This window comes from Thalassophryne amazonica, chromosome 4, assembly GCF_902500255.1.
Source record: "Thalassophryne amazonica chromosome 4, fThaAma1.1, whole genome shotgun sequence".
Taxonomy (NCBI): domain Eukaryota; kingdom Metazoa; phylum Chordata; class Actinopteri; order Batrachoidiformes; family Batrachoididae; genus Thalassophryne; species Thalassophryne amazonica.
This window is the reverse complement of record NC_047106.1, coordinates 61162777-61234865: the sequence shown is the minus strand read 5'-3', so window position 1 is coordinate 61234865 and position 72089 is coordinate 61162777. Positions and strand designations below refer to the sequence as shown.

General features: G+C 42.3%; 1 long non-coding RNA gene across 1 annotated transcript; it reads left to right on the top strand.

The window, feature by feature from the left end:
* The first annotated feature begins 37851 nt into the window (after window positions 1-37851).
* Window positions 37852-59527, top strand: LOC117509180. The gene is made up of 3 exons (XR_004560292.1): window positions 37852-37865; window positions 45298-45303; window positions 59404-59527. It is a non-coding gene; the product is annotated as an uncharacterized LOC117509180 (long non-coding RNA).
* Window positions 59528-72089: the final 12562 nt, after the last annotated feature.

Here is a 72089-nt window from a genome sequence, read left to right as displayed (position 1 = left end):
TTCCACACTTCTGGGAAGCTTGTGAATTTCCTCATAATGGACCAATAAATCCTAAATGATAGAAAAATTACATATTATTGATTGATTGTTATTTTGGATTGTAATCTGATTTTTAAAGGAACGATAGGGATTAAAGTTCTCCTTCACTACGATGAATTTCTGTCAATTGGCCTGCCAAAAGCTATATAAGATCAATGCAAGTGCGATGAAAATTTTAAAAAAGGGAGGGGGGTGATTATGATATACAGCTTCACCGATCAGATGCTTCTGTTAATTGTTGTTGGGAGGGGTGTTATGTCCTGGATTTCTGAACTTTAACTGATACCCTACATTGTGGATTAAACAGATTTTTTATCAGAGCACTTCCAAAAAATCATGGTGCCCATGCATCCTGTCTGGCCACAGAGGAGCAGAACCATCCAATAAGTTTTGTGCGTGGCCTGGCTGTGAAGGCACACTGGAAGCTACACCTGTGTGGAGAACATGAATGAGGTGATCCGGATTTATTATTTTTATTTTTATTGTGAGTACATCATTTGAAGTTAAGAGATGCAGCTCCTGGACATCATTCTGTAAGTCAGTGAGCAGTTGTTCACACTTTTCTTCTTCTTTTTTTTTTTTTTTTCATTATTATTTATTTATTATTTTTCTTATTTACGGTGCTTTTCCGGCCTAATTTTCACAGCCTCCTTTACATAATAACAATATAATAGTCTACATCCACCCTGCGCACTGTATGCGCAAATGTGTAATTTCAGCCACATCAGTGATGCTCAACATCTGTGAGAGTGCCATGCAGCATTCGCGTGCAAATCCTTGCAGCTGCAAAGGACTTGCCAGTGCCACTCGACTTTCGCTACACAAAAGCTCAGGGGCAGATCCGGGTGTGGGGGTGCACCCCTTCCCCTTCATGCACCACAAAAATTAAAATCCCTGCTGAATGCTCTTTTTGAACCTTTTATGCAGCAATAAGTGCTTCAGCTGGATACATTTATACCAGACCATGATTCAGAAATAGGTGTTCACTTTGTAGCCACAGACATTTCAAATGTTCTTGTGGGCAGGAATGGAGGCCAAGTGGTGTAATATGTGCCAATTCAACATGGAGATCCACCTCAGCTTTACTGCAGCTCTGTGAAGGTTCTGTGCACCTGCACGGCCATGAGTTATAAAAGCAGCCTGTCACTAACCATCTCTGCTCCAGGTTCAGCTTTGTGCACAATTAATGATGAGTGTTGTTATCAATAAAATCTAAAAACAAATCTGCTGCCGGGGGAAAAAACTGTCTTGGAAATATTCTTTTTTGCAGCAAGCTGAGAGGAGCAACAAGCAGCAGCAGCACACACACACTCCAGCTCCTCAAAACAAAAAAAAATAAATAAAAGGCTTGCCACAAAACACAAAAGGGGTAAAATCCGAACATGCCAGACTTGCCGTGTTATATTGTTTTCCAAATGTGAACACACAAACAAAGAAACTAGTGTTACAGACCAAATGGTCCCCCCTAAAAATAGGTCCACTTTTTACATCTGCACATGTGTCATGACCCGGATTAAAGCCTTGTTTCTGCTTAAAACTGCACTCCAGTCATCATCTCTCTCAGCGACAGATATGTGTAGCTTAATGCAACAGTCATTTCCACATAAATTCAGCATTATTTCATCATAAAAGCCGGCAGGACCGATCAGAGCGGTGCAGCTAAATGAGCTGCTAACTGATGCCTTTACTGGACATCGGCCATTTCAAAGCGTCATGGAATTTTGCAGAGTTTCTGCTTAAACGGCCTTGTTTCAACTTAAAACTGACTTTAGAGTGATTTAAGAGGTTTTATCTTGTGTAGCGAGAAGCCTTGTATTCACCATTGAACCTCCTAAGTTTGAATTAAGCAAAACAACACAGCTGGTCTCACAACTGTCTTGTACACTTTCCCCTTCACTCTAACAGATTATCATTTGATCACAAATCACTCCTGCCACCTTTCCCCACCCACTCCACTCTACATCTCTCGTCTTCACCTCTCTACCACACTCTCCGTTACTTTGGACAGTTGACCCCCAAGTATTTAAACTCATCTACTTTCCCCACTTTCTACTCCTTGTAACCACACTGTTCACAGAGTTCCTCTCATTTATACACATGTAATCAGACTTGCTCTTACTGACTTTCATTCCTCTCCTCTCCAGAGCATTTCTCTACATTTACAGGCTAGATGTCTTCTTACTCTCACTACAGATTACAATGCCATCAGCATCTCCTGTCTAATCTCATCCGTCAACCTGTCCATCACCATTGCGAACAAGAAAGGACTCAGAGCTGATTATTGGTGTAATCCCGCATCCACCTTGAATGAATCTGTCATTCCTACTGCGCATCTCACCACTGTCATATTATCCTTCTGCATATCCTGCACCACCCCCACATACTTCACTGCCACTCCAGACTTCCTCATACAATACCACAAGTCTCTCTTGGCACCCTGTCATAAGCTTTCTCTAAATCAACATACAATGTAACTCCTTCTGACCTTCTCGATACTTCTCCATCAGTACTCTCAGAGCAAACATTAATCTGTAGTGCACTTTCTCAGCATGAAACCATATTGCGGCTGACAGATCTTCACCTGTTTTCTAAGCCTACCTTCTGCTTGTCTTTCCCATAACTACATGCTGTGGGCTGAGCAGCTTAATGCCTCTGTAGTGCACGTCACCCTTATCTTAAAAATAGGAACCAGCACACATTGTCACCACTCCTCATCGCATCCTTTCAAGATTTTTATTAACAAATCTGGTTACATATTCCATTGCCATCTCTCCTAAACTTTTCCATGCCTCCACTGGAATGCCATCTGGACCAACTGCCTTTCCATTCTTCACCCTCTTCATAGGTGCCCTCACTTCATCCTTACTAATTTCTTGTACTTCCTGATTTACTCTCTCCACATCATCCAGGCTTTTCTCTCTCTCATTTTGTTCATTCACCAATTCCTCAAAAATATTCCCTCCACCTTCTGAACAGTCGCTTGTCAGCACATATCCATCTGCATCCTTTATCACCCTAACCTGATGCAGATCCATTCCAGCTCTGTCCCTTTGTCCGGCCAATCAGTACAAGTCCTTTACCCCTTCCTTTTCAACTTCTTGTATTGCTTGCTATATGCCTTTTCCTTAACTCTTGCCACTTCTTTTTGCCTTATGCCACATCTCTTTGTAATCCTGTGTACTTTCTCCATCTCTCTGACTATTCCAATTGTTTTTCACCACCCTCTTTCTCCTTTCCTGAACATCATTCCACCACCAAGTCTCCTTGTCTTCCATCCACTGTCCAGATGTCATGCCCAGTACCTTCCTAGCTGTCCCCCTTACCATATCTGCAATACCTTTTGAGTTGTCCATTACTGCTTCCCCTCCATCAAGCATTGAGCAGGCTACCATTGACCTTGACTTCACAGATGATGCTGTGATCTTTACGGAATCAGTGGATGCCCTGATTGCTACAAATGAGAAGCTGAGTGAGGAATTGGACTATCTGGGTTTGCGACTGTCCTGGATCATGACTGTTGTCGTTGTCCATTCGGCTGCTCTCATTTTAGTTCAGGGTCAACACAGGGGATACAGCCAGATCCGCATCAGTATTTGGCACAAGTTTTATGCGGGCCCTGGTGTTCTGAAGAGGTATCCCATCCAAGTAATAACCAGATCCTGCACTGCTTAGCTTCTGAGATCTGATGGGATCAGGCTTACACAGAGCAGACTGGCTGCTGTCCTGGATCAAGACTAAGATCCAGAATTTCAGTTACTTCCTGGATTTTCCCTCCCAGATGTGTTTTATTATGAGATTTAAGTACTGAACTTGAAGAGGCATTCAATCAATCAATCAATCAATTTTTTTATATAGCGCCAAATCACAACAAACAGTTGCCCCAAGGCGCTTTATATTGTAAGGCAAGGCCATACAATAATTATGTAAACCCCAACGGTCAAAACGACCCCTGTGAGCAAGCACTTGGCTACAGTGGGAAGGAAAAACTCCCTTTTAACAGGAAGAAACCTCCAGCAGAACCAGGCTCAGGGAGGGGCAGTCTTCTGCTGGGACTGGTTGGGGCTGAGGGAGAGAACAGGAAAAAGACATGCTGTGGAGGGGAGCAGAGATCGATCACTAATGATTAAATGCAGAGTGGTGCATACAGAGCAAAAAGAGAAAGAAACAGTGCATCATGGGAACCCCCCAGCAGTCTACGTCTATAGCAGCATAACTAAGGGATGGTTCAGGGTCACCTGATCCAGCCCTAACTATAAGCTTTAGCAAAAAGGAAAGTTTTAAGCCTAATCTTAAAAGTAGAGAGGGTGTCTGTCTCCCTGATCTGAATTGGAGCTGGTTCCACAGGAGAGGAGCCTGAAAGCTGAAGGCTCTGCCTCCCATTCTACTCTTACAAACCCTAGGAACTACAAGTAAGCCTGCAGTCTGAGAGCGAAGCGCTCTATTGGGGTGATATGGTACTACGAGGGTCCCTAAGATAGATTGGGACCTGATTATTCAAAACCTTATAAGTAAGAAGAAGAATTTTAAATTCTATTCTAGAATTAACAGGAAGCCAATGAAGAGAGGCCAATATGGGTGAGATATGCTCTCTCCTTCTAGTCCCCGTCAGTACTCTAGCTGCAGCATTTTGAATTAACTGAAGGCTATTTAGGAACTTTTAGGACAACCTGATAATAATGAATTACAATAGTCCAGCCTAGAGGAAATAAATGCATGAATTAGTTTTTCAGCATCACTCTGAGACAAGACCTTTCTGATTTTAGAGATATTGCGTAAATGCAAAAAAGCAGTCCTACATATTTGTTTAATATGTTGTATGGCTGGGGGGCCTGGCTGCCTTTTTATTTCTGTTCTTTTGTTTTTTCCTTCCAGGTGGCTTGCATTTGGGACTGAGTGGCTGTGTTGCTGAGGTTATCAGGACCTCACCCTGATCACTGCGGCTCGTCAGGACTCACAGCTGAGGTGCATCTATATGGATTGGAACATGGTGGATTTAAGACTGGAGTGTGCAGTGTGGTTTGCCAGAGACTCGCCTTGTGACCAGACGGGTGAGATCGTCGTCTCGGGAGCCATCTCATCATCAGGGATGCAGAGAACGTCCAGGGTTTGATGCACGGTCTGTGAAAGAGGAGGGGGGTGAGGTCTCACGCTCATCAGCACACTTCCTGAGGTACGTTAGATTTTGTGACTAACATTTATACAGTCAGTAAATGTGGTGTCCCTCACACCTTTATTATATTGAGCTGTATGTTATGTCATGTATCGGCTTCCACTGCAGTGGAGTTTTTGTGAACTGGATGTTCCATGCCTGCAGGTTGGGAAGCTGATTAGTAATTCAAGCCAGGAAGTGTTTGCTGTTTGTACACCTTTGAGTGTTCTCTCTGTGGTAGAGTGTGGACTCACATAATGGTTCCTTCTTTCACAGACTCGGTTTGTTGCGGCCACCTGGGGTGGTGTCCGGCGGGGTCCTTGGGTCCGAACAGCTTCTGGCTCCGGACCGTTAGCGCTGCTGGGAGCGCCACCACGCCAGACCGCACTTTCTGTTATTTTTGTATCACTGTATGTATTAAATTCAGTTAGCCTTTGTACCGTGCTCTGCTATTTCATACTGGGTTCCTTCAAACACTGGTCGGTTCTCCGAGCTGCGTCCGACACATAACAGTAGTCTCTGGCCAAACATCACGGGACCCAGCGGTAGCAGAGACGGTACGTGCCGGGAAGGCGGCAGCAGACGTTCAGAAGTTATCCGGATCAGTTGCGGGTGCTCCTCCGCCCGGATGGTGCGTGTTTGAGACCCATTACTGAATACTGATTTGTGCTCCTCTTGCAGCCGTGTTCCTGTGTTTGTGCCTTATCCGTGGGTCGTGGTGGAGTGTGACTGGCGACGGCTTCGCGTCACGCTCCGACCGGATAAGAGGTTTAAACGGGAGCTGCAAGAGTGTGTCTATAATGGGTGCACGCGCACGGCGGAGCTCTGTGGCACGGGTCGCTGAGGCTTCCTGTGTTACAGTTGTAGCCCCGTTTCCCCGGATAAAGATAACTACTGCGTCTGTTGTATCAGCTCCGGCGTTATTTAGTTGAGCACATTTTGGTGGTGTGTTGCACACAGCTGCGCACGGAGATGCAGCTCGTTTGTTTTCTGTCACCAAGGGTTTTTTTTTTTTCATTTTTAGCACTTTGGCTCCCTCTTTTGGTGAGTTAGTCACATTACCGTTAAGCTCTAAGTTAGAACAGGTTGTTCGATTTGTTTGAGCTTAACGGTATACGTCACTGATTTGTTTTGTGTTAGTTCATTTCGTGTGGGTGTTTTTTGAGTTGGTTTTTGTGTGGGATTTATTTATTTTTTGTTTTTCACTATTTAGTGTCTGGGGTCGTGACCCTGCAGTTCTGCCAAAAAAAAAAAAAAAAAAAAAAAGGACCCGAGCAACCTTATGTCAGTCGTTAGTCTTTCTTTTTATTTTTTTTTTTCAGTTTCACCTCCCAGGTTTGATGGGACGGTCCCCTGGGGGGTCCATGGGGGGGGTATTTGGGTGTTGTTTTTTCTTTCTTTTTTTTTGTTTTGTTTTTTGTTATGCCCTCTCTTCTCCTCTGACTCCAGCCGTGTGAGCCGTAGTGTCGGCGTTGCTGAAGTGGTGCAGTTAGGTTGTGCTGGGCGTTTTCCCAGGTAACCTCTGCACCCGGGAGGGGAAGGGGGGGTTTGGGGTATTTTCTTTTTGTTCCCTCTCTTCTCCTCTGGCTCCAGCCGTGTGAGCCGTAGTGTCGGCGTTGCTGGAGTGGTGCAGTGTGGTTATGCTGGGCGTTTCCCAGGTAACCTCTGCACCTGGGGGGGGGGGTGTTTTCCCCCCAGTTTCCGCCCTCAGGGTTTGACTGTGGTGTCCTCTGGGGGGGAAAGGGCTGTGGGTCCATCTAGCCATAGACGGCCGGGGCTGGGTCCGTTGGTCGTGAGGGAGGCGTCTCCTGGGGTGACGAGTGGTCCTCTGGGAGGCGCTGGGAGTCCCAGTGGGTGACGTTGGATCCCAGAGGGACCTCGGCTGTGGTTATTACTCCTGGAGCTGGCGGGAAGTCCTCTGGGGGGTGTTGGTCCCTACATGTCGTTTGGGGGGGGGGGGTGTTTTAGCGCTTTTATTTGTAAGCTTAAGTTTGGGGTGTTTCTTTTCTCCTCATCCCGGGGTTTGATAGGACGGTCCCCTGGGGAGGGGGGGGGGGGTGGTTTGGTTGTTTGTGTTTGTCTTTTTTGTTTTATGACTAATGACCGCACATGGTTGGATAAAGGCTGACTGCACAGGTTTAAGAACTCCTGGCCACACCTGTGCTAAGTGACTGACTGAAACAAAGGCAAGGATGCAGCCAGAGGAGAGGACATCAACCATTCTATTGGAAGACGAATGCAGATGCGGTTTCCAGCCATGGTCCCTGGAGGGGGGTGTTTCTCCTGGGCCAGGTTTGTGTGGTCGCCGGGAGGCTTCCCGTGAGGGTGGGGTACTGTTGTATGGCTGGGGGGCCTGGCTGTCTTTTTGTTTCTGTCTTTTGTTTTTCCTTCCAGGTGGCTTGCATTTGGGACTGAGTGGCTGTGTTGCTGAGGTTATCAGGACCTCACCCTGATCACCTGCGGCTCGTCAGGACTCACAGCTGAGGTGCATCTATATGGATTGGAACATGGTGGCATTTAAGACTGGAGTGTGCAGTGTGTGTTTGCCAGAGACTCGACCTTGTGACCAGACGGGTGAGATCATCGTCTCGGGAGCCATCTCATCATCAGTGGATGCAGAGAATGTCCAGGGTTTGATGCACGGTCTGTGAAAGAGGAGGGGGTGAGGTCTCACGCTCGTCAGCACACTTCCTGAGGTACGTTAGATTTTGTGACTAACATTTATACAGTCAGTAAATGTGGTGTCCCTCACACCTTTATTATATTGAGCTGTATGTTAGTCATGTATCAGCTTCCACTGCAGTGGAGTTTTGTGAACTGGATGTTCCATGCCTGCAGGTTGGGAAGCTGATTAGTAATCAAGCCAGGAAGTGTTTGCTGTTTGTACACCTTTGAGTGTTCTCTCTGTGTGTAGAGTGTGGACTCACATAATGGTTCCTTCTTTCACAGACTCGGTTTGTTGCGGCCACCTGGGGGTGTCGGCGGGGGTCCTTGGGTCCGAACAGCTTCTGGCTCCGGACCGTTAGCGCTGCTGGGGGCGCACCACGCCAGACCGCACTTTCTGTTATTTTTGTATCACTGTTATGTATTAAATTCAGTTAGCCTTTGTACCGTGCTCTGCTTATTTCATACTGGGTCCTTCAAACACTGGTCGGTTCTCCGAGCTGCGTCCGACACATAACATAATATGCGCTTTGAGTGACATATCCTGATCAAAAATGACTCCAAGTTTTCTCACAGTATTACTAGAGGTCAGGGTAATGCCATCCAGAGTAAGGATCTGGTAGACACCATGTTTCTAAGATTTGTGGGGCCAAGTACAATAACTTCAGTTTTATCTGAGTTTAAAAGCAGGAAATTAGAGGTCATCCATGTCTTTATGTCTGTAAGACAATCCTGCAGTTTAGCTAATTGGTGTGTGTCCTCTGGCTTCATGGATAGATAAAGCTGGGTATCATCTGCGTAACAATGAAAATTTAAGCAATACCGTCTAATAATACTGCCTAAGGGAAGCATGTATAAAGTGAATAAAATTGGTCCTAGCACAGAACCTTGTGGAACTCCATAATTAACTTTAGTCTGTGAAGAAGATTCCCCATTTACATGAACAAATTGTAATCTATTAGACAAATATGATTCAAACCACCGCAGCGCAGTGCCTTTAATACCTATGGCATGCTCTAATCTCTGTAATAAAATTTTATGGTCAACAGTATCAAAAGCAGCACTGAGGTCTAACAGAACAAGCACAGAGATGAGTCCACTGTCCGAGGCCATAAGAAGATCATTTGTAACCTTCACTAATGCTGTTTCTGTACTATGATGAATTCTAAACCCTGACTGAAACTCTTCAAATAGACCATTCCTCTGCAGATGATCAGTTAGCTGTTTTACAACTACCCTTTCAAGAATTTTTGAGAGAAAAGGAAGGTTGGAGATTGGCCTATAATTAGCTAAGATAGCTGGGTCAAGTGATGGCTTTTTAAGTAATGGTTTAATTACTGCCACCTTAAAAGCCTGTGGTACATAGCCAACTAACAAAGATAGATTGATCATATTTAAGATCGAAGCATTAAATAATGGTAGGGCTTCCTTGAGCAGCCTGGTAGGAATGCGGTCTAATAAACATGTTGATTCAGTCATCTCAGCAGTGACATTCATGTCTCTGGGGTCTTATGACATCATTGGACAGAGGTGCTTGGAGATGGTGATATCTTTGCAGGAGAAAGAAGGTCTAAATGTTCCCGTCTTACAGCATGGTTGTGAGACTTGGTCAAACCAGTTACCTAAGCAGCCATTTGTTTGACACAAAGTTATTTCAGTGGTACCCAAGGATCCTCTGAAGAGACTGAGCACCAACAACATCCAGTTATCACCATTGAGAGACAGCAGTATTTGTAAACTCAGCAGCTGAAGAAGGCCAAGGACACATTTCACCTGGCTGTGGCAAGATAGATGGTTACATCAGAGGTGGACTTGCACCTGTTTTCTGCTTGGCTTGTCATCATCCACGGCTGGGGCAGTTCTGTTTCATGGTGGATGTGACGATGGTTTCAGACATGATCACGTTTTCTGTGGGTGATAAAAGCTGTTCAGCTCTAATAAGAGTGTAATTTGACTCTGCAAAATTTACTGTGAACATACAAAATCATAAAACGGTGTTTGGATTCAAATTAATGCAGTTAAACATAAATGTAGTTGAACATAATTATGATTTTCACAGCTTACAGCAATAAGTTTGAGAAACACAGAAAATAAAACTAAATATATCCAAGTACCATATATGTGATTTTTCCATATGAGAGACATATGTGACATAATTATCCCTTTTACAAAGAAATTAAAACAGAGACAATATTTTGTGCCAAAGCAAGCCTCAAATGAAGGAAAGAAATCAACCGTGTCTTTAGCTATAAAATTTCAGAACACTGAGGAGTCTTTGTAAGCCTAAAGAGGCGAACTAGCGCCTTTTGTTGTAATAACCAGCTGTTGTTGATTGAACCAGGATGCCTGGAGGACTGAGCAGCCAGATGCTGTGGTGACACGGGGAGTGACGAACGCTGTCTGTCAGCATCTGTATCTCTACAAATACGGGTACTGGCACACGGTTTTACACCGTTCACAGCTGGGACAGTAATTGTCATCCACAGCAAATGAATGTGGACAGTTCTATAGGGGTGAACAGAGAACACCTATAGTCAACCACAGCGCAGTACAAAGTCACACACTAACGAATGATCACTGGGAAATTAACTATTGATTTATTTATTTGTTTGTTTAGCATGTAATCAAAATCAAGATAGATAGATAGATAGATAGACAGACAGACAGACTCCACTATGAAGCTGTATAACTGGTGATGCACCAGAAAAGCACACAGACAAAACCTGTTAACTCCTTCAGAGCTCTTTTAGTGTTTTGGTGGCTTATGGTCATTCAGTATTTGAGAACTGCCTACTTCAGACAGAATTAGCATAAAATATCACGCTTTGTCTTTCGTATTAAAGGAGAACTTTTTCTACCTATAGGCTCTATTTTTAGATGTTTTGGTGGTCATCTTTTTACTTGGCCAGAAATCAATTTAAGTGGTGCATTAATGATTTAGAACACAAACACCACCCAGGGCTAAATGGCTAATTGGTATTGGATGGGGCAGCACGAACCACTCAGAGTAAACTGCTTCTTGTTACAGTACCACTGATGAGGCAGAAACATCATTAGGAGTGTCCAGCTGCTCAGTTTTGTTGCAGAGGTAACTATACGCATATTTATCTTACTAAATATACAACCCCAATTCCACTGAAGTTTGGACGTTGTGTAAAATGTAAATAAAAACAGAATACAATGATTTGCAAATCCTCTTCAACCTATATTCAGCTGAATACCCCACAAAGGCAACATATTTAATGTTCAAACTGATAAACTTTATTGTTTTTGTGCAACTATTTGCTCATTTTGAAATAGATGCCTGCAACACGTTTCAAAAAGCTGGGACAGTGGTATGTTTACCACTGTGTTACATCACCTTTCCTTCTAACAACACTCAATAAGCGTTTGGGAACTGAGGACACTAATTGTTGAAGCTTTGAAGGTGGAATTCTTTCCCATTCTTACTTGATGTATGACTTCAGTTGTTCAACAGTCCGGGTCGTTGTTATATTTTGTGCTTCATAATGTGCCACACATTTTCAACGCACGACAGGTCTGGACTGCAGGCAGGTCAGTCTAGTACCCACACTCTTTTACTACGAAGCCACGCTGTTGTAACACGTGCAGAATGTGGCTTGGCATTGTCTTTCTGAAATAAGCAGGGACGTCCCTAAAAAAGACGTTGCTTGGATGGCAGCATGTGTTGCTCCAGAACCTGGATGTACCTTTCAGCATTGATGGTGCCATCACAGATGTGTAAGTTACCCATACCATGGGCACTAACACACCCCCATACCATCACAGATGCTGGCTTTTGAACTTTGGCTGGTAACAATCTGGATGGTCTTTTTCCTCTTTTATCCGGAGGACACAATATCCATGATTTCCAAAAACAATTCAAAACATGGACTCATCAGACCACAGCACACTTTTCCACTTTACGTCTGTCCATTTCAAATGAGCTCGGGCCCAGAGAAGGTGGTTGCGTTTCTGTCAGGGATTTGGCCAGGTCAGGGCGCTGAGCCCTTGTTTTTCCCCTTTTTGTGGTTTCGTGTCTGCTTCGGCTTTGATTTATTAGTAATTATTTTCATCATGATTTATTCTGTCATGTTTTTCTTGTCACTTTGTTCTTGTTATGATTCACTAGTTATTTTATTTTCATCATATGGTTATTCTCAGTTCTGTTTTGATTTGTCACATTGTTTTCTTTGTTACTTTCATCGTGTTTATTCTACGTCCTAATTTTGCTTTGTCACTTTCTTTCCTTGTTACTTTTATACTTTGGCCATGTTTCAGTTCCATTCTATCAGTCTGTGTTTTCATGGTTTATCATTTAGTTATCGTTTTTATCTATTTTTGCTGTTCTCTTTTCTGTTTGCACTTTGTCAGGTTTTGTTTCTTTTCAACTTAGAGTTTATGTTTGCCTGTTCCAGTTTAGTTTTGTCATTGTGTTAAATTTCTTATAATTCTCTGAGCAGTTTTTATCTAGTTTTTCTCTGGTTTGCTTTCTGTCCTGTTAAAGTCTATGTTGCCAGTTCATGTTTAGTTTAATTCTCATGTTCATGTTTGATTCCTGTTCACGGTAATATTATTTAGTTGCAGCTCAGTTTTGTTTTTGCCTTTTGTTCCTACTCCACATCCTGCACCTGCAGCCATGTCCTCGTCTCATGCCCAGTTACTTATGTTCACTTCACGTCCTGCACCTGCCATGTTTTTCTCTCACTTTAACTCTGTCTGCTTTGTGTTTCCTTTCACTCACGCTCTGTGCACCTGTTCACATATCTTTGTCTTTTCCTCACTCCACCTTGTGTTGTCCTTCCTCACTGTCTTGCACAATGTCGTATCTTCGTTCAGTAGGCCCCTTCTTGATTGTTGCTCACGTGCACCTTGTTAACTCCTGTCTTATTTAATCTCCTCCCAGCCACCACACCCTTGCTCGTTTGTTGCCTTTGCACTCTTACCAGCACTGTATTTAGTCCTGTTTTGATTTGCCGTGTATCCAGATCCTGCTTTGTGTTTTTTGACTGTGCCTTTTGGCTCGTCCATGATGTCTGTGTCTGCTCGTGCCTTTGAACCCTGCTTGCCCATGACTGCGTTTTTGCCTGACCGTTTGTGCTTCTGCCTCGCAGACTGATCACCTGTGTACCGAACCAGAGCCTGAATGAAAAACTAGGATTTCTTCTACATCCAAGCCTAGCCCGAGAGTTTGCATTATGGGTCCTAACACTTCGAGTGCCTGGCACCCGCCGTGCCTGACAGTTTCTGGATGTTGTTGATGTATGGCTTTCCCTTTGCATGGTAGAGTTTTAGCTTGCACTTGTAGATGTAGCAATGAACTGTGTTAACTGACAGTGGTTTTCTGAAGTGTTCCTGAGCCCATCCGGTAAGATCCTTTACATAATGATGTTGGTTTTTAATGCAGTGCCGCCTGAGAGATCAAAGGTCACGGGCATTCAATGTTGGTTTTCAGCCTTGCCGATTATGTGTAGAAAGTTCTTCAGATTCTCTGAATCTTCTGATTATATTGTGGACTGTAGATGTTGGAATCCCTAAATTACTTGCAATTGAACATTGAGAAACATTGTTCTGAAACTGCTGGAGTATTTTTTTTCATGCAGTTGTTCACAAAGTGGTGATTCTCGCCCCATCTTTGCTTGTGAGCAGCTGAGCCTTTTGGGGATGCTCCGTTTACACCCAATCATGACACTCACCTGTTTCCAAACAGGTGTTCTTTGAGCATTCATCAACTTTCCCAGTCTTTTGTTGACCCGTCCCAGCTTTTTTGAAACGTGTTGCAGGCATCCATTTCAAAATGAGTAAATATTTGCACAAAAACAACAAAGTTTATCAGTTTGAACATTAAATATCTTGTCTTTGTGGTGTATTCAATTGAATATAGATTGAAGAGGATTTGCAAATCATTGAATTCTGTTTTTATTTACATTTTACACAACGTCCCAACTTCATTGGAATTGGGGTTGTAAATATCATTGTTAAGATGATCGATTGTAGAGTTTGCCACTTATCTTAGCCTAGCTGTACTCTTCTGGGACTACTGTTCACTGAGTGATTACAATTTGAGTGCTGATGAGGGGCTGGGTCTTACAGAATGAGCTTCTTTTTAGCAAAATGGTAAATCTGCATTTCTAGAGCAATTTTCCAACAGAAACAGATGCTCAAAGTGCCTTACTGTGATGGATCAGATCGCCCGCTGCGTGTTCTGATCTGACGGTCCATTTCAACCTGGGGGCTGTCAGTGTCTGCTCCATGCGCGCACTCACTTGCTGCAGCTTGTCGCCACAACAGCATTATGTGTTTTTATTTATGTCCACATAAATACAGCAATCAGGCATATGCGCCTCACAGTGGACACGTGTCCATAACTGTTCAAGCATAGTAGATGTTGTCCAGCTGGAATGTCCAGAATGACAAATCACCACAGCTGCTTCTGTCGGAAGTCACTCCTACGGCGAGTGGAGCACACACACCCACATATCAATGTGTGTATTTGCAAAGTCACACTTGTGGGGAACTTAGATAAATTTCACAGCAGTACGACAGTGCTCCTCTGCAGTCTCTTGTTGTGCCAAGAGTGCGACTGGCCACATTTTGTAGGTGCCATGCAATCGGTGTTAGATGATCATGCGTGTCACCTGGGATTTGGCCGGCACCTGCCGTGAGAGGGTGCGATGGGTTCTCACAGCACACACTTTGTCTTTCAGGCGCTTGTGTGCGCAAATACTTGTAGCAACAAGTGTACAAGGCATTGGCGACAGGGACGACATTACACGTTTTTCACACGATTCCTGCGTCATGTGCACTAAGTGTGCACTTCGTCCAAACTTCGCACTATGTGTGAAGGGGCCCTTAACCATTTATAGGTTGACTGAGTGTTAGGTGCAGTCAGGCATTGCAAAGATGGCAACATCCAAAACCAGCACACTTGAGCATCACACATGAAATGTTTGTCAATAACAGTGTGTGTCCATACAGTCTATGTTAATACAAGTAATTTTTTACTGCTTGCTTAATTTTAATCCTGATGGAATATAATATTTTAATAGCTATGAAACTCCTTCTTCATCATTGTAATATACAGCCACACCCCGAAATCCTAGTCTTTTTTAGTTCAGTGGAATTATGTTGAAAATAACTGTTTGAAGATTTGTGCTGTTTCAATGAAAAACAGTGTCTTTGAGCTGAAAAATGTGTGTTTCCATTACAGATGTGCATAAAAGATGATCCATATTTTCATTCATTCACTCAGCTCTTTCTTCACACAGTATGGTCTGGTACAAAGTCCACAGAACATTAGACATGATTATTTCAGAATGTAATAATAATAATAATAATAGTAATAATAGAAAATGACAGCATTTCCATTGAGTTCTTGAATGATGCTGCTGGGTAATTCCAATAATGATGGTAATGGAAGCGAACGTCCTACTAAATATTACTATTTTGTTGGGGTTTTTAATCCAATATTGCCATAACATCATCTCTTAGAACGTTGAACAAATGCACCATCTCTTACTGTGTCCACATGTACCACGTCGTGTATTTTAGAAAGTTATGACACACTTTCTGTACATGCTGTAATCGCAAATTTCAATTAACATTTTCAAAAAGAATTTCATGCGGGCGCAAATTTTTTTGGCAGTATTTGAGTTTTTTCAAAATACATGTTTCCATTAAGCATATTTTCACTTCAGTTTGCACAGTTTGGGGGGTAATGGGAGCCCATCCACTGTTGTGAACTTGGATTACAAAGGTTTATCCTTTACCTCCAGCTCGTGTTGTAACTATGAAGTAATACTGTTATTTCACACAGTGTAGAAGGTGCTCATCTACTCATCCTCAAAATATAATGTTAATATATAATTTTTATTTTAAATCTGTTCCTTTGCCATATTTACATTTCATCCTGTACAACCATTATGCATGAATCAAATCACTCTCAACGTTACGTACTTCAGAAATAAACCCTTTCTTCCTGTCATACATGACATTATGTGAATGAAAAATGTTGAAACTTCCATTTCGCAAAGCTTACAATATTAACTCCTCAAGACACTGATTGATCTGCTTGATTAATTGTTTCATCATTTATCATTTCTGATTTTGGAAAAGGTTTTAGAGCTGGATGACCTTCCTGCTGCTAATCCTCGCTATTTTGGCTTGGGACGAGCACCAAGTTGGCAGTTCTTTCCCCCAGTAGTGAGATTTATTTGATTTATTTGACATTTTATCAAATGTATGGCCATTATCGTACTGCATGGCCTCATATTAGCACTCAGTGGTCCTGGATCGAGGTCCAGTAACAGCTGTGCCTGCCTGTGTACTTGATTTTAAGCCATTATCCTTTATGTCTCATAAGATAAAACTATCAGATGCGGATGTCCAACAATTTTAAAGCTCTGCCAGCAAATAGCCTCATAATTAAATAATGTATTTGGCAGCATTTTTGACATTCTTATGTTGAGCTTTTTAATAAAGAGATCCCGAGTTTAGACATTCTGTTTATCCTCTGTATTTCATTATATCAAAATGAAAATAGGTACAAAGGAAGCTTGAGGTGGATCACAACTAGTGTCTACATATCATAAGTGTCCTTGAGCAAGACACTGAACTACTCCACACCACTGTTTTTGTGACTGACATTGAGGCATTATCCAAAGACAAGTTGAGTAAATATGCTCCATAAATGCAGTTATCTTTTATGTGGAGCTGCATTTTTGTTTATTTATTTTAAATAAGGCTTTTGAAGAAGGTTAACAAAATTATGAACACTGTCGAATCCATTTTTAGGAAGAGCCACTACAAAGGCATACTGCAAGTAAGACCGATCTCCCATTGACAGTTTTTGATAACTGATTGTCATTGATTTGGGGAGTGACAGATATGCAATAGGGGCCTAAAATTCAGTGCAATTGGTGGTAAAAGTAGTCTTTGTAGAAGATTGTGAAATCAGGTTAGGACAAATCAAAATTAACAACAACAAAAAAAAAGAATAATCACATTTAATAGTTGCATATCAGGGGTAATCTTGTGTAAAAATAGATGAAAGGGCAGAATCAGGTACAAGATGTAATAAACAAGAAGCCTGCTTCTGATTCAACATGAAACCCATGAAACGCATGCTGTGTGCTTCAACAGAAAACACATTTGAGATGTTAATAGAGAAGGTTTCACTTCCTGGAAAAAGTGTGGAAGAAAATGCAGAAGTAGCATTTTGTGCACATGCTGGTGTAAATGCAGAAACAATCACATAAATGGAATCCTACATAATTGGTGTATTTGTGAATATGCGGTTATTCCCGTTGATAATTGGATATGAAATAGCAGGCCATAGGAAGAAGTAGGATTACATATGAATTTTTGCTCCGATTGTGAACAATTGAGAGAATCAGAATCAGAATTCTTTATTTGTCATTGTTCCTCAGGGGCTGTCAAGGATTTTATATAGTTCATGCTTATATTATCATTTATTTTATATAGTTCATGCTTATATTATCATTTATTTCCTTTTATGACTATGTGTACTTTTCCTCTTTGTGAGAAGAGGAGGTTTTAAAAAGATAGACTTGTCTGCATTCTTCATGATTGAGCAAACTATTTTTCCTTTTGCATAAGTGCCTTACCCTGTTTTTGACGAGCCACAAGGCTCATGTCGCAGGAATGGAAGGTTTCAGCCGCTACCTTGCCTTGCTATCTCCCTCATGCAGACATGACTCATGTGTAACCTCTCCCTGACTGTCCTTGTTTGTTTTTTCTCATGTTGGTGAACTAAATAAAAAGCCGAGCCAGAGGAGGGGATTTTAGTAGAGCTTTGGAGCTGAGCACTTACAAGCTGCTACTGCCTGCTCTCCTCCTCTGCGCAGAGCATAAAAGATATAGTTGTCTCTCTCTGAATGGTTTTTTTTACAGTGTCTGTGCCTCTCATTTCTTTAAAACAGGGTGCAAACCCAACAGGGGCTCAACGAAATTCAAAAACAGCTCTAAAAAAGTAAAAGCAGTGTAAAAAAAAAAACAAAACAAAAAAAACAACGCATAGTGCATATAAAAGTTATAAAAAGACATAAAAATATGAAGTTATAAAAAGACTGTTACAGTGGGGTTGAGGCGTTCAGGGCAACAACAGCTCTTGGAAAGAAGCTGTTCAGTCTGTTTCGGTCTGTTTGTTTTACTCCTTATTGTTCTAAAGCGCCTCCCAGAAGGTAAGAGTTCAAATAGGTGGTGACTGGGGTGTGAGGAGTCCCTGACGATGCTGCGGGCTCTCCTGAGGCAGTGGGTGTGGTGAATCTCCTCCAAAGATGGGAGAGTACAGCCATTCTTGTGCCAAATTTCCTCATGTGTGTCATCAGGATGGATATTTTGGGCAACAATCAGCAAATGGGAGACTGCTATAAGAATGGAAATATAATTACTTTTACCTGAAACCTTCACCGGCATTTTGTGGCAACCCTAGAGTTGCGTTCGGTTGCCTAAGATGTCCCCTTCAGCGAGCACCAACTGGATCCAGTCCCATGGCCATGCAGGGCCTCACAGCCACAGCAAGCATCACAGTCCCACCATGTAGAGGAGGGCATGCACTGGGGTAGGGCCGTTACCCCATGCCACCCGGGGCAAGAAAACAACCACAAGGGACCATAGCCTAGCCATCTAAAATAAAAGTGCACCCAACACCCACACGCAAGAGTGAAGCTACCCCAGGAGCATAAGACACAGGTTACAAACCCAAGTTCCAGTGTCAGGCAGAACACAGAACTCCACCAGGATTGCGGGCCAATGGCTAATGCCACTCCTTGGACACATCACTGCATCTCCTGAGTTGAGGCTGCACACTTACCATGCCCAGCCACCTTTGAGGCAAACCACACCAACCTAGGGGGGCCTGGGCAGCCCTGCAGCATACCACCCCCAGACAGCAACAGATTTGGAACACCTCCTGATATTAGCCAAGCCACAGACTACAAAAGTGCACCCACACCCATCTAGGTCCTACATCACCACAGGCTGACACCCACAGCAACATGGGAAAAAAAACCCTGCGCCACAATGAGCACAGGCCCCATCCATCTAAAAGGGCCAAGCCTCACGTTGTGGACAGAAAAGTGCTGCCTCATATCTACGTTATTTGAAATTAGCAATCAGTGTTTATTCAACATATCATAGCATGGTCATGACCCTCGTCAGGAATGAACGCAACAGTCACAAGACAATAAAGTATGCGTCATTTTTTTGAGTTTCATGACTTATTGGCTGCAGACATTTTTTTCTGCAGATTTGTACTCAATAAGATTCTTTTTCCAATTTGCAAAGTTTGTGCTGTTCCATGATTTCCAATGCATGAAGATAGTTTAGTTGGCCATAGTGAGAATAATGAGGAGTCAGTTCTGATAAATCATCTAGTGAGCAGAGCATTGGGGAGAGTTGGATGGGGCAGCCCAAAAAATTTGGAAAGACTCTCAGTAATTTTCTGACAGAAGAGTTTGATGAATGTGCAGTTCCAGGTAGTGTGGAGGTAAGTATCCGAAACATCATGTGTTCATATGTCAGTCTGGGCCAAACTCATTTTAAACAACTTTTGTCTAGTATAATGAAATCTGTGAATTGTTTTGTATTGGATTACCTGCATGTTAGTATTATTTGTCATAGTGAAATTTTTGTTGCAAATATTCATCCAGACATCTGACTTTGAGGTGATTGATAATTCTTGTTCCCATTTAATTGAGGGGATAGAGATAGTTGTCACATTAAGATATTAATTTATGTTGTCAGTTCAGCTGCTCCCGTTATTGTTCTGGGTCGTCACAGCAGATACAGTCAGAGCCGCATAGGTATTTGGCACAAGTTTTACACCGGATGCCCTTCCTGACGCAACTCCAGTTTTACCTGGAGAAACATACACAGTCGCTGGTGTTCCAATGAGGTCTCCCATCCAAGTACTAGCTAGATGCTGCACTACTTAGCTTTTGAGATCTGACAGGATCAGGCTTACACAGAGCAAATCGGCTTCTTAGATATTAATTTATATATTTTGAAAATAACTTCTGAAGTTGAAGGTGTAACATTTAGCAATTCCTATGTCAAAGGAAGGGTATCTGAAACCTTAAAATTTGACTTGATTGTTCATTTAAGTGCTGATTTAATTTGCAAATATTGTCAGGGTTTGAGTTTTGTTTGGTTGTCTGTTCTTATTTCGTTCTTTTGATCTCTTTCTTATTTTTTTGTATTTCATTGGTTTTTGTTTGTGTATTCTCTTGCTGGGTTTTTCTGCTTGGGTCTGTCTGTCTGTGCTTCTCTTGTCTGTCTCTTGATTTTTGGTGATGGATGTTTCCCTCTGTCTGGCCCTGCCCTTGTTCTGGTGCTTTCCATGCACACCTGTTTCTGATTTGCTGATTACCACCTGGGGTTATATAAGCTCACTGGGTGTGTTAGTTCCTCGCCACTATGTCATGCCTTGTGCCTTCATTTCAGCTCTGTACCTGCGTTCCATAGTCCTGCCTGCCTCCTTGTATGTTCCTGACCTCCAGCTCATTGCAACGAACATGCCTTTATGTCTGATGATTTTTGTACTGCTGCTTTTCTTTAACTGCCTCCTCGTGTACCAACCTCTGCAATCCATTACAGTAAAGCATTCTAAAAACCATAGCTGTTTGTTCAAGCCATGCATTTGTGTCCAGCAATTCCTGACCCTCCAGCCTGTCAATTTTCACCTTTTCAAATTTCTGACCCTAATAGAACAGTGAGACCAAAATTTTATTTGAAAAATAAATGGTAAATGGACTGCATTTATACAGCGCTTTTCCATCTACATCAGACACTCAAAGGTCTTTACAATAACACCTCACATCCACCCCGATGTCAGGGTGCTGCCATACAAGGCACTCACTACATACCAGGAGCAACTAGGGGATTAAGGACCTTGCCCAAGGGCCCTTAGTGATTTTCCAGTTTGAACCAAGGTCTCAAGCCCAATGCTAACCACTAGACCATCACCTCCACCTTTAATATGTTGAAGATGTGTTTTCCCATTTATTAATCCAAATCTAATTTTTTAAAACAATCCACACTGAGGTACTGTTATTAGAAATGGAATTTGTAATGTTATGGAATTTCTATCATGCTGTCAAAGTTGTACAAATTGTTGGAGTTTTGAAACAAGCATGGTGTTTGATGGATTGGCTCATAAAAGATAAATCCATAATTCAGATTTCCCCACACATTGTTTCCTCAATGCCCATCCAGATGTTGTCTGACTTTGATTTTGTAATAACAGAATCTAATCATTTAACTCAGCCACATGGGATGTGCAGCCAGTACATTCTGAGTGCTGGTCCAAAGCCCAGATAAATGAGGAGGGTAGATGGAGGCAGGGCATTAACCTAAACGTTTGTCAAATCTCAGCCACGTGGGGTGTGCAGCCAGTCCACTTTGAGTCCCGGTGACCCCAGATAAATAAGTAGGGTTGCGTGAGGAAGGGTATCCACTGTAAAACAAGCCACCCCAATGTACAAATCGAATTTCCATACGGATCGGTTGAGGTCCAGGTTAACAATGAACGCTCTTGGTGCCGTTGCCCAACTGGGTGCCAGCGGAAATTGGGCTACTGCTGGGTGAAGAAGAAGAATAGGAGGAGAACTTGTCCACAGACAGTGGGAGAAGAGGAAACTAGAAGGGTGGAAGTGAGAGTCGGGACTTTGAATGTAGGCCGTATGACTTGTAAAGGGAGAGATATGGCTGATATGATGGAGAGGAGAAAGGTAAACATATTGTGTGTGCAAAAGACCTTTTCTTAAAGTAGGTATTAACCACAGGCATATCAATCTTTCTGCATGATCAACTACCATCTGTCCTTCCACATTCCTGTCCTTGATATCATATCTACACATTACGTCCTCTTCACCACTGTTACCTTTGCCAATATGGCCACTGAAATTGAAGTCTGCTCCTATCACTACTCTTTCATGCTTGGGCACACTCTCCACCACCTCATCTAACTGACTCTAGAAATCTTCTTCCTCCTTCATAAATGGACTGCATTTATATAGCACGTTTCCATCTGCATCAGATGCTCGAAGTGCTTTACACATCAATGCCTCACATTCACCCTGATGTCAGGCTGCTGCTGTGATAGGTTAGAAGGGTAGGGTGCCTTTAATACTACACTCAGTACCAATAAATAGTGATTAGCTCTGTGCCAATAAATAATGATAATTCATAAGGTGATGTCATTAAAACAGTAGGGAATAGAAATAGTTAAAAACAGTAAAGTGCTTAAAACATTAAAAAGGTTTGTAATAAATATATATTTACATAAATGCCTTCAGAAGAATACAGTTATACACAGTTATGCACAGTCAGGTTGCAGCCAGACTGTGCACTCTGATTTCTCTTCTAGTTTATATTTGTTATTGTGCAGGTCTGCAGGTCTCACTCTGATTTTTCTTCTAGTTTATCTTTCTTTCTTTGACCGCGAGCTGCGCGTGTGTGAATGAACCATTCGTGTGTAAATGTGGAGATGTCTGGAGTTATACTTGATGTGGACATGTCCTGTCTCTGGCAGTCAGTCTGTGAGCAGGACTATTGTCCTTTTTGTCCATTAGTTAACACAGTGACGAGAGAGTTTGAGGGGAGAGTGAGGAACTGCCTGCAGCCAGCCAGTTTTTTTTTTTCTTTTAATTGTTCACATGTGCGTGCAAATGAATCATCCGTGAGTGGACTGGAGATGTCCGGACTTTTTACTGGATGTGGACATGCCCTGTCTTTGGCAATCAGTCTGTGAGCAGGACTTTTCTGGACTTTATTTAAACACATTTGTGAGAGAATTTAAGAGCGAGGAGCTGTATACTTCAGGATTTATACTTCAGGAACAATGGAACACAGCAGGAATCATAAATTGGTGTTTGGTAACGTTGTATTGTGAGGGTGTGGCTTCCAGTCACATTGAGTAGCATCATGTTGCCCTGACTTGCACTGAAATCACTTAATTTTTGCGTCGAGCACAGGACGCAAAAAAAAAAAAAAAAATTCAACATGTTTAATTTTTGGCGTCCGATTCGCTTCGTCCTTTGCATCCCTCGCGCTGTTGTGGCGTTGAGCTACATCGTCTTGGCACTGGGTTGCTTCCATGTGGCATCATCATGACGCTGCACGACGCAACTCAAAGTGGGTCCGGTGTGAAAGAGGCTTTATGGCTCACGCACATTAACCCTCTGGGGTCTGAGGGCATTTTTTGGACAGTTCACTCGCCTGGCATAAATGTTTTATTATTGCTGTTAACAGCTCTTCCTGCATCTCACAATCAAGTTTTATGTCTCTTTTTCAGGACAACCTGTGCTTTCAGAATATATATGTTTTTGCTGTGTTTTATAAGTGTAATAAAGGATTACAATCAAAAATAGGCAAGGAAAAAATAAAGCGAAAAATAATTTTCCACACACATTTATTCAAAACACACAGCAAACTATAATAAACAACTGTTTTAACACTTTATAAAGGTAATTTGAGGTCTTGTGTGAAAGACTGTACAACAAGGTTCAAACAATAAACACAAATGCACATTTTGAACAATATATACAAAATGGTCTGTGCGTTTTGTTGTCCATTGGTATGGTAAACAGTGCTTTATGCAGAGAAAGCAACAGAGTTATTCAGTAACATTCACATGCAAACTAGTGGAGATATGCTGATAGTTGCACACTCTTTCTTTGAGCTCGTGAGAGGCTCTCCATGTGCTCCTGCTTTCACTGATCGCTGTGCGTAATGGTGCAGGGCACACTGAGTATGTACTAATAGTATGTACTCATTGGAGCACCCAGGGGGCTATTCAAACGGGCCAACTAGTAACACATCACTCCTGAAAATGATCTTTGGCTTTTCTGCCCTATGATTGGATTTTGGAAAACCATGTGACAGTTAACCAATTCCGATTGGACACTCACATTGTGCACACGTCATCACACAGCTTCTATGAGGAGTACAAAGATGGCCGATGACTGGCTCGAAAGTCCGCAGAGTTAAATTGAACTCTATCTCATATCATTCAAAAGTTATTTATGATTTAGTAAAGCTTGGTCTTAGCCGTCATATTCGGGTATAAGGGTTAACAGCAACTGAGAAGAAATACCACTTTCATGCAGGCAATCTAGAGTTTTTAGCTTTAAATTTGGCTATCACAGACAAATTTCGAGACTACTTATATTATGCCCTGACATTCACTGTGTTTAGCGATAACAATCCATTAACATATGTTTTGTCCACTGCCAGACTGAATGCAACAATATCATGATGGGTCACAGAGCTGGCTGGCTTTCATTTCACTATTAAGTACAAACCAGGAAAAGAAAATGGTGATGCCGACGCTTTGTTGAGAATGCCCCTTGATGTAGAGACTGTTTTGAGGAACTAACTCCTGACTCTATTGCAGCTGCTATTCAGGCCATAGAGGCACAAAAAGAGACCCCTGCCACATGGTCAGTGTTGTCCACAGCTTTGTCAGTCACAGCACAAGGTGTGTCAGCCAAAGCATCACTCACACCTATCCCAAAAGAACAGTTAAGCCAAGCACAAAGGACTGATCCTGTTGTTAGCCCTGTATTACAGTGCAAAATGTCAGATTCAAAGCCACTGACCAAAGAGCTAAGAAAACATAAAGACAAAGTACTTATTCAGAGAATGGCACAAGCTAGTGCTAGATAGTGGTGGCATCTTGTACAGAACCAATTCTGCCCGCAAACAGCTGGTACTGCCAGAACATTTTAAAAAGACAGTGCTTGAAGAACTGCATTATGTGACCAATGTGTGTTCCAGTGTCAAACTGAAAAAACCCAGTTGTGATTCAAGAGCCCCTTTGACCAATATTTTAACAACACAGCCTTTTGAACTTGTGTGTATAGACTTTCTTCATCTCGACAAATGCAAAGATGGTTTTGAATACATATTGTAGTGATTGTTGATCACTTCACATGCTTTGTACAAGCCTGTGTCACTACTTCAAAGTCAGGGAAAACTGCTGCAAACCTCATTTTCAATGACTATGCCCTGAGGTTTGGTTTTCCTTGTCACATTCACCATGACCAAGGTGGTGAATTTGAAAATCAGTTGTTCAGTCAACTCAAGAAACTCAGTGTCATGGCCGGCTCAAGAACAACTCCCTATCACCCGATGGGGAACGGTCAATTCGAGCGCATCAATCAATCAACTTTTTTCTTGTATAGCGCCAAATCACAACAAACAGTTGCCCCAAGGCGCTCCACATTGCAAGGCAAGGCCATACAATAATTATGAAACACAGTCTACGTCTAAAGCAACATAACCAAGGGATGGTCCAGGGTCACCCGATCCAGCCCTAACTATAAGCCTTAGCGAAAAGGAAAGTTTAAGCCTAATCTTAAAAGTAGAGAGGGTATCTGTCTCCCTGATCTGAATTGGGAGCTGGTTCCACAGGAGAGGAGCCTGAAAGCTGAAGGCTCTGCCTCCCATTCTACTCTTACAAACCCTAGGAACTACAAGTAAGCCCGCAGTCTGAGAGCGAAGCGCTCTAATGGGGTAATATGGTACTATGAGGTCCCTAAGATAAGATGGGACCTGATTATTCAAAACCTTATAAGTAAGAAGAAGAATTTTAAATTCTATTCTAGCATTAACAGGAAGCCAATGAAGGGAGGCCAACACGGGTGAGATATGCTCTCTCCTGCTAGTCCCCGTCAGTACTCTAGCTGCAGCATTCTGAACCAACTGAAGGCTTTTTAGGGAACTTTTAGGACAACCTGATAATAATGAATTACAATAGTCCAGCCTAGAGGAAACAAATGCATGAATTAGTTTTTCAGCATCACTCTGAGACAAGACCTTTCTGATTTTAGAGATATTGCGTAAATGCAAAAAGGCAGTCCTACATATTTGTTTAATATGCGCTTTGAATGACATATCCTGATCAAAAATAACTCCAAGATTTCTCACAGTATTACTAGAGATCAGGGAAATGCCATCCAGAGTAACGATCTGGTTAGACACCATGCTTCTAAGATTTGTGGGGCCAAGTACAATAACTTCAGTTTTATCTGAGTTTAAAAGCAGGAAATTAGAGGTCATCCATGTCTTTATGTCTGTAAGACAATCCTGCAGTTTAGCTAATTGGTGCGTATCCTCTGGCTTCATGGATAGATAAAGCTGGGTATCATCTGCGTAACAATGAAAATTTAAGCAATACCGTCTAATAATACTGCCCAAGGGAAGCATGTATAAAGTGAATAAAATTGGTCCTAGCACAGAACCTTGTGGAACTCCATAATTAACTTTAGTCTGTGAAGAAGATTCCCCATTTACATGAACAAACTGTAATCTATTAGACAAATATGATTCAAACCACCGCAGCGCAATGCCTTTAATACCTATGACATGCTCTAATCTCTGTAATAAAATTTTATGGTCAACAGTATCAAAAGCAGCACTGAGGTCCAACAGAACAAGCACAGAGATAAGTCCACTGTCCGAAGCCATAAGAAGATCATTTGTAACCTTCACTAATGCTGTTTCTGTACTATGATGAATTCTAAAACCTGACTGAAACTCTTCAAATAGACCATTCCTCTGCAGGTGATCAGTTAGCTGTTTTACAACTACCCTCTCAAGAATCTTTGAGAGAAAAGGAAGGTTGGAGATTGGCCTATAATTAGCTAAGATAGCTGGGTCAAGTGATGGCTTTTTAAGTAATGGTTTAATTACTGCCACCTTAAAGGCCTGTGGTACATAACCAACTAACAAAGATAGATTGATCATATTTAAGATTGAAGCATTAAATAATGGTAGGACTTCCTTGAGCAGCCTGGCAGGAATGGGGTCTAATAAGCATGTTGATGGTTTGGATGAAGTAACTAATGAAAATAACTCAGACAGAACAATCGGAGAGAAAGAGTCTAACCAAATACCGGCATCACTGAAAGCAGCCAAAGATAACGATACATCTTTGGGATGGTTATGAGTAATTTTTTCTCTAATAGTCAAAATTTTGTTAGCAAAGAAAGTCATGAAGTCATTACTAGTTAAAGTTAATGGAATACTCAGCTCAATAGAGCTCTGACTCTTTGTCAGCCTGGCTACAGTGCTGAAAAGAAACCTGGGGTTGTTCTTATTTTCTTCAATTAGTGATGAGTAGAAAGATGTCCTAGCTTCACGAAGGGCTTTCTTATAGAGCAACAAACTCTTTTTCCAGGCTAAGTGAAGATCTTCTAAATTAGTGAGAAGCCATTTCCTCTCCAACTTACGGGTTATCTGCTTTAAGCTACGAGTTTGTGAGTTATACCACGGAGTCAGACACTTCTGATTTAAAGCTCTCTTTTTCAGAGGAGCTACAGCATCCAAAGTTGTCTTCAATGAGGATGTAAAACTATTGACAAGATACTCTAACTCCCTTACAGAGTTTAGGTAGCTACTCTGCTCTGTGTTGGTATATGACATTAGAGAACATAAAGAAGGAATCATATCCTTAAACCTAGTTACAGCGCTTTCTGAAAGACTTCTAGTGTAATGAAACTTATTCCCCACTGCAGGGTAGTCCATCAGGGTAAATGTAAATGTTATTAAAAATGATCAGACAAAAGGGAGTTTTCAGGGAATACTGTTAAGTCTTCTATTTCCATACCATAAGTCAGAACAAGATCTAAAATATGATTAAAGTGGTGGGTGGACTCATTTACTTTTTGAGCAAAGCCGATAGAGTCTAATAATAGATTAAATGCAGTGTTGAGGCTGTCATTCTCAGCATCTGTGTGGATGTTAAAATCGCCCACTATAATTATCTTATCTGAGCTAAGCACTAAGTCAGACAAAAGGTCTGAAAATTCACAGAGAAACTCACAGTAACGACCAGGTGGACGATAGATAATAACAAATAAAACTGGTTTTTGGGACTTCCAATTTGGATGGACAAGACTAAGAGACAAGCTTTCAAATGAATTAAAGCTCTGTCTAGGTTTTTGATTAATTAATAAGCTGGAATGGAAGATTGCTGCTAATCCTCCGCCCCGGCCCGTGCTACGAGCATTCTGACAGTTAGTGTGACTCGGGGGTGTTGACTCATTTAAACTAACATATTCATCCTGCTGTAACCAAGTTTCTGTTAGGCAGAATAAATCAATACGTTGATCAATTATTATATCATTTACCAACAGGGACTTAGAAGAAAGAGACCTAATGTTTAATAGACCACATTTAACTGTTTTAGTCTGTGGTGCAATTGAAGGTGCTATATTATTTTTTCTTTTTGAATTTTTATGCTTAAATAGATTTTTGCTAGTTATTGGTGGTCTGGGAGCAGGCACCGTCTCTACGGGGATGGGGTAATAGGGGGATGGCAGGGGGAGAGAAGCTGCAGAGAGGTGTATAAGACCACAGCTCTGCCTCCTGGTCCCAACGCTAGACAGTCACAGTTTGGAGGATCCCAAAAAATTGGCCAGATTTCTAGAAATGAGAGCTGCTCCCTCTAAAGTGGGATGGATGCCGTCTCTCCTAACAAGACCAGGTTTTCCCCAGAAGCTTTGCCAATTATCAATGAAGCCCACCTCATTTTTTGGACACCACTCAGACAGCCAGCAATTCAAGGAGAACATGCGGCTAAACATGTCACTCCCGGTCTGATTGGGGAGGGGCCCAGAGAAAACAACAGAGTCCGACATTGTTTTTGCAAAGTTACACACCGATTCAATGTTAATTTTAGTGACCTCCGATTGGCGTAACCGAGTGTCATTACTGCCGACGTGAATTACAATCTTACCAAATTTACGCTTAGCCTTAGCCAGCAATTTCAAATGTCCTTCGATGTCGCCTGCTCTGGCCCCCGGAAGACAATTGACAATGGTTGCTGGTGTCGCTAACTTCACATTTCTCAAAACAGAGTCGCCAATAACCAGAGTTTGATCCTCGGCGAGTGTATCGTCGAGTGGGGAAAAACGGTTAGAGATGTGAACGGGTTGACGGTGTACACGGGGCTTCTGTTTAGGGCTACGCTTCCTCCTCACAGTCACCCAGTCAGCCTGCCTTCCCGACTGCACGGGGTCTGCCAGGGGGGAACTAACGGCGGCTAAGCTACCTTGGTCCGCACCGACTACAGGGGCCTGGCTAGCTGTAGAATTTTCCACGGTGCGGAGCCGAGCCTCCAATTCGCCCAGCCTGGCCTCCAAAGCTACAAATAAGCTGCACTTATTACATGTACCGTTACTGCTAAAAGAGGCCGAGGAATAACTAAACATTTCACACCCAGAGCAGAAAAGTACGGGAGAGACAGGAGAAGCCGCCATGCTAAAACGGCTAAGAGCTAGTAGCTACGCTAAGCTAGCGGATTCCCAAACAGGGAATCCGACACTAGACAGGCTGTGGAGCAGCACAGGTAACGCACGACAACAGTGCTAAAATAAAATAAAAATCCACTAGACAGGCTGTGGAGCAGCACAGGTAACGCACAACAACAGTGCTAAAAAATAAAATAAAATAAAAATAAAAATCCACTGGACAGGCTGTGGAGCAGCACAGGCAACGCACGACAACAGTGCTAAAACAAAATAAAAATCCACTAGACAGGCTGTGGAGCAGCACAGGTAACGCACGACAACAGTGCTAAAATAAAATAAAAATCCACTAGACAGGCTGTGGAGCAGCACAGGTAACGCACGACAACAGTGCTAAAACAAAATAAAAATCCACTAGACAGGCTGTGGAGCAGCACAGGTAACGCACGACAACAGTGCTAAAACAAAATAAAAATCCACTAGACAGGCTGTGGAGCAGCACAGGTAACGCACGACAACAGTGCTAAAACAAAATAAAAATCCACTAGACAGGCTGTGGAGCAGCACAGGTAACGCACGACAACAGTGCTAAAACAAAATAAAAATCCACTGGACAGGCTGTGGAGCAGCACAGGTAACGCACAACAACAGTGCTAAAACAAAATAAAAATCCACTGGACAGGCTGTGGAGCAGCACAGGTAACACACAACAACAGTGCTAAAAAATAAAATAAAATAAAAATAAAAATCCACTGGACAGGCTGTGGAGCAGCACAGGTAACACACAACAACAGTGCTAAAAAATAAAATAAAATAAAAATAAAAATCCACTGGACAGGCTGTGGAGCAGCACAGGTAACGCACAACAACAGTGCTAAAACAAAATAAAAATCCACTGGACAGGCTGTGGAGCAGCACAGGTAACGCACAACAACAGTGCTAAAAAATAAAATAAAATAAAAATAAAAATCCACTGGACAGGCTGTGGAGCAGCACAGGTAACGCACGACAACAGTGCTAAAACAAAATAAAAATCCACTGGACAGGCTGTGGAGCAGCACAGGTAACGCACAACAACAGTGCTAAAACAAAATAAAAATCCACTGGACAGGCTGTGGAGCAGCACAGGCAACGCACGACAACAGTGCTAAAACAAAATAAAAATCCACTAGACAGGCTGTGGAGCAGCACAGGTAACGCACGACAACAGCGCTAAATAAAAATCCACTGGACAGGCTGTGGAGCAGCACAGGTAACGCACGACAACAGCGCCCAAAAAAATAAAATAAAAATCAAAATCCACTGGACAGGCTGTGGAGCAGCACAGGTAACGCACGACAACAGTGGTAAAAAATAAAATAAAAATCCACTGGACAGGCTGTGGAGCAGCACAGGTAACACACGACAACAGTGCTAAAAAATAAAATAAAAATCCACTGGACAGGCTGTGGAGCAGCACAGGTAACGCACGACAACAGTGCTAAAAAAAAAAAAATAAATAAAATAAAATAATAAAATAAAAATCCACTGGACAGGCTGCGGAGCAGCACAGGTAACACACGACAACAGTGGTAAAAAATAAAATAAAAATCCACTAGACAGGCTGTGGAGCAGCACAGGTAACACACGACAACAGTGCCAAAAAAAATAAAATCAAAATCAAAATCCACTGGACAGGCTGTGGAGCAGCACAGGCAACGCACGACAACAGTGCTAAAACAAAATAAAAATCCACTAGACAGGCTGTGGAGCAGCACAGGTAACGCACGACAACAGTGCTAAAATAAAAAAAAATCCACTAGACAGGCTGTGGAGCAGCACAGGTAACGCACAACAACAGTGCTAAAAAATAAAATAAAATAAAAATAAAAATCCACTGGACAGGCTGTGGAGCAGCACAGGTAACGCACAACAACAGTGCTAAAAAATAAAATAAAAATAAAAATCCACTGGACAGGCTGTGGAGCAGCACAGGCAACGCACGACAACAGTGCTAAAACAAAATAAAAATCCACTAGACAGGCTGTGGAGCAGCACAGGTAACGCACGACAACAGCGCTAAATAAAAATCCACTGGACAGGCTGTGGAGCAGCACAGGTAACGCACGACAACAGCGCCCAAAAAAATAAAATCAAAATCAAAATCCACTGGACAGGCTGTGGAGCAGCACAGGTAACGCACGACAACAGTGGTAAAAAATAAAATAAAAATCCACTGGACAGGCTGTGGAGCAGCACAGGTAACGCACGACAACAGTGCTAAAAAATAAAATAAAAATCCACTGAACAGGCTGTGGAGCAGCACAGGTAACGCACGACAACAGTGCTAAAAAAAAAAAAATAAAAAAATAAAATAAAATAAAATAATAAAATAAAAATCCACTGGACAGGCTGCGGAGCAGCACAGGTAACACACGACAACAGTGGTAAAAAATAAAATAAAAATCACTGGACAGGCTGTGGAGCAGCACAGGTAACACACGACAACAGTGGTAAAAAATAAAATAAAAATCCACTGGACAGGCTGTGGAACAGCACAGGTAACGCACGACAACAGTGGTAAAAAACAAAACAAAAATCCACTGAACAGGCTGTGGAGCAGCACAGGTAACGCACGACAACAGTGGTAAAAAATAAAATAAAAATCCACTGGACAGGCTGTGGAACAGCACAGGTAACGCACGACAACAGTGCTAAAAAATAAAATAAAAATCCACTGAACAGGCTGTGGAGCAGCACAGGTAACACACGACAACAGTGGTAAAAAATAAAATAAAAATCCACTGGACAGGCTGTGGAGCAGCACAGGTAACACATGACAACAGTGCTAAAATAAAATAAAAATCCACTAGGCAGGCTGTGGAGCAGCACAGGTAACACACGACAACAGTGGTAAAAAATAAAATAAAAATCCACTGGACAGGCTGTGGAGCAGCACAGGTAACGCACGACAACAGTGCTAAAATAAAATAAAAATCCACTAGGCAGGCTGTGGAGCAGCACAGGTAACACACGACAACAGTGGTAAAAAATAAAATAAAAATCCACTAGGCAGGCTGTGGAGCAGCACAGGTAACACACGACAACAGTGGTAAAAAATAAAATAAAAATCCACTGGACAGGCTGTGGAGCAGCACAGGTAACACACGACAACAGTGCTAAAATAAAATAAAAATCCACTAGGCAGGCTGTGGAGCAGCACGACAACAGTGCTAAAAAATAAAATAAAAACGAAAGCGTTAGCAAGCTAGTTAGCTTGCCAACGCTGATGAAGGTTAGCTGATAAAAGAGCTCCGTCGCGATGCTTCGACCGTTAGAGGTCTTCTTTAGGCGTTGGAGCACGGTGAAAAAGTAAAAAAAAGTAAAAAAGTCTTGAAAAAGACTGTTAATTCAAAGAACTCAAACAGCTCAGTTCAAACAGCTAACAGATACAGCAGAACACCGCTGTGCTCCGGAACCAGAAAAAAGTCCACCCTCCACCACAATAAGGTGGCAATTCAGGAAGGGGGCAATAATAAGAGTGGAAAATCTGGAATACGCATGAACAGGACATTGTTACAAATGCTTAAGACACAAACTGAAACACAAAAGTCAAACTGGATGGACACTATCAACAAGCTGATGTCCTCTTACAACTGTACTCGCTGTGAAGTGACTGGTTTCTCTCCATTTTATCTACTGTTCGGACACTCACCCAGATTACCAGTAGATATGCTGTTTGGACTGTATTCAGATTCTGGTTTTAGTGACAACAAAGACTATGTTGACCAATTGAGAAAGAGCATGAATGAAGCATATGCTATTGCAAATGAGAATGCCAAGAAAACAGCTGACAAAAGCAAAAGACATTATGACCCAAAAATGAGCAGTTCTGTGTTACAGCTTGGCAAGAGAGTCTTGGTCAAAAACGTGACTCCAAGGGGAGGCCCAGGGAAACTTAGAGACTGTTGGGAGGACACTATTCATACGGTAGTCGGACAAATGGGGCCTGACCTCCCAATCTATGAAGGGAGACCAGAGAGAGGCAAAGGACGTTCGACAGTGCTACACAGAAACTTAATTATGTCATCTGATCACTTACCTTGTGAACCAGCCCCAGAGAAAGACAGTCCTGTAAAACACAAAAAAGACACAAACCTGCTCCAGATGCTCATGTGTCTGAAGATGAGGAAAGTGGTGATGAGTACAGCTTTTACTATGCACCACCTCAGCCGCCTGTGTCCCAGTCATCAGACCCTCCTGAAACAAGACAAGAACCTGCTGCAGTGAGACATCAGCTTCCAGCACCAGCCCTTGCTACTGTACCACCAGAGCCCCATGGTGGAGATCATCTGGAAGCACTTCATCCTGCTGCTGAGGAGACAACTCGTGAGGAGACGGGTTCAGCTGCTGATGATCCTCCAGCCCCTCCATCACCTGCTGCATCTGAGGGACCCAAGGAGACCACTCCCCAGCACCCTCAATGACAGAGACACCCGCAGAGACAGATGACCTACAACCACCTAGGGACCCCATCCTGCTTCAGTGTGCAGACTGCACTGCGTATGCTGCCCGTGTATCCAGATCTGGTCTCACAGTTCCCTACTCTGCAGCAATACTACACTTAGCCCTTTGGTATGTATGGAGTATAGTAAACATAAGTTGATACTCTCCAGTGATGACTTAAGAACTGTATCTACAGACTGTCATCAAGACTTTTCCTTTTATGGATTATAAACACAGAAAATAGACTATAATTGTGAAGATTCACACATAGACTGCTTATGGACTCTTTAGTCTTCAGTCTTCAGCTCTGGACTGTGGTGAAGTAATGGTTAAAGCCCACAGATATGGTTTGCTTTCAAGTTAATGGACTAATGGGTAAACATGGACTGTTGATCATTTTGACATGTGGAAGTAAATATTTTGTTTATAATGTCGGGGCGACATTTTTCAAGTGGAGGAGGGTGTGATAGGTTAGAAGGGTAGCGTGCCTTTAATACTACACTCAGTACCAATAAATAGTGATTAGCTGTGTGCCAATAAATAATGATAATTCATAAGGTGATGTCATATTAAAAACAGTAGGAAATAGAAATAGTTATAGTAAAGTGCTTAAAACATTAAAAAGGTTTGTAATAAATATACATTTACATAAAAGCCTTCAGAAGAATATAAATACACTGAAGAGTTGGTTAACAGTGTTACCCTTTATTTTTCCTAAAAGTTTTGTAATTATGTTCAAAGGAATTGTGATCGCATTCTCATAAATCGTCTAGTAATCCTGGAATCCTTATTTTTGCAACTTGTAATGTCTTCCCACACCACTTTAGGGATTTCATGGGGTTTCTTCTCATTGCAATAAACCTCTGCGTGAGAGAAACAACTCAAAATAACTCCTGTGATTATTTATTCATATTTTCAGGTAAAAGTTTCCCAATGTTATAAAAATGTGTTATATGCATTCTTAAGCTATTTTTCTGTTTATGTCACATGTTACATTGAAGCTAAATAAACATTTTCATTCATATTGTAAGAGTTTAAAATGTGTTTTTCTGCATGTGAACTTAGCTTGAGTCCGCCATTTTATGTTAACAAAGATAAGGGGAAATAATGGCTGGTCATATTGCATTTGCAATAAACCTCTGCATGAGACAAACAACTCGAAATAACTCTTGTGATTATTTATTTCTTCATTTTGTCAGCGGTACTGCATTACATTATCCCATATTCAGGGGTAAAACACTGCCATGAAAGGTGCCCACTACACACAGGGAGCAACTAGGGGATTAAGGACCTTGCCTAAGGGCCCTTAGTGATTTTTCGGTCAGGCTGGGATTTGAACTGAGGATCCTCTGGGCTCAAGCCCAATGCTTTGTACCCACTAGACTAGGGGTGCCCAAGTTCGGTCCTCGAGATCTACCTTCCTGACACTCTTAGTTGTCTCCCTGTTCCAACACACCTGAATCCAATGAAAGACCCATTAACAGGCTAAACCTGAATAAACCATGCACAGACTTAAAAGGTCTGAGGAAGACAAGAAAATAAGCATCAAATTTAACAGAATGAAAAAGGTACGCCCAGAGTGCACATTAAAAAAGAAAAAAATATATATAAGAACATAGTTGTCATGGTCTGCTTGTCTGGCCCTGTTGTCTGTCTGTTTTCCCTCCATGTGGTACACAAGCGGAGCTGAGGACCCTGAACCACACCTGAAGTGCATTTGCACATTATCATCAGCTGTGTAATCAAAACCTGGTCTTTCAGCTCATCTTTGCCACAATCTACAGCGTTCTTCACAAGCAACTCCGCCTCATCAGCTCCATGAGCGGCCACCTGGGATCGGTTCCTCTCTGTTCCTGCCCAGGGCACCAGTCCAGTCAGCGCTGAGGCTCCCTACTTCCACTGCCTGGAGCAGGGCCTGTCTCCACTCTCCAGACCTCCTGTCTTCACTATTATATTCTGTTGCATTTAAATAAGGATTGTAAATAAATCCTTATCTCATCATTCCTTCTCTCATTCTTGCTCCCCTGCATTTGAGTCCAGACAAGTATCGGTCCAGTCTTGACCTTAACATTAACAATAGTATAAAATAAAAGAGATTGCATATAAAAAAGAGAAAAACATGTACAAAACTGTGTATTTGTACTTGCTTTAATGGCCCTGTACTGTCTGCTTAATGGCAGTAGCTCAAAAGAAGAGTGGCCAGGGTAGGATGAGTCTTTCAGGATGGTGTTGGCTCCCCTGAGAAAATAAGACCAATGAAGGCCCCCCAGTGTGGGTAGAGGGCACCCAGTGATCTTCTCTGCCATTTTGGTAATCCTCTTGAGCTCTTTGCTGTTTACCACAGTGTAGCTGGCAAACCATGTAGAGCAGAGGTGCCCAAGTTCGGTCCTCGAGATCTACCTTACTGACACTCTTAGTTGTCTCCCTGCTCCAACACACCTGAATCCAATGAAAGGCTCAAAAGCCTGCTAAAGTGCTTTTGTAGAGGGTGAAGAGCAAAGGGCTCAGCACACAGCCTTGAAGAGAACCAGTGCGCAGTGTGAGAGCTGTGGATACGTGACTGACTCTCTGTGAGCAATCTGACAAAAAGTCCTTAATCCAAAGACACGTGGAATCAGGGGTGCAGCAGAGGGGTGGGGTGCTGCTAGATATGAGATTTTGCTAAGGGTGTCAGAATGGTCAGAAATACCACTCCATCGCATATTATTCCCTGAGGTAAAGTCAGTACCCATTTGCAGATGTGTGGATTGGGATGATGCCAGCCCAGTCTCACACTTTTTTTTGTGATGCTGTCCCGAATAAAGTGTGAGACTTGCATATTACTCATTCTGCTCTGCATAATATCATTAAATGATTCGAAGAACGTGGAGGAATTTCAGTATGTAAAGGGCAAGGGTGAAGCCTAAACTGAACACACGTGACCTCCAATCCCTCAGACAGCACTGCATCAAGGGCAGTCATTCATCAACAGCTAATATAACCACAAGGACAGGGGATTACTTTGGGAACCCTTTGTGAAGTAACACACCAGAGAGTTACATTCACAAATGACACTTAAACTTTTAGTGTGCAAAAATAAAGCCTTATGTTGTCCTTGTCAAGAAGGGCCATTGGCACCTCTAGGCTCACGGGAATCTGGGTTGGACCATCAGACATTGAAAATGTGTATTTTCATCAGTGCTGGAAAAGATTTTTTTTTAAAAAGTTCATAACACGATTGAGACAGAATGGTGCACGAAAGAGGAGTCAAATGACATTTGTGAAAAATTGGAGCCGCTTCAAACTGAAGTGCTTCAGCTGAAAGACAGAGTCCCCTGCGAGTGCCCATTCGATCCCCCTCTTGGCATGTGTTGGCCAAATTCCAGGTGTCACACACAAGCATACAACACTGCTCGCTGGACACATAGAAAGGCAGAGGTATTCACGCTCCTGGTACGAGAGTTGAGAGCAGCTGATGACATTCAAGCTGTTTGTGAAAATGTTTTAAGTGCCCACGAGTGTTGCGTCACCAAGCAACACATATGGGTGTGGATGTGCCGAACTCCCCCCACCCCCCCAACACATGTGGCTTGCGTGTGTATCGTGCCACCTGCCCCCACAACACATGTGGCTTGCCTGTGTGTCGGATCCCCCCTCAACACATGTGGTGTGCGGGGGGGTGGTGTCACACTTGCATGACATGCTGATATTTATGGACAAAAGATCACATAAGGACCGGCCAGCTATGCAGTGACAGCTGGAAATGACGGCTCAGTGCACGTAACGTGTTTCATTAAAAACACAGACCACAGCCAGGACAGGTATATAAATAAGTACTACAATAACTACATCCACAATTACATAACAAATAACTACAATGATTAATCACAGAGCAAAGAAAAGGAGATTGACACTTTGTTCTCTGCCCAGCCTGGAAGACACTGCCAGCTCTCACGACCTCAGTAGAGCTGCCACCATCAGCAAAGACACATCCCACCCCAGCAACCACCTGTTTGACCTACTACCCTCTGGCCGGCAGTATAGGTCAGTCAAAACTAGGACAAACAGATTCAGGGACAGCTTTCTCCTCAGAGCGATCACTGCACTGAACAATAACAAATCACTCTAATCCGCACCTTTCAGGTTTCTTGTGCAATACCTGTAAACCATGTGTATTATTCCCGTGCAATATGATTCCACAAATGTATGTAATTCCTGTTTTACATTTTACTTGGTCCATTTTATTTTATTTTATTTTACCTTATGTTTCTATTGTACATATACTCTGAATAATTTACCGTTAAATTTTTTATTTGCCTAAAAATTACTCGCACCACGGAAAGCACCTTTTTGGAGTTGCACTCAAATCTCATTGTAATGCAAATTACAGTGACAATAAAGGCAATTCTGATTCTGATTCTTGTTCTGTGGGCTGATCGAACAGATGAGCTTGTCTGTGTGAGCCGCTGCTGATGAGATCTCTGGTCCTGGAGGTCCCAGCTGGAGAAGACATCACATGTTTTCAAGGACATGACCTTACAACTGTATGCCATGCGGCATGTGCGTGTGCCTGCTGTCCTCACGTTGAAATACATAAAACATATATCGCTTTTGCCACGGGCTGGAGCGGCCACTTGGCGCGCACACTGGCAGGTTGTCTCATATGAAAAGGACTATCTGATCATGTGAACACTCAAATGGTGATCTGAATGTCACGTCACCCACATGAGCTCCACATGACGCTGTGTCTCTCCATTGTCGTGCTGCTCGCTGGGCACGCACGTGGGTGTCTGGACATGGGGCCAGCAGATGTGGACATGATAAGCGCACATTGCTTCATTCATGTTATTTCATGACTGTACGTCTATGACCATGGGCCATCTACAGAAGAACAGAAGGTTCATACTTGTATTGTCTGCTCGATTAGAGGAATTCAAAAGAATTGCAGTGTTTTTTTTATTTTTTTTCCCACAGCAGCGATGTCCACGGACCAAGGGTGGCGTGTCCCCCTGCAACCTACAGCCATGAGGCACATGTCACTGTGGGATTTCCCCACATTGTAATAATTAAAATACATATCACATTTGCAATGCGGTCACCAGCGGAACACTGCGTGCTGGACACACCATGCCAACAGATGCGTTCATGACACAAGAGCAGGCACTTCATGAGACAAGAGCCCGGCTGATGTCTTCATTAAAGGGGTACATCAGGTAATTCATGTAAGACATGAAAGCGAGTACAGTAATCCACATCAGAACTTCCTGGTGTATGTCCAGGCGGACTCCGCTCTTTTTAACAGGAATTAAGTATTATAAATTGTGGTGTTTTATTAATTTTTTGCTCCACTGCTGTGTTGCACGTGCTTGCACAGTGTTCGTGCGCGTGGACAAAACCGTTGCCACAGTATTGTGTACACCTGTCCGACCATGTGTCCCTCCAGACAGCAGGTGGAATGTTTCACGGTTCCCCATTTCATTTGTGGTTTGCGGATTTTCTCCTGATAATGCTTCATTGCTTGGTATGCTCAATGCAGAATGTCTTTGAAGTGTTGTGAGAAGGAATGGCAATAATAGGAAGTGGTAAATGCTTTAGTGCCCCAACTGTTTTTGGAATGTATTGCAGTCCTTAAATGTATTAATGGATGCATGTTAACAAATGTAATGACCACAGAAAACATTAAACATCTTGGCTTCATATAGTCTGCAATGAAATAGAAGTCAAAGTAAATGTAATAGTAAGTCCCTTCGGCTGCTCCCTTGTTTGCACTCGGGGTCGCCACAGCAAATCCAAGGTGGATCTGCATGTTGATTTGGCACAGGTTTTACGCCGGATGCCCTTCCTGACGCAACTCCACATTACATGGAGAAATGTGGCAGGGGTGGGATTTGAACCCAGAACCTTCTGAACTGAAACCAAGCGCATTAACCACTTGGCCACCACCCCTGCTTCAAAGTAAATGTAATAATCATTCTTTTTGTTTGTTTGTTAAATTTACATTTTCTGTATCAGCCCAACATTTTCTGATTTGTTGTATATGGTCTAGCCTTGGGAACAGGGATTTAATTTCTGATAGTATGTCTGAAGTAAAGGTTTTATAAAAGCCTCCGGACCTACACGTCAGCCTTGTGGAGTGGTTTACTATGCAATGAAACCTAATAAATGCGGGTTGGAAGTAAACATTATAAATTCCACTGGGGAGCTTACCAATAGGCCCCAGGTGCTAGCAAGTAAATGTTTGTATTGTTGTGTTTCATAGTGTAGCCACAGACGTGTCACTTCAGTCAGTCTGTCTGCTTCTCAGACTAGCCGGTTTAGTGCTAGACTAAGCTACTTAGCCAGGCGTACTGGGAATGTGACGTGACATTGTGTTTTGAGCCTGGAAGAGTGTGGCAACAGAGCCGGTTTAAAATGTTTACTCACTTGACCGGTGTCCATTAACTCATTTTAGCTAATCAGTCTTCTGGCTAATGAGAACAGATGACACCATGGGTCTTAAACATGACGGTGTGGCTGTGTTATGCTACTGGTGGATGTGCCAGGAAACTGAAAAAACAGGATAACCACATGACCTGGACAGATCAGGAAAAGGAGAGGAGTGGTGACAGGATGATGGAGCAAGCTAAGAATAGGAGACAACAGGACAAGGTGATAAAGGATAGTGAAAGAGGAGAGGGGAGAAAGGAGAGGGCAGGACAGAGGATGAATGAGACGGGATTGGATAGGACGGAGTGGGAGAGAACAGGACTGAGTCATCATTATGGTAATAGAGAACAGTAGTGCATGGGGAGCAGCTGAACTGTGCTGACTCACTCAAGTGTGCTTTGACTGAAACGTGGAATGTCAGAGTGCACCCCAGGGACAGCATGATCAGTCCAAGGTTAGAAAATACGCACAGAACTTTATCTGCGGGCCACACTTCTCATTAGACTCCAATAAGAGATCCTGGCTGCAGGCCTGATTAAAAATGAGATTTATTCTCGTGCTGCTCGCCACACTGTGGAAAATGAAACCAATGGACACTAAAGTGAGAAGGGGAGGCTATTTGAAACGTTTCAGGTTTATAATAAAACTGAATTTGCTCATTAGTATGCACCATTTACACCCGCATTTCAACAGTGATTTTCAATAACAGACCAGTCAAGCTGCTATAACTGAAAAGTTTTGTTTGATTAAAAAAGTTAGCTGTTGAAGTTTTGAAGCCTGTTCTTTTCAATTTAAATCTGACAAATTATAGTGTATACTTGACTGGCTTAGATTAAAAAGAAGTAAAGTTAGCAAAAGATTTTAAAAGCCTTGATTTAATACATCACTTAACTGTGCAGTATTTACAAGAACATGTCCATAATATTTCTGGAAGCTCAGTTGAACCATCATCACTCTGTTAATGAGCTTCTAATTAGTGTGAGTGTTAAGCGCCAGATGTAGACTCCGTTTATCCTACATGTGTTCATATTGTAATTCAGTGCACTGCATAAAGAGATGGCAAGTGCCAGCAAAATGCTGCTTGTTTGTTTTAAGTTCCACTATTACACTTAGCATGCCTGATTTCACAACTGGGTTCATCAGTTAATTCAAAATGCTGCAGCTAGAGTACTGACAGGGACTAGAAGGAGAGAGCATATCTCACCCATATTGGCCTCTCTTCATTGGCTTCCTGTTAATTCTAGAATAGAATTTAAAATTCTTATTCTTACTTATAAGGTTTTGAATAATCAGGTCCCATCTTATCTTAGGGACCTCGTAGTACCATATCACCCCAATAGAGCGCTTCGCTCTCAGACTGCAGGCTTACTTGTAGTTCCTAGGGTTTGTAAGAGTAGAATGGGAGGCAGAGCCTTCAGCTTTCAGGCTCCTCTCCTGTGGAACCAGCTCCCAATTCAGATCAGGGAGACAGACACCCTCTCTACTTTTAAGATTAGGCTTAAAACTTTCCTTTTTGCTAAAGCTTATAGTTAGGGCTGGATCAGGTGACCCTGAACCATCCCTTAGTTATGCTGCTATAGACGTAGACTGCTGGGGGGTTCCCATGATGCACTGTTTCTTTCTCTTTTTGCTCTGTATGCACAACTCTGCATTTAATCACTAGTGATCGATCTCTGCTCCCCTCCACAGCATGTCTTTTTCCTGGTTCTCTCCCTCAGCCCCAACCAGTCCCAGCAGAAGACTGCCCCTCCCTGAGCCTGGTTCTGCTGGAGGTTTCTTCCTGTTAAAAGGGAGTTTTTCCTTCCCACTGTAGTCAAGTGCTTGCTCACAGGGGGTCGTTTTGACCGTTGGGGTTTTACATAATTATTGTATGGCCTTGCCTTACAATATAAAGCGCCTTGGGGCAACTGTTTGTTGTGATTTGGTGCTATATAAAAAAAATTGATTGATTGATTGATTGATCAGTTATATCTTCAGGAAGTGAGAAGTTGTGCTGTGTTGGGTTGAAGTCAGGTGTCTGACTTAGCTATTTAAAAATTATAACATTTTTACACTTTTACATTTAGGCACAAATTTATTTCCAAAAATCATACATTTGGTTTTCCCAAGATGAAGTGACAATTTATTAGCATCAAACCAAGCCTTAAATTTATCCAGTTCGTTTACCACCGTGTCAAGAAGCTGTTCAAGATTATCACCACTGCAAAATACAGTTGTGTCATCTGCAAAAAGAACACACCTCAGTACCCGTGACACATAACATATATCATTTATATATAAAATAAATAACAAAGGACCTAAGACCGAACCCTGGGGCACCCCACACGTAATTTCCCGAAGTTCGGAATCAATGTTATTGTATTGAACATACTGATACCGACCATGTAAATAACTATTTATCCAGTCATATGCTAATCCTCTGATTCCATATTTCTGTAATTTAGTTAGCAATATTTCATGATTTAGTGTCAAACGCTTTCTGTAAATCAAAAAAAAAATACCTACTGTATATTGCTTGTTATCGACTGCAGTCGCTATATTTTCCACGAAATCCATCAATGCATGTGAAGTAGTCCTAGATTTTCTAAATCCATATTGTTCTTCACAGAGTATCTCATACTTTAGTAAGTAATTATCCAGTCTTTTTACAAAAAATTTTTCTAGTATTTTAGAAAATTGGGGTAAAAGTGAAATAGGTCTATAATTTGAAAAAGTGTGTTTGTCACCAGTTTTAAACAAAGGTATTACTTTGGCTATCTTCATCTGTGAAGGGAATTTACCAAAACATAATGATATATTACAAATATAAGTGAAAGGTTTTACTATACAATCAATGATTTTTTTCAACAAAGCCATATCCAAATTATTGAAGTCCTTTGATTTCTTACTTTTAGAATTCTGCACCAGATCAATTATTTCTTTTTCATTTGTTCCACCAACAAACATTGACACAGATTTATTAAATGTTATCTTATTTTCAAAAGATTTAATGCTCAATGAATCAATATTACTGGCAAGATTTTTACCTACATTGACAAAATATTCATTAAAATGGTCAGCAATAGTCTCATTATCTTCTATCACAGTATTATTGGAAAGAAAAAAAGAAGGATAATCTCTACCATTTTTGTTCTTTTTTATTACTTCATTTAAAATATTCCATGTATTTTTTATATTATTCTTATTTTTAACAAGTAAGTCACTATAATATCTTTTCTTACTAAATCTCATAATATGAATTAATTTATTCTTATATATTTTATATTTACTTTCAGCTTCCTTTGATCTCGATTTTATAAATTGTTTATACAGTAAGGTCTTCTTTTTACATGCCCTCTGAAGACCCTTGGTTATCCATGGTTTATTGCTGTATCGGTTAGTATATATCTTGTTAACAAGAGGACAGTGTTTATCATATAACTTAGAAATGATAGAAATAAAACCATCATAAGATTCATCAACATCATCAACATAAACATCATTCCAATTCTGGCATAATAAATCCACCCTTAAATTATCAACAGTTATTGGTGTGACATTTCTACTCAATCTATTACAATCCTTTTGAAACACTCGATCATGTGATGCAAAAACAGTAAATACTGGCAGGTGATCACTAATATCATTTACCAGCAATCTTGCACTGAGATTACCAGATATGACATTAGTTAAAATATTGTCAATAAGGGTTGTTGAATTCACAGTTATTCTACTTGGATGAATGATGGTCGGAAATACTCCCAAACAATATAAAGAATTTATAAATGAAGTGGTTTGTGGATGATTGTGAGGATTTAGAAAATCGATATTAAAATCACCACAGATAAATAAATGTGAATTCTTATTTATTTTGTTGTACATTCCCATAATTACTTGTTCAAAAGTATCAATATTTGCTCCGGGAGCTCTGTATAAACAACTAACAACCGTATTTTTTGAATTTATGGATGTAATTTTAACCGTAACACATTCCATGATATTATCAACTGTGAATGACATATTGTGAACTAATTTACAGTTGTAATCAGACCTTACATATAATGCCACACCCCCGCCGCTTCTCTTCTGTCGATTTACCTGAAACAATTGATAACCTTCCAACTGTACAAGATCTTGATTGACATCAGTTAACCATGTTTCTGATATAGCGATCACTGAAAAACTTTTTCTAAATGTATCTAAACAATCATTTATCCTTGAAAAATTCAGAGAAAGACTTCTACTATTAAAATGTATCATTGAAAAATCTCCATCTTTAATTTTATAATCATTAAATTGTTCTTCTGTAAAATAATTACATTGTCGCTCGATATTGTCACTAAAAAAAGAATCTGGATCTGATTCAGGTTCAAAATGGCGAGAGGCAGGATGACTATAATTAAATGTTTCCAAACAGAGCTCCTTGGCAGAAATAAACTGATTATTAACCGTTTTCATTATATTATATACAGATTTTCCTCCATCATCACAATCAACCAGTACATTTCTTTATGTATTACTTCACAACTTACATCAGTTAAACTTACTAAGATCATGTTCATCTTTAATCCATAAGGTTTTAGCTTCTTCAGGTGTTCCATTTAATTTAATATAAACTTTACAGTTAAATGTCCAAGTAGCCTGTATCTTGTTTTGTTTTCTTAAAAATCATGCCTGTCTTGCTAAATCTGAATTTTTCTTGGTCAAGTATTCATTTATATATACATTCGTTCCTTTTAAATTCTTTGCTTGTTTTAGAATTGCAAACTTCTGTTTCCTGTTTCTAAGCCTCAATAATATGACTTTAGGTTGATTTTGACCTCTCCGCGGTAAAAGGTGACTACTATCGATATCATTAGGGTTTATTAAAATTCCTTTGTCCTTCAAAAGTGAAATCACCTGTTCCTCTACAGAGAGGTTGTCCATTTCAGAGGGCTCCCTTCCTGAAGCCACCGCTCTTGCATAACTTCGAGGCTTAATGTCCAAACCTGTAATGAGAAGGTCATTTGACCTAGTCTGTTGTTCAAGTTCTGCAATTCGATTTTCCATAAGTTTTAATGATTTGTCTTTCTCTTCATTTGCCTTTTGTAATTCAACAACTTGTTTTGTTAATTCCAATATTTTTTGTTGTTGTTGTGAAATAATTTTCAGTTGATCAGCCACTTCTTTAATGGGCTTCATTTGTGCTGACATCTCATTTAACATTTTTCTAATGTCCTCAAGTTCTTCCTCCATAAACACAGTACCCTTTTTTGGAGCCATAGCTGACGGGTCCTGAAGGCGAACCTACGACACCGACAGCAGGAGGTCCAACAAGCAGCAGCCGCAGATTTAGTAGGCCTCAAAACAGGCCGACGCGGTATAAGCACCCCTCGAGGCAAGTCGACAAAAGACCACTGCAAATCTCCCAGCAGCAGCAGCAGTAGCAGCGGTCTCAATGGATCTGATGGCAGCTGACGAATGCCGACGATGGTATCCAGCAGCAGCAACACGACGGATCCAACCGCCCCTGAGATGGTTGACGCATGCTAACAGCAGCGTCTCAGGCAAGCGTCGACCGCAACCCACCAGCCGTACTGCAGCCGCAGATCTTACAGGTCACAAAGGCGAGCTACTGGACTTCGACAGCGGTGTTCCAATCATTACAATAGCCGCAGGACTTACTTCGAGTTTTTCGCTGGTGGTCACAATACCGTTCTAACAGCAGAGCTAACGTTGAACATGGACAAGAAGCCCTGTGAGCGTGAGCAGGAAGCCCGTGACGTGAGTCTGATTCGACTCCACCCTCTATATATATATATATATAATATACTGTATAATTATGCATTTATTGTTATTTACATTAATTATTAAGATCCTATTGTCTTATCTACAATTTCTACATGTTCAATCAAGCCTCTCTATTTTGTCACACGATAACATCACAAGGACCAGAATGGAAATAACTGTTTATGCTTTTTTGTGTTATCTGTGTATCATTGATATTTTCACCTCTGTATGTTTGCATTGATGTTGCAGAATAAATCAATCAAGCAATCATAAACAATATTTTATTTACCTTTTAATGGCATCTGCAGCAGGTGCGTATATGAGCTTTTGAAAAGACCAGAAGTTACCGTTGACCGTGTGTGATGGCCATGCCTGCTGTTAGATAATATCTGTGCTAATTCCTTGTTTTTTTGTTGTTGTTGTTGTTTTTGTTTTTTACTTTTTATTTGTGCTTTTTTCAAATTATTACAAAGGCATAATATTGGAACTTAATCTGTGGGGTTCTATCAAAAAGGAAAAACATGATTATACAGTAGAGTTTTATAATCAATCCACTTTGACCATCCATCCATCCATCCATTTTCTTCCTCTTTATCCGGAGTCGGGTCGCGGGGGCAGCAGCTCAAGCAAAGCCGCCCAGACCTCCCGGTCCACACACACCTCCCCCAGCTCCTCCGGGGGAACCCCAAGGCGTTCCCAAGCCAGCCGAGAGATGTAGTCCCTCCAGCGTGTCCTGGGTCTTCCCCGGGGCCTCCTCCCAGTGGGACGTGCCCAGAACACCTCTCCAGCGAGGCGTCCAGGGGGCATCTGGAAAAAAAGATGCCCGAGCCACCTCAACTGACTCTTTTCGACGTGGAGGAGCAGCGGCTTGACTCCGAGCTCCTCACCCTATCTCTAAGGGAGTGCCCAGCCACCCTGTGGAGGAAACTCATCTCAGCCGCTTGTACTCGCGATCTTGTTCTTTCGGTCATGAGCCAAATCTTATGACCATAGGTGAGGATCGGAACGTAGATCGATCAGTAAATCGAGAGCTTTGACCCCCTACTCAGCTCTCTCTTCACCACGACGGTCCGATACAGCGACCGCATCACTGCAGATGCTGCACCGATCCGTCTATCGATCTCACGCTCCATCTGTCCCTCAATCGTGAACAAGACCCCGAGATACTTAAACTCCTCCACTTGAGGCAAGGACACTCCACCAACCTGAAGAGGGCAAAGCACCTTTTTCCGGTCGAGAACCATGGCCTCGGATTTGGAGGTGCTGATTTTCATCCCGGACGCTTCACACTTGGCTGCAAACCGCCCCAGTGCACGCTGAAGGTCCTGATTTGACGAAGCCAACAGAACCACATCGTCCGCAAACAGCAGAGACGAGATTCTGTGGTTCCCAAACCAGACCCCCTCTACACCCTGGCTGCGCCTAGAAATTCTGTCCATAAAAATAATGAACAGAACCGGTGACAATGGGCAGCCCTGGCAGAGGCCAACGTGCACTGGAAACAGGTTTGACTTACTACCGGCAATGCGAACCAAGCTCCTGCTGCGGTTGTACAGGGACCGGATAGCCCTTAGCAAAGGACCCCGGACCCCGTACTCCCGGAGCACTCCCCACAGGGTGCCCCGAGGTACACAGTCGAACGCCTTCTCCAGATCCACAAAACACATGTGGACTGGCTGGGCGAACTCCCATGAACCCTCGAGCACCTGATGGAGCGTGTAGAGCTGGTCCAGTGTGCCGCGACCAGGACGAAAACCACACTGCTCCTCCTGAATCCGAGGTTCGACCATCGGTCGAATTCTCCTCTTCAGTACTCTGGAATAGACCTTACTAGGGAGGCTGAGGAGTGTGATCCACTATAGTTGGAACACACCCTCCGGTCCCCCTTCTTAAACAGAGGGACCACCACCCCGGTCTGCCAATCCAGAGGCACTGTACCCGATCGCCACGTGATGTTGCAGAGGCGTGTCAGCCAAGACAGTCCCACAACATCCAGAGACTTAAGGTACTCAGGACGGATTTCATCCACCCCAGGAGCCTTGCCACCGAGGAGCTTTCTAACCACCTCGGTGACTTCGGCCTGGGTAATGGATGAGTCCATTACTTTACTTTACTTTGACCATCGTTTCTCAAATTTACCAGCTTTCAAACTCAGACAGTGAGTAATTTTTTCCATCAAATAAATTTCCTTGATTATGTCAATCCACTGTTGTATTTCCAGTGGGTTGCTTTTTAACCAATTCCTTGTTATAACTTTTTTGCTGGCCACAAGCATAATTTTAAAAAACAGATGTCTTCAGTTTGAATAATTCCTTCAAGTAGCAAGCCCAAGTATACAACACGTGGGTCATTTGTTGTGAAAAGTGTGATGACACGGACCCACAACAGGGGGTGTAAATGAAAGGTCAATGGAAATACGAAGTAACAATTTAATGTTGTGAAAAGTGAAGTTGGTGTCGTGTGGGCAGGCTCGAGGATAGGAGACGCCTGTCCAGAGAAGAGTCGGAACCCACATGATTTCCACCGCCAGCGGATCTGGAACACCCCAGAGCTGCCAAGTCCTGAGTCCCCAGGTGGCCACCGTCTCCAGCTGTCAGATCGGGTACTACTGGCAGGAAACAGAAACAGTCAAGAGTGGGTGTGTGTGCACACACCCAGTAAAACAGTCAGCAGGTAATCCTTTAGGAGAAAACACCACCTCCTGATCTCACTACTTCCTTTTACGTGCAGCCTCCACTCCACGAGTGTAAGAGTGAAGAGCGGGAATGCCAACTCTTACCAACTCCCTCCAACTCGGCAGACAGTGAAAAGCTGCAAAACTCAGAAGTACAGTTCACCAGCTACCAGCTCAGATGCAAAAGACATCACAACTTAGCTTAGCTGAATTATGCAACGGCTGAGTGTCTACCTGAATGGTTTGACGATTTCTCGGCAGAGATGTGGTGTCCTCTCCCAGCCTTTATGGGTGAGGTGTGATGAAGGTGATGAGTGACAGCTGTCAATTCCAGTTCCTGGCGGCGACTGTGCCCTCTGGTGGCGCCCTCTGGCGTTGGGCCAGCAGTACCTCCTCTTCGGGCGGCCCACACAACATCATTAGGAATTGTGTAGCCCAGTATTTTTCCCATTACTTTTGCAAGATTTTCCGAAAACAAAACAATTTTTGAACACTTCAAAAAATATATGAGCATGATTGGCATTCTGAACCCCACACAATCTCCAGCATTGTTGTTTTTTGTTGTTGTTGTTGTTGTGAGAGTGTAGGAACACGGACCCACAACAGGGGGCGCAAATGAACGGACAATGGAGGAAGTCAAATAACAACACTTTACTGTTGTGAATGAGCACAACAAACACGGCAGGTCACAATAGTATGCAATGAAGTCAATTTACAGAACGTGTCATGTGGGCAGGCTCGAAGATAAGAGACGTCTGTCCAAAGCAGAACTGGAACCACACGATTTCCTCCACCACCGAACCCCGGGAATACTGGAGCCGCCAAGTCCTGAACTCCCAGGTGGCCACTGCCTCCGCTTGTCGGATCTGGTACTGCTGGCGAGGAACAAAAACAGTTAGATGTAGGTGTGTTTATACCCAGCAACACGTATGGTGGGAAATCCACCTCCACCTCTCGTCGAAAAGTCTGCTGTCAAAAAACACAAAGCAACAATATTCTTCTGTCGAAAAGACAACTTGATTGGCTGAGCTTGTTACCTCCTAAGCATAGCAATATCTCGGCAAAGAAGTGGAGATGTCGTCCTGCTGATATACGATTGAAGATCAGATGATAAGTGACAGCTGTCACCCCGGCTGCTCCTGTGAGGCGGCGGCGCCCTCTTGTGCCTGGAGCCCGCACTCCAGGCAGGGTGCCCTCTGCTGGTTGTGGGCCAGCAGTACCTCCTCTTCAGCGGCCCACACAACAGTTGTTTGGTTTTGATGTTTGGAGTAATAAAATATCTCACCATGTTTTTCCAACCAAATCCTCTCCATTGCCTTGAAGTGGTTGAAGTGTGCTGTGAGAGACATATAGAGTGCCAGTCATCCTCTGACAATTCAATATTCAGTTCTGTTTCCCATTTTTGTTTTATATACCAAGTATTATTCTTGTTTGCATTTTGCAATGATTTATACAGTCTTGATACAGTTTTGGGGGGTAATTGTCTATATGCCTTGGTCATAATTTCTACTAAATCGCTGCCCTCATTTGTTAAATGTTTTCTAATTTCTGAGTTGTAAAAATATCTTAATTAGAAATACCTAAATAATTCAGACTTGTCGAGATCAAATTCCTGTTTAATTTTCTCAAAAGATTTAAAAATATTTCCTTCTACCAATGTGCATATGGCTGTGATTCCCTTATCAATCCATTTTATAAAGATGGCATCCAGTTGTCCACCTCCAAATTTTGGGGAGTACGCTGGCCACACCAAAACTCTACAGTCACCCTCAATCCCACATCTATTCACCACATCCCACCAAATTTTAATAGTCATCTCAATAATAGGATTCATATTTTCCGGTTGTGTCTTATGTTTTTCACCAAGTCTTGTTTGTGGTTGACAAGTATAGTAATTTAACTCAGTTTGTTTCCATTTTGATTCATATTGTGGTGAACACCAGTAGGCAATGTATCTTAGCTGAGCAGCCAGAAAATTATTTTTAAAATTTGGGAGGGCCAGCCCACCCTGTTTTTTCTTAAGTTGGAGTGTTTTCAATTTAATCCTGGGCGTTGTTCCCCTCCAAATAAATCTACATACAAGTTTATCTCACTTGGCAAATTGTTTATCTGGAATTTGAATTGGTAAGGTGATGAATAAATACAATAGGCGAGGCAGCACATTCATTTTTATGACCTCAATTCTAGAACTGAGATCCATAGTCAGAGTTGCCCATGTTGTCAGATCTTTTTGAATTACGACATTAATCTTATAATAATTCTCCTCATACAGTTGGTTTGGATCTCTAGTTAGATATACTCCAAGATAATTTATTTTATCTAAGTCCCATTTTAGTTTATATTTTCATCTGATTGAATCACTGGGGATGTATTTGATAGATAGGATTTGAGTTTTTAAAATATTTAATTTGTACCCAGATTTCCTTCCAAAATATTTGAGAAGTTTTAGCAGCTGGGGAAATGTATTATCAGGATTCTGGAGGAATACAATAATGTCATCCACAAATAGACCTATTCTTTGTTCTTCCCTCAAAACCCTAATTCCCTCCAGCTTACTGCTTTGTTGTATATGTTGAGCCAATGGTTCAATAAACAGTGTGAAGAGGGAGGGGCTTAAGCAACAGCCTTGCCTAGTGCCTCTAAATAACTCAAAGCTGTCCATCAGATCTCCATTTATTTTGATCCTGGCCGATGGTTTTTGATATAAGGCCTGAATACCCTCAACTATGGCATCGTTAAAACCCATTCTTTTTAGGACTGCAAATAGGAGTTTCCATGAAACCCTATCAAAAGCCTTTTCAGCATCTAAGCTTACTAAGGCAGTTGGAATGTTATGTTTATTTACTTCATTTATGACATGTAATGTGTGTCAGATGTTATCTTGCGTTTGACATCCTTTTATGAAACCTGTCTGGTCTTTATCAATCAGATCTGGAAGAAAGACTTCTAGACGTTTTGAGATTATAGAGGTAAAAAGTTTGTAATCCACGTTTAAAATAGAAATTGGTCGGTACGACTCACAATACTCTTTATTTTTGCCTTGCTTTGGTAAGACTGAAATGATTGCATCCTGCCAAGAAGGAGGGATTTTTGCATGTTTAAGTGTCCATTTAAAAGAGTCCAATAAAAGAGGAGCTAGGTCTTCTTTAAAGACCTTGTACTACTCATTTGGATAGCCATCACTCCCTGGACTTTTATTATTTTTAGTTCTACTAATGGCCTGGTTCAATTCTTCTTTAGTAATTGGTTTTGTTAAGGATTTGTTTTGAGTAATTCCTATGGAGGGAAGATCTAAATTTAACAAGTAATCTTCAATTTCATTTTCTCTCACAGTTTCTGACTGACCATATAGGGTTTTATAATAGGTTAAGAAAATGTCTTTAATTTTTTCTGGCTCATAGTGTATTTCTTGATTTATTGGGTCTCTGATCTTATTGATTGTAGTCCTTAACTGGAGTGCTCTTAGACGATTTGCTAATATCTTGGTAGCTTTGGTTCCTGACTCGTTGACTGACTTGTTTTGTAAATCTCAATTTCTTTTCAGACTCCTCATTGACCAAATCAGTCAGTTGTTCCTTAACATTTTTTTACACGTTCTGCCAAGGTGCTACTTGTATCAGTATGTTGCTGTTTTTCTAAGTTCCTTAATTGCTCCTCCAGTTTTGATTGTGTTAGCCTTTTCATCCTTTGAATATAAGCAAATCTTGATATCAAGTTTCCTCGCATGACCGCTTTAATAGTGTCCCAAACAATGGTTGGTTCTATCTGCTTATCTTTGTTATTAGTGATACATTCTTGAATTTCTTTTTTAATTTCTTGCACAACTGCATCACTGTTAAGCATATCAGTATTCAATTTCCAAAGTGTTTTCTTAGTTTGATTGTGTAAATTTACAGTTAGATTTATGGCATTATGATCTGACACATCCGCTATCCCTATTTCACAGTCTGTTACTCTATGTATGTCACTAGTATTCATCAGAAAAAATTCAATCCTGGAGTGTACCTTATGAGCTGCTGAAAAATGTGTATAGTCTTTCTCCACAGGATGCATTTCCCGCCAAACATCACAAAGCCCTACCTGCTTCATAAGTGACTTCAGGGCTTTCGATTTTATAGTATTGTGTTTTTTAACACTTGTTGTGTCTTTTGAATAATTCAAAATAGTGTTCCAGTCTCCCCTGCCAATCAAAATGCCATCACTTATGCTAGATATTATATTGAATAATAGTTGAAAAAGTTTTTTATCTTCTTCTGGAGGTGCATACACATTAATCAGGGTCACCGTAGTGTTGTCAAACCTCCCTTTAACAATTACAAATCTGCCCTCTTTATCTCGGCATTCCTCCAGCATTTCAAAGTGCACTTTGTTTGATATTAGGGTTATCATTCCTCTTCTTCTGCTGTTTTTTATGCGAACTGTAAAAAGAATTAATGTAACCAAATTTACTTCCTCCATAAAAGTCCAATGTTTTGACAGTCTTTGAGTGCTGCTCCTCGTATATATGGATTAAAGAAGCCATGTAATGTTTCTGTTGTAAAAAGTGTGGACAAGGGGGGGGGGGGCACAGAATTATGACTCATCTTCATTTCTTAGAAACTCCTTCAGTTTTTCTTTAGCCCTTTGAGCAGCAGCTGGCACGCGTTCCTCACGAGGTCACACGCTCCTCTGCCACTCCAAGCACCTGAGGAGTCGTGACGTCCTATCCTCTCCTGAATCAGCTGGCACCTCCACCTTGTATCCCCGCTTCTGCAGCTCGAGTCCCGCATCGCGTGCGTTACCGTAATACCTCACGCCATCCTGTCAGTGGATCCGCATGCTCGTGTATGGCGTTTGCAAGCGTACACCTTTTTCCTTCAGCACTTTTTTAATCCCTTGATATTAATTGCGTTTTTGGGCGATCTCTGTTGCATAGTCATGATCAAAATAAATGGTCGTCCCGTTTCGCTGGATCCACCCCTTTTTCCAAGCTTCTCTGAGAATCAATTCTTTTATAGTGAATTCTTAGAAATTGACCATGATCAGTCTCGGGGGTGCACCGGGGCAAGGTCTTTGATGTGGGACCCGGTGCGCACATTGGATCTTTAAGTCCAGTCCATCCGGTAGTGGCAACTCCCGCTTTAGAAATTCCATCACAAACTGCATCATTGATTCGTTTTCTTCTGCCTCCTCGATCCCAAAGAGGCGTATGTTATTTCTTCTGGATTTCGATTTATGTCTGTCATTTTGTTTTGAATGTTTCTTTGTCGTTTGATGTACTCAGCCAGCGCGTCAGTCAACTCCAGTATCATGTCATCTGCATGCCCCACACGCTCCTCCGCATTATCCAGTCTGGTTTTCATTGTGACTATTAATTAATCCAAAATGAGGGATACAATGGTTTGGTTCTTGGTAAGAGACAGTAAATTACAAAAAGAACCGGGAGAAATTACACCGCTGATGTCAGCAAGATGTCTTCTAAATCACTCCAGAGGTGTTATCAGGTTACAAAAATAGTGTTTTCAGTTTGAGAAGTGTTCATTTCTCGCTAGCTTTTACACAATACATAACATGTTAGATTTACACAGAAACACAGCAGTTTCAGAGCAGATTCTCCCATGGTGGATTAGCAGCTAGGGAGAGACCAGCCAGTGCTGCCATGGTGCCTCTCTACTCTGATTGGCTTTCACCGTTTCCTTCTCAGAATCCCGACCCCCTCACCACCACCACCCCAGAAGAAAAACAAAAGCCTATTTGCATTTGATTCATGCTGGCAGCTGTAGTAGCATAACAATAGGAAACAGAATGTGACAGTTTGACCTCTTAAAATGGGTCAAGGTTAACGATCTTTGAACTTGTCCAAGGTCTGTGTCCCAAGAATGTTCCCTGCGAAGACCTTGACAGTAATAGGACTGGAATTATGGTGATCACAGACAGACAGACACAAGGCCTTCGCAAAACCCCATAGCCATATTTTGGCCTCGGGTAATAAAGACAGGCCTAGAAAGTTGCTTGTGAAGCATTGTTAAGATAAAATGAATTTTATTATTCCTGCAAAGGCAATTTCAAGGTTATACACAGCAACTAAAGAGTCAAAAATATGACCTACAGCCAAACAGACAAGAAAGCCACAGTGTTTGCAGTGAAAACATATTGCCCTGGATGATTGCATAAACATAAAGTAATATACTGAACCTCATGCAAGAACAACTCGTACTAACGTGTTCAGAAATGTCTTGAATGAATGATTGAAGAGAACTTCCCGCTTCAACGCTTTTCCCCTTATTTGTGTTTTCTCTTGGATAAGAATAAATCACAAGTGGTCCAGACCTGCCATGGGTGTCTTGCAAATAGTCTGCTGTCATAAAACCTGTTTTGAGTATTTCTTTGTGTATTTTCTTATTTTGAAACATTTTTATTCTGAAAAGCCCGTACAAATTGCTGCCCTCTTTTACTGTACAATATTAGTTGTAGTATGATTTCAAAGTAATTCACATAGCCTGATGTCATGTATCATTATTAATCCCAGGCATGGGATTAATACATTTACAGTAGACAAATACATTTTTTACATCCACAGTAATTAGAGCATTGTTGCCCATTGGGAAGTGACAGACAAAGTAAGAGATAGAGAGCTTATTAAACATTTTAACAGATGACGTTACGGCTACATTCGATTTTTTAAAAATAAAATGCAAATATTTGGCAGGATTTACCTATCTGTCGCCATGAAGATTAGAATTACAGTTCTTGCGAGAGTCTAGCTACAGTGACAGGTAGCACAGAGATGGCAAAACCTAGTGCATACACAGACAGGTACTTGTGTTTATATATTAGATAAGCAGGCTCTGAAAAATGAATGTTACTATATCAAGGAGGTGGTCAATGCACTTAGTTTCATTGCGGACCCTGTCCCCGAGGGACACGGTCGAACGCCTTCTCCAGATCCACAAAGCACATGTGGACTGGACTGGTTGGGCAAACTCCCATGAACCCTCGAGCACCCGTTGGAGTGTGTAGAGCTGATCCAGTGTGCCGCAACCAGGACGAAAACTACAACAGATATGTACGTGTGGTTTTTGTATTATATGCAGTGATTTACAGTAATACGGTTTTATATATATATATATATATATATATATATATATATATATATATATATATATGCATGCTTACATTTATTATAAATCCATGGACCTATAATATATACACCTGCCTGTATAAAAGTATGCAAAAATGTATATGAAATCTGATATGAATATAAGTAATGATATAGTATAGAAATAATGAACGTTTGTGAGTGCAGTGGAAAGAATATTTGCATGAATTGAAAGACGACGGCCTGACGGCTCTTTGAATGGTTCATGCCATCTTTCAACAAACGGACATATTCTTTCCATTGCATTGGAAAACATCCATTATTTGTTTTACATTACCGCAATAGATCTGTGACAGGTCTTTCTTCTAGGATCAGAAAGTGGAATACAGTGGGACCCAGTAGTTCAATCTGCCCTGCAAGACTCATGGAGCACATTGGCCATCTTCAATCCAGTGAAAAATCCCAATTAACACTTGTCCGCCATCTTGCTGATTTCATGTGTCAAGCTCATCATGGCTTCATGGAGATGTACAACAGTGTGAAACTTATGAGATAAAAAAAACATGACTAGTACCAAAATGCATGCTAAAGGCGTTGCCAACGTTGATTCTGAGATGCGTCACCAACTCAAGTTTGCAGGAACTGCCTTCGGTTGGCTTTGCACTGGTGTTATCCACAACAGAGACCTTTGGCACAAGATGAAAATCCTCATCTACAAAGGTGTTGTAATGCCAACCCTGCTGTACAGATCTGAGCTCTGGATCACCTCCAGCCACCACCTAAAGACCTTTGAGCAATTCCAGTAATGCTGCCTGATGACTATCATCCGCATCAGGTGGGAAGACTACCATACCAATGTCAGCATCCTGGCTGAAGACAAGTTCTAGAACCAGCTTTGGTGGGTGGGTCACGTCATTATGATGGATGACAGCTGACTTCCCAAACAGATCTTGTACTCCAAGCTGAGTGAAGGAAAACAGTCCAGAGGAGGGCAGAAGAAACACTACAAGGACCCTCTGAAGCACAACCTTAAGAGCTGCTCCATTGACTGGAAGGCCTGGGAAGAACAAGCAAGCAATGATCCACACAGGAATGGAAGTCTTCAAACAAAAAAAATGATGCGGACACAGAGGAGAAAAGGGAAGGAGAGAAACCAAGATCCTAACCGACAGAAGCTTCCCTTGGAAGCACATGCAGCGTCAGTCAGAAACAGTACACGTCAAGATGGCCTGTTCAGTCATCTCCATATCCAGCATCCTGTCAGGGAATCCATAATGAGATGATCTTCCACAATGACAATGAAGACAAATATGTGAAATGTGTATGTATACATAAAACAGTGGAATTGCAGAGTGCTGGGTGGTATAACAGAAACCACAGCAGTAAGCTCTTTTTTAAGTATTTGCTGTTAATTCCAAGGTGCTGCTGACCGCTTACATCACAAATACTTATTCTCTTTATAGCCTCCACTTGTTTCTCATTCTTCTCCTGCAAAGACGGATGCCTGGTAACTCATTTAAATAGATACAGTCTATGCCCTCCTCTCCCTGCCGCCGTCAAAATAAATAGTCAGTCTGTCGGCAGCACTTACCATGCCACTGCAAACCTCTGATAAACCTTTAAAGCCCTTTGACACTTGCTTTCCTATCAAGAAGCCCTTTGGTGTTTACTTTGGCTGTTAATCCTTATACTCTGTGGATTGTTTATTATGTTTAGTCTATTTCAAGCATGTTTCTGTTTGTCATCTTTTCTTATTCTGTCTTCAAGACTTTCTCCTTACTCTCACTCTTGCTGCTCTTGCATTTCTCGGCTGCTAACAAAGAAATATCATTTATAAAGGAGACAAGGGATGGGTGAGTCGAGGTGGGGAGAGGCATGCAGTTCAGAGTCAAGAATCATGGCCTTCATATTTTCATGGATGTGGTTGCAATTAAATTCTCCACTCTTTTGGTTTCTCGTGTTCTTTGCTTGGAATTGTCACAAGATTTGCTACCAGTTTTACTCTGGATGTCTTTACTGACGCACTCCAGATGTACTAGTAGAATGAGGTACAGGTGGCTTTGAACTGGGGCACCTTTAAAATGGAAAATAATTGCATTAATCACTTGCACCACCTTGCCGCCATTATGAGATAATATACTTTATTATCACTTTACCGAGGCGTTGCTAGGCCGGTAGTGTGACAGATATTCACCCTCTAACTCGGGCGAATATCTGTCATTTTGGGCAACTCGTCATGAACGTCGGGCCTCTGAAAATGCATACTGCCCTGCAAAAGCATGTTATTGTATTATTATTATCACTTTACCGGGGTGTTGCTAGGCCGCCCGGCACCGCCCACCATGGCTATAACCCTGGCCATCATACTTTAAAATTCTACAGGCCACGCAAGCCCCCCCTGCTCAAGCCAGCACATGTCCATGTCTGTTTGAAGTTCACCGGTGACCATCTGGATGATCCAGAGGAGGCATAGGAGGGCATGTGGTCAGATGAGACCAAAATAGAGCTTTCTGGGAAAAACTTCACTCGCTGTGTTTGGAGGATGAGAATAAATCCAAGAACACCATCTCAACCATGAAGTAGGCGGAAACATCATTTTTAGGGCTGCTTTTCTGCAAAGGGGACAAGACAACTGCACCGTATTGAAGGGAGGATGGATGGGGTCATATATTGTGAGATTTTGGCAAACAACCTCCTTCCCTCAGTAAAAGCATTGAAGATGGGTTGTGGCTGGGTCTTCCAGCATGACAATGACCCGAAACACAAAGCCAGGGCAACTAAGGAGTGGCTCCGTAAGAAGCATTTCAAGATCCTGGAGTGGCCTGGCCAGTCTCCAGACCTGAACTCAAAAGAATATCTTTGGAGGGAGCTGAAACTCAAAACCGAAAGATCTGGAGAAGGTCTGTATGGAGGAGTGGACTACAATCCCTGCTGCAGTGTGTGCAAACATGGAAACTACAGGAAACATTTGACCTCTGTAATTCTCAAGGTCACGCTACATCACCAGTCAAAGTGGCCAATCCGAACGTGAGAATTCGTGCTTCCATGACAACACGCTCGGTCTGTATGCTGTTTTATTGAAATCAGACGGTTTTTTTATTGTCTCTAACTTGCTTCTAACGGCCAGCTGACAGCTATCATTGCCTCGAATGGTGAGAGTTATACACTAAGATGAGGTGAAATGATCCATTGTACATTAAATTGACTTTATTGACAAGTCTGACTCCTTTGAAAAGTGACCAAATTACAAGTATATAAGCAATGTTTTCACTGAGAGGAAAACCCGCCCCTCAAGGTAACCTGCCTGGATACTGACCTTGAGAATTATAAACAAATGTTTCTGTACCAAATATTAAGGTCTGTTTTTCTATTGTATCAATTACTTATTTCATGCAATAAAATGCAAATTACTTGTTTAAAAATCACAGAATGTCATTTTCTGAACTTCTTTAGATTCTGTCTCTCACAGTTGAAGTGTACCTATGATAAAAATTACAGAAATCTCCATTCTTTGTAGGTCGGAAAACTTGAAAAATCGACAGTGCATCAAATGCTTATTGATGCACTGTTGATGCACACACAGTTGTATGCAAACGTTTGAGCACCCCTGATGATTTCCACGATTTTCCGTTATAAATCATTGGTTGTTTGGCTCAGTGATTTCAGTTAAATATCCAGCCCAGTCTCATTTTTTTCCATGCTCCCGTCAGAAAATGAGTCAAATTATTGTGATTTTTTAAAACTCACTATTACTAACCCTACTCCTACCAGTTGTTTATGTTCAGGGGAGAAGCTCATCAGCAACCCACCCGGTGAGGTGATTGGTTGCAAGGAAAACCTGCAGTGTTTTGACCTTCGTTGCCCAGCCCTGCTCCATAAAGTCGAGTGTCGTCTTCACTAACTTCTTTGTGTCTCACAGCTTCAGTATGAGACTCAAGTTGTAGAATTCTCCCTGCTAGGGAGGCTAAAACTCTCTCACCTTGATCAGACATCTTTGCTGAATGAAATGATCTGCATACTGTATCAGGATCCTGCACTTGTCACCAGGGTAACAAAAAATGGGGGTGTGTCACTGGTGGGGCTGAAAAATGGGGACTCCTGATTTGATGCAAAGTGGGGCGATACAAAGCCTGGTATTTTCAATGTCTAAGATTTGTATCGCCCTGATTTTATTGCCACAGTTTCCAGAGCAGTAAAATTGATAGGACAAGTGTATGATTTATCAGCCCTATTTTTTCTTGTATCTCAAGAGAGTTGGTTTATGAGTATAGGGCAGATTTTTGTAATATGTCATAATAAGTATTGACTAGAATGCAACCAGTCATGTGCTATGAAATATTGATCAACATGCTGGACAGTCTATTTTCAGTCTGTTTGCACACACTGCAAATTATTTGTTTCTTACCTAGATAAAAAAAAAAAACAAATTTAGATTTAGAAGTGCTAGATAAATTATCTTGTTTTCATAGTAAATTTCTTATTTTAAGTGTTCAACTTTACACTCCAATTTTCTTTCTAGATTTAACAAAATTAATTCAAGAAATCTTGTGAAGTGAAATTATCTGCTGCATGAACAGATAATTTCACTTGTTTTGAGCACATTTCCTTCAGATTTAGTGTTTAGACATCCGTTTGATGCAGTGCAAAATCGGGCAGAGCGATGCATCTAAACCGTGGTTGCACGGCACTTAGCTGTACGGTCACATTAGTTTGCCATGATGCATTTGATGCATGTTCTCAAGGTCTGTGCATCTCCATAAGACGTCTTGTAAATCACTTCAGAGGTGTTATCCAGTTACAAAACCAGCATTATTAGATTTAGAAGAATTTGTTTCTCAATAATTTGATTTTACAAATCATGAGAAACATCTTAGATTAACACAGAAGCATTTTTTGCCATGTTGGATTCAATTTCAATGAAATGTATTTCATTTATAAACAACCCCAGTTCCAATGAAGTTGGGATGTTGTGTAAAATGTAAATAAAAACAGAATACAATGATTTGCAAATCCTCTTCAACTTATATTCAATTGAATACATCACAAAGACAAGATATTTAATGTTCAAACTGATAAACTTTATTGTTTTTGTGCAAATATTTGCTCATTTTGAAATGGATGCCTGCAACACATATCAAAAAAGCTGGGACAGTGGTATGTTTACCACAGTGTTACATCACCTTTCCTTCTAACAACACTCAATAAGCATTTGGGAACTGAGGACGTTAATTGTTGAAGCTCTGTAGGTGGAATTCTTTCCCATTCTTGCTTGATGTACGACTTCAGTTGTTCAACAGTCCGGGGTCTCCGTTGTCGTATTTTGCGCTTCATAATGCGCCACACATTTTCAATGGGCAACAGGTCTGGACTGCAGACAGGCCAGTCTAGTACCCGCACTCTTTTACTACAAAGCCACGCCGATGTAACACATGCAGAATGTGGCTTAGCATTGTCTTGCTGGAATAAGCAGAGACGTCTCTGAAAAAGACGTTGCTTGGATGGCAGCATGTGTTGCTCCAAAACCTGGATGTACCTTTCAGCATTGATGGTGCCATCACAGATGTATAAGTTGCCCATGCCATGGGCATTAACACACGCCCATACCATCACAGATGCTGGCTTTTGACATGTCTAATGTGTTTGCGCAACATGACCTGGATTTTGGCCGAACTGATAAGGTGACACATCACATTAAACTGTCTGATAAACTCCCTTCAGACAGCGTGCCCAGCCAATGCACCCACAGGACATTGAAACGGTCCAAAAACATCCAAATCCAAGCGCTTCTTAATGCTCGGGTTATCAGAAACTCAGATTCGCCATTTGCTTCCCCATAATTGTAGCCAGGAAAAAGAATGGCCAGGTCTGGTTGTGCATTGATTACAGGCACCAGAATCTCCAAACCACAAAAGATGCAGACAGCCTCCCAGAGCTGGAGGACACATTCTCTACACTCAGTGGCTCCCATTGGTTCTCTGTCCTTGACCTGATGTCTGGGCACTATCAGATTGACGTTGAGGCTTGATGATATAGTTTGTTTTTTTTTCCAGAACCCTTGAGGAGCACGACGAGAGACTTATAAAGATGCTCACTCGCCTCAGAATTTGGGTTGAAGCTATCCCCAGAAAAATGTACCTTCTTCCAGATGTCAGGGGACGTGTAGTCTCCAGAAATGGGGTTGAAACTGATACTGAGAAGATTTCTGCTCTTAAGACATGGCCTGTCCCTAGACCCTGCAGGAGTTAAAGTCCTTTCTCAGGTACTATAGATGGTTTGCTAAGTGCTATTCTAGTATTGTGAAACTTCTCTATAACTTAACCACCAGTTACCCACCTCCCCACAAGAAATCAAAACCAACAGTAACAAAACCGAGAGATGACCAATACCATAATCCCAAGGAATTCTTTGTGAGCCGCTGGATGCTTGCTTGTCAGCAAGCCTTCAAGACAGTCATCCAGACTCTCATCACAGTGCCTGTGTTATCCAGGCCACAAATTCGAATTTTTGGCTCTTACTTCATCAGTAAGTGAAAAGTTTACCACTGTAAATGATAGCAATCCATTGACATATATATTGACTTCAGCAAAACTTGACACAAGTGTCAAGGAGAATGTGGCTAGCAGCACTGTCCACATTCTCATTCAAATTCCTCTATCATCCAGGAAAACAGAACGAGGATGCAGATGGATTATCCCACAGACCACACAGAGACTTGTCAGATAATCCAAAATCTCAAAAAGTGAGAGAACGCATAGAGCAGTTCACTGAAGATCACCTCTCTGATCCAAAGAACATTGATGCAGTGGATCAGGCTGTTGTGGAAGCAATTTGTGAGTGAGAGCTCATCTACAGTATCAGTCCTGATGATGAGGAAGAAGGGTGTACAGATAATGCTGCTTTTGTCAAGACTGTTGCCACCTCCACTGGTGCTGCATCTGACAGCTATGGGCAAGAGGGTCAGTTTGGTGGATTGCCATTCCCCATCTAACAAGCAGAGCTCGCAGATAGACAAAGCACCAACCAATGGATCAAGGATGTCATTTTCCAGATTGTGCATGGGGCACACCACCCCCACTTTGAGGAATCAACTCCCTGTCCTCCCATTTGTCCTCTGAGAGCTAAATCGTGTTGAGCTTCTCAATAACATCCTATACAGACAATGCCAAGTAGGGTCTCAGACAATTTACCAGCTTTTGTTTCCTAGCCTGCACGATCATATGGGTCACATTGGAGTTGCATGCTGCATGTGGTTGCCAGCAGCACAAAGCACATTTTGAAGGTGATTTATTTTATACTGCAAAGTACGATGAAGGAATTATTTTATCCTCAAAAGTGTGAGTTAATAACTATGAGGAGGTTAATGTTTGGTGCAGCTCTTCATTGCTCCAGTAGGCCTGTGGTGCAGGAGGAGTGAGTAAGCACATGTATATTTCAATACCTCTGATTAAAACTAACCTTTTGATGCGCTGCAATGATAAAATGAAGGAATATTGTATAACAGAACAGAACAAGAGTTTGAATTGAATTAGAAGATTGATTAAATGATCTACACATTTTATGGCACTGATACCTTTAATAATTCTTTATTAAAGAGTAAATGATAGACATATGGCCTTGTCTTTAGTTCAGGGTTTTTTTTGTTTGTTTGTTTGTTTGTTTTTGGTTTTTTGGTGATTACTAGATTGAATGGGATGAATCTAAAGGACCAAGATTCTGGATCATTTAAGAGCTAACCCAAGGAAATCAGAGAAGAACAAAAGAATACGCACACATCCATGCGGTTCTACATTCTCTGCTGGATGTCCGGTTGTATCCTCATATCCTTTCCTGTATGCCCCTTAGCTGTGGTGCCCCTTAGCTGTGGTAAGAAACAACGAGACAATTCCCTTTTAATGGATCTTTGAGGTAAAGTGCATTGCAACTTTATAAGGGCCCCAACGATCAGTCCACAGGACCAAAGGGACCATTGTGCGGTTTTACACAATTGCGCACACTTCTTATTTTGTTTTGTTTAATTTTTTTTTTTTTTTTACAGACTGTTCATATTGTTCACCTCATGTCAATACAAGTGTTGTTACGCAACTGTTGAAGCTGAGTCATTATTGTTGCTCAAATCTTTGGCTCTTAAGAAGTCGATCTCTCTGATACTAGCCTAGGTTACCATTTCCCTTTTACTACACTGTAATCTACATTTATATTACTAAATTGGTTACAGACCACCGGGGGATTTCCACGACGATGACTTGGTTGATTACTGACAAGAAGTGTCATTACATGCATTCCGCTTATGCAAACGTGCTCAGAGCCTAAAGGAAAAAGCCAAAGTGAACGAATCAAGGTGATAACCACCAACTCTGATCACAACATCCAAATTTGTCGATCCACCTCACCCAGAAAACACCTGTGTATGTTAATCTCACTTTATTGCACAACCATCAGCATTTAATTGAGGCATACATTTGTCCTGTTGACTCCTAACATCTATCTGCCTTGTTTTTTAAGTAGAGGTCTTAGGCACTGGAGGTTGCTTGGACTTTGTATCTGCCTGTATTTTACCAGCTGAATTTGAGAAAGAGTACATATAAAATGTACTTTGTACTGTTTATAAAAGAAAAAAGAAACGTTGTAATTACTGCATCAGTAGTTTCATGGAACGAGGTAGTAAAACTGCACATCAGAACTTTTTTTCCCAACTCCTGTTCTGTTTATCCTTGGTGATAGATTTGTGAGAAATCTGTTTTTGAGAACTTAGTTGAGAAATTAGTTGAGAAAGCTAATCTATCAGAATGAAATAGACATCCTTCCCAGGAGTTAGACATGCTCAAAACAACAACAAAATATGTTGTATGTATACACAATATCACGTAGAGTCAGTGTCTATCAAATGTATACTAAACATGATAAAATTATCAATATTATTATTATTATTTTAAATGTGTAACCAGAACATCTGAGGTTTGTATGTGATCTGGCACTTCCCATGTGGAGTTTGTATGGGAAGTGGAGTTTGGAGTTCCACACCAACATGGAGAGTTCTCCAGCTGGAGAGTGCTCCAGCTTCCCCTTCTTCCAAAGACGTGCAGGTTAAGTGAAGTGGTGACTCTAAACTGGCCCTAGGTGTGAGTGAGCGTGTGAATGTGTTTGTCTCTTAATATGTGTCGGCTCTTTGATAGACTGCCAGCCTGTCTGCAAATTTATAATTCACAAACTGAACTGACACAGAAATATTTATTTGGGCTGCAAGCAGCTTTTGGTGTTTCAGATGGGACAAAAACACAATCAGGTCACAGTGAGGTTTTTTTTTTTATTATGATTATTATTAATCAGTGTATTCAATCTGTGTTTTGTGTTTTCTTTCCTTTTTTCACCATGTCATTTTTGTTTGTTTGTTTGTTTGTTTATTTTAAGTGTAGGACCTATTTCCAATTTAGCCTACATTCATGATTACAGTATTTTTGTGTGTGGCATTAACCCTTCCAATCTTCTATGTATGCCATGGAAAATTATCAACTTTTAATGCTTGCATGCCTAAATTACGTATTGATTAGTTTTTAAAAAACATAACACCGCTCCCCCTCCCCCCAAGGAATAAGGGCGTTTAAAGCATTACTGAAATGAGTGAGTGTTTCAGTACTATTACTGCATCGCGATCACAATCACCTAGTTAAAAAATGTGAATGTCAACCTCAGGTAAACATCTCAAAACATACCCCAAACATACGTTTTATCATCACAGACCTCGTCACCAGCAAACCAATTAGGCATGAAAGCAAAGAGAAAGCACCCATCGCCTTCAAGAAAGGCAGGCGTGACGAGAGCCAATCAATATAAGACAAACGGCATTGGAACAGGGCCTTAGATCACGCTCTTTTTGACAAATGAGACCGGCTTTGTGAAACAGACAGTGAAAACAAAAGCTCCACCTTCTGCCTTAGGCATCACAATTTTGGAAGTAAGTGACATTCTTTGCAATGAGTGGAGACAAAATGAAAGAACAAAAGATAAATGTGTTGTTGCATGGATGAAGGAGCGCGGTGTCCTTGCAGCCAAATGTAGCTTCACACAGGAAATGCTTCTTTTACCACAATATCAATAGTGTGGAATGAGCCCACAATGGGCAGAAAAAAATTACAAAATGTTATTGGTTTTGATATTTTATTTTGTTATTCATTTATTTTTGGGATGTCCTGGTTAAGCACCCCCCCCCCCCACCCCACCCCAACCTCTATCCAGAACATTTAATATTGACTATCTTTCAATACTGAGTCCTATGATACTTTCAGTTTTCAAGATTAGGGGTGCCCAAACTCTTTCCTTTGAAGGGTCATATATTCAGGCGGATGGAGAGCCATTGGCCAAAATAAATGCTGATGCTGTGGAAATTACATGGAATTACATTTAAGTATAATTTATATACAAGTAACATTCTTAATATAAAATATAATTTTAGTAAATTTAGTAAATTTTAGTAAATTTAGCTAGTAGGCCACAAATTTGGCAGCTCTGTTCTAGATAATAGAATGGAATGGACAACACACCCTGGACAGGATGCCAGTCTGTCGCAGGGCCACATACAGATGGACAAACACATTCACAGTGCATATATTAATCCAATATATATGCTGGGCACCTGCAACTGCAGCGCATTAAGAAAAAAAAAAAAACTGCCTGGCATCCAAGTGGCTTCGGAATTTTTTTGGAAACAGTCATTTTCTATAAGTACTTAGTCCAGTTAAGGATCACGTTGAGGCTGGAGACTATCCCAGCAGTCACAGGGTGAGAGAGACATGGTGCACCTTGGACAGGATGCCAGTCTGTCACAGGGCCACATATAGACATATAGTCAGTGGTGGGCACAGCTCTGCTAATCTGCTAAATAGCAAAGCTAACTTTTTTAATTCGCGGATTAGCTTTTCAGCTAACTTTGAAAACCATCAGTGATTCTGAAAAAGTAACAGTGTGATTGTTTTTTGCTATTCACACTTCCATCCAGTAGATGATCAAAATGCATAGAACACTGCCATCTACTGGTCAGTTTTGCAAATGCCATTTTCTTTACAAATGAAAAAAAAACATATTTACAAATACACATTTATTTGTAAAAACCAACACACACATTTCAGTAGTTGGTTTTTACAAATAAATAAACCAACACACCAGTGATCAGGGGAGCCTCATTTTCCCATAATGCCTTTTGGCATCTATGTGTGTGTTAGTGCACCAATCTTCAGAATTAGCACATTACTTTAAAACTAAAAGATATGTGCGATATTTGCACTGTCAAAACTGACAGTGTTGATGTTAATGTCGATGAACTGTCTGGAATTAGTTTCATTTATAAATCAAAACTATAAGTGAAAACTGCCTTCCTTTTAATGTCTTCTGACATACGAGGTCTGTGAGAAAAGTAACGGACCTTATTATTTTTTTCAAAAACTATATGGATTTGAATCACGTGTGATTACATCAGACATGCTTGAACCCTCGTGGGCATGCGAGAGTTTTTTCACGCCTGTCGGTTACGTCATTCGCCTGTGGGCAGTCTTTGAGTGAGGTGTCGCCCACCCTCTCGTCGATTTTTTCATTGTTTAGGAATGGCTCAGAGACTGCTGCTTTGTTGGATTAAAATTTTTTCAAAAACTGTAAGGCACAACTGAGTGGACACCATTCGATAAATTCAGCTGGTTTTCGGTGAAAATTTTAACGGCTGATGAGAGATTTTGGTCTGTTAGTGTCGCTTTAAGGACGGTCCACGGCGCCTGACGGCAATCTGCGTTCCGAGGTGGCGGCGTCTCGCTGTTTCAAGCTGGAAACTTCCTAATTTCAGGCTCTGTGGACCCAAGACGTCGTGAGATAACAGAGAACTTTCAGAAGAATTCGGTATCAGGAGATTATCCAGACATTCCACTGTTAGAGGAGATTTTGTAATGAAAGAACATGCGGGCAGATTCGCATTTCGGGCCGGACCCGACCACGGGGGGTCGCCACAGGAAAACCACCTCCGTTGGAAACCTTAACGGACAAGTTGGAACATGCCCAGCTGTTAAACAATTTCTCAGATACTCACTTGTTGAAAGCCATCAAAAGCCGCCTGAATTTTACAAATGGTTTTCAACACGGAGGTGTTTTTCCTGTGGCGGCGCGAACGGATTTGGGGCGTCGTCACGGACCCGACTCGGCAAATTCGTCCGCACGTTCTTTCATTACAAAATCTCCTTTAACAGTGGAATGTCCGGGTAAACTCCTGATGCCGACCTCTTCTGACACTTCTCTGTTCTCTGACGACGACCTGGGTGAATAGAGCCTTAAATTAGGATGTTTTCAGCTCGAAACAGCCAGACGGACGCCACCTCCAACCGTGCTGCGCCGATCCGCTTTGTGGGCTGTCCTTAAAGCGAAAGAAACTCCACAATCTCTCATCAGCCGTTAAACTTTTCACCGAAAACCAGCTGAATTTCTCGAATAGTGTCCACACGGATATCCCTCACAGGTCCTGAAAAAATTTAATAAAGCAACGCGCGCCGTCTCCCTGCACCTTCTCAGACAAAGAGATTCCGACGGGAGGGGGAGTCCACACCTCACTCAAAGCCTGCCCACAGGCGAATGACGTCACCGACAGGCATGACAAAACTCACGCATGCGCACGAGGGTTCAAGCTTGTCTGACATAAAAACATATGAATCAAATCCATTTATTTTTTGAAAAAAATAAAAAGGGCCGCTTTTTATCACAGACCTCGTACGTCTGTGCTGTTCCATGTTGAAAGTAAATGACACTTCTTTACAGCAGTGTGCAGGGCACACAAAGACAGAAGCTCTGATTCGTTGTTTGTGTTGGGTTTGTGATCGCCTTTGCTTTTACTCAGAAGCATGTGTGGTGCTTAAACTCAAAATGTGCTTGTCAGTAGCTGCCACTGTAATGGAGTATATATTAAAAGTTATCGGTTATCTGCAACGTATGCAAAATTTTTAGCGGTTTATCGGTTCAGCGTTATAAAAGTTAACTTTTCAGTTAGTGGATTAGTGGTAATTGAAGCTAACTTTCTGGTTAGCTGTGCCCACCACTGCATATAGTATTTCTTCCCTGGATGGCTTTGTTTCCGCTTCCTTTCTTTTTTACATACAACTCTTGTTAATTCCACATAGGGCAACATTGTAGTTGTATTCATGTCAAAGAAAGTGGGATGTGGTGATTGTGCAAACATGATGATTATTGTGTTTTACTTCTAACCACTAGATGTCAATGACATTACAAAAGGTGTACAAAAAAAAAGAGTATGCAGTAGTATAAACTCCTTTCCAGTTAGTGGAAAGGCAACCCTGTTAGGCGAACAGATTGCCAACTGCCAATAATCTCTACAAAAGATGAAGATAATAGAAGACGCTAACTGTATAATCAAACAAAAATCTATACAGAAACTGCACGTAAAGGCGCATCGGTCAAACACAGATGTATTTGAAGAAAACGAGAGTACAGAAGTGTTTTTGAAGTGCCTCTGAAATTTACAGCACTTCTGGTTGTAAGTTAGTACGCACTGACTGGAGGAATTACGTCAACATGTTACTTCTGAAACTGAACACAGGCAGTTCAGGATGATAGACGAAGTCACAAAATGCATTGATCAGACCTCATACTGATCTTTTTAGATATGATTGGGACATCTAATATGCATATTTTGTGGACATGACTGAGTGAAGCTCATCAGCATCTCACCATGTCATTTAGGTCCTTCAGACTTTATTTTGAGTAAATGCTTCAGGAGAGCATTAGCATGGCAAAAACCTTTCAGTTTTTTAAGCATTTTTCTTTATTTGCCTCTCACATGCCTGGAAAAGCTCCTTGCCATCTAACCATGACCTTTAGGTCCTTCTGACTTTTTTCAGTAAAATGGTTCTTGGGAGCATGAACATGACTAAAACCTTTCAGCTTCTGGGGGGTCCCCTCCCCCAAGACCCCACACCTTTTTAAGCATTTTCCTTATTTTGCCTTTCAGCTTCCTTAGTCTGACCCATCACCTAGGACCTGTTTGCCTTGGGAAACCCTACAAGGGGCACAAAGCCCCCGACAACATAGCTCCTACAATCATCCGGGTACGCAAACTCCCCCACCACGATAAGGTGGGGGAGTTTGCCCTTAGTCTGAGCCATGATGGGTCAGACTAAGGACAGTTCAACAAGCTCCCATGACCAGTAAAAAAATCAAGGACCAAGACGTCGCCCGGTATGGTGGAGCCGGGGCCCCACCTTGGAGCCAGGCCTGGGGTTGGGGCTCGTGCGCGAGCGCCTGGTGGTCGGGCCTTAGCCCACGGGGCCCGGCCGGGCCATCCCGAAAGAGCGACGTAGGCGCGCCCTCCTGTGGGTTCACAACCTGCAGAGGGGGCCATGGGGGTTGGGTGCAGAGAGGATAGGGTGGCGGTCGAGGGCGGGTGGCCCGGCGGCCCCGTCCGCACTCACAGCCCCTGGCTGTTGGGACATAGAATGTCACCTCGCTGGGGGGGAAGGAGCCTGAGCTTGTGTGGGAGGTTGAGAGATACTGACTAGAGATAGTCGGGCTCACCTCCACACACAACTTGGGCTCTGGTACGAAACTCCTGGAGAGGGGCTGGACGCTCCACTTTTCTGGTGTTGCCCATGGAGAGAGGCGGAGAGCTGGGGTCGCATTGCTTATTGCTCCCCAGCTCAGTCGCCATGTGTTAGATTTCACTCCGGTGAACGGGAGGGTCGCGTCCCTACGCCTTTGGGTCGGGGACAGGTCTCACACTGTTGTCTCGGCCTACGGGCTAAGCGGCAGTGCAGAGTACTCGACCTTCTTGGAGTCCCTAGGAGGGGTACTAGATAGCGCTCCGACTGGGGACTCCATTGTTCTCCTGGGGGATTTCAACGCCCATGTGGGCGGTAACAGTGAGACCTGGAGGGGGGTGATTGGGAAGCACGGCCTCCCCGATGTGAACCCGAGTGGTGTTCAGTTTTTGGACTTCTGTGCTAGTCACAGTTTGTCCATCACAAACACCATGTTCGAGCACCAGGGTGTCCATAAGTGCACGTGGCACCAGGACACCCTGAGCCGGAGGTTGATGATCAATTTTGTAGTCATATCATCTGACCTTCGGCCACGTGTCTCGGACACTCGAGTGAAGAGAGGGGCTGAGCTGTCAACCAATCACCACCTGGTGGTGAGTTGGATCCGCTGTGAGGGGAGGAAGCCGGTCAGACCTGGCAGTCCCAAACATATCATGAGGGTCTGCTGGGAACGACTGGTGGAACCCTCTGTCAGCGAGGTCTTCGTCTCCCTCCTCCAGGAGAGCTTCTCCCAGATCCCGGGGGAGGTTGGAGACATGGAGTCCGAGTGGACCATGTTCTCCACCTCCATTGTCGATGCGGCCGCTTGTAGCTGTGGTCACAAGGTCTCTGGTGCCTGTCACGGTGGCAATCCCCGAACCCGGTGGTGGACACACGGAAGTAAGCTGAAGAAGGAGTCCTACTTGTCTTTGTTGGTAGGTGGGACCCCGGAGGCAGCTGACAGGTACCGGCAGGTCAAGCGTGCCACAGCCCGTGTGTTCACAGAGGCAAAAACTCGGGTCTGGGAGGAATTCGGGGAGGCCATGGAGGAGGACTATCGATCAGCCTTGAAGAAATTCTGGCAAACCGTCCGACACCTCAGGAGGCGGAAGCAGCTCTCCACCAGCACTGTCTACGGTGCGGGTGGGGAGCTGTAGACCCTGACTAGGGATGTTGTTGGGTGGTGGAAGGAATACTTCCATCCTCACATCTTCTGAAGAGGAAGCAGAGACTGGGGACTCAGAGGCAGACTCATTCATTACCCAGGCCGAAATCACCGAGGTGGTTAAAAAGCTCCTCGGTGGCAAGGCTCCTGTGGTGGATGAAATCTGTCCTGAGTAACTTAAGTCTCTGGATGTTGTGGAACTGTCTTGGCTGACATGCCTCTGCAACATCGCATGGCGGTCGGGGACAGTGCCTCTGGATTGGCAGACCGGGGTGATGGTCCCTCTGTTTAAGAATGGAGACCGGAGGGTGTGTTCCAACTACAGGGGGATCACACTCCTCAGCCTCCCTGGTAAGGTCTATTCCAGAGTACTGGAGAGGAGAATTCGACCAATAGTCGAACCTGGGATTCAGGAGGAGCAGTGTGGTTTTCGTCCTGGTCGCGGCACACTGGACCAGCTCTACACCTCCATCAGGTGCTCGAGGGTTCATGGGAGTTCCCCCAACCAGTCCACATGTGCTTTGTGGATCTGGAGAAGGCGTTCGACCGTGTCCCTCGGGGCACCCTGTGGGGGGTGCGCCAGGAGTACGGGATACGGGGTCCTTTGCTAAGGGCTATCCGGTCCCTGTACGACCGCAGCAGGAGCTTGGTTCGCATTGCCGGTAGTAAGTCAAACCTGTTTCCAGTGCACGTTGGCCTCCGCCAGGGCTGCCCTTTGTCACCGGTTCTGTTCATTATTTTTATGGACAGAATTTCTAGGCGCAGCCAGGGTGTAGAGGGGGTCTGGTTTGGGAACCACAGAATCTCTTCTCTGCTGTTTGCGGACGATGTGGTTCTGTTGGCTTCGAC